General features: G+C 43.9%; 1 protein-coding gene and 1 long non-coding RNA gene across 4 annotated transcripts; both read left to right on the top strand.

Moving 5' to 3' along the window:
* The first annotated feature begins 23047 nt into the window (after window positions 1-23047).
* On the top strand, window positions 23048-35825 carry LOC117191894 (formin-J-like). Its single transcript, XM_033396650.1, has 6 exons — window positions 23048-23733; window positions 31376-31662; window positions 32091-32163; window positions 32234-33381; window positions 33670-34339; window positions 34494-35825. The coding sequence occupies exons 1-6, from the start codon at window positions 23526-23528 to the stop codon at window positions 34658-34660; spliced, it is 2553 nt and encodes an 850-aa protein (XP_033252541.1). The 5' UTR covers window positions 23048-23525; the 3' UTR covers window positions 34661-35825.
* A 6568-nt stretch (window positions 35826-42393) lies between these two features.
* Window positions 42394-43572, top strand: LOC117191859. Of its 3 annotated transcripts, XR_004474091.1 has the most exons (3): window positions 42394-42653; window positions 42743-42816; window positions 42908-43572. It is a non-coding gene; the product is annotated as an uncharacterized LOC117191859 (long non-coding RNA). The 3 variants fall into 3 exon arrangements; XR_004474089.1 differs by lacking the exon at window positions 42743-42816 and having other exon boundaries at window positions 42461-42653; XR_004474090.1 differs by lacking the exon at window positions 42394-42653 and having other exon boundaries at window positions 42683-42816.
* Window positions 43573-72089: the final 28517 nt, after the last annotated feature.

A 72089-nucleotide genomic window follows, 5' to 3' on the forward strand; every position in this document is an offset into this window, starting at 1 on the left:
CTTTGTGTGGGCGGAAAGGGGTGGGGCGAAATTTTGAGATACACGTTTGATAGTAAGATCTAACAGAAGTGCGGATACCAAATTTGGTTACTCTAGCCTTAATAGTCTCTGAGATTTTTGAATATCCCCAGATTTTCGTCCTTTGCGGGGGCGGAAGGGGGTGTGGCGAAATTTTGAAACAAACTCGTCTCGGTCCGATATATTAGGAGTGTGGATACCAAATTTGGTTGCTCTAGCTTTTATAGTCTCTGAGATCTAGTCGCTAATGTTTTACTCTAAGCAAAGCCGCATATGCTACGTGTGTGTTAGAGAGAGACAAGGCGAGAAAAAATGAAATTGTTTTCTTGATGCTGGCTATAATAATAATACGATCCAATTCAGCTTCCGCAGTCTTAAATATATGGTCATTCTCTACAATTCTAAGTTTTTGGTTTTCTCATATCTTTAAAATTGTGGATGCCACAGATTTTCGTCCTTTGTGGGTGCGGAAGTGGGCGGGGCGAAGTTTTGAAATATTTTTGTAGCAGTGACATATCACAGAAGTCTGGATCCAAAACATCGTTGCTCTAGCTCTTATAGTCTTTGAGCACTAGGCGCTGAAGGGGACGGACAGACGGACGGACGGACAGACGGACAGACGGACAGATGGACAGACAGACAGACAGACAGGGCCCAATCGACTCGGCTATTGATGCTGATCAAGAATATATATACTTTATGGGGTCGGAAACGATTCCTTCTGGACGTTACATACATCCACTTTTACCACAAATCTAATATACCCCAATACTCATTTTGAGTATCGGGTATAACGAGGGGGAACGTTGTGAGTTGCTGCGGACACAGCAACTTTACGGTTATACCCGATACTAAGTCAGTATGGCTCTCCTCCGGCAGACGCCGCTAATATTAAACGACACGACAAAGAGTGCGTGCGAAAGAGACAGAAAATCAGTCTGAGCGTGACGTCGGGCGCTGCGTAGCCACTGCAAATTGATTTGTTCATATTGGCTATAAAAATGATCTGATCTGATCCAGATTCAGCAATCTGATAGATATGGTCATTATTTATGATTCTGCGTTTTTAGTTTTCTCGAATGTGCAATATTGTGGATGCAACAGATTTTCGTCCTTTGTGTGGGCGGAAAGGGGTGGGGCGAAATTTTGAGATACACGTTTGATAGTAAGATCTAACAGAAGTGCGGATACCAAATTTGGTTACTCTAGCCTTAATAGTCTCTGAGATTTTTGAATATCCCCAGATTTTCGTCCTTTGCGGGGCGGAAGGGGGTGTGGCGAAATTTTGAAACAAACTCGTCTCGGTCCGATATATTAGGAGTGTGGATACCAAATTTGGTTGCTCTAGCTTTTATAGTCTCTGAGATCTAGTCGCTAATGTTTTACTCTAAGCAAAGCCGCATATGCTACGTGTGTGTTAGAGAGAGACAAGGCGAGAAAAAATGAAATTGTTTTCTTGATGCTGGCTATAATAATAATACGATCCAATTCAGTTTCCGCAGTCTTAAATATATGGTCATTCTCTACAATTCTAAGTTTTTGGTTTTCTCATATCTTTAAAATTGTGGATGCCACAGATTTTCGTCCTTTGTGGGTGCGGAAGTGGGCGGGGCGAAGTTTTGAAATATTTTTGTAGCAGTGACATATCACAGAAGTCTGGATCCAAAACATCGTTGCTCTAGCTCTTATAGTCTTTGAGCACTAGGCGCTGAAGGGGACGGACAGACGGACGGACGGACAGACGGACAGATGGACAGACAGACAGACAGACAGGGCCCAATCGCCTCGGCTATTGATGCTGATCAAGAATATATATACTTTATGGGGTCGGAAACGATTCCTTCTGGACGTTACACACATCCACTTTTACCACAAATCTAATATACCCCAATACTCATTTTGAGTATCGGGTATAACGAGGGGGAACGTTGTGAGTTGCTGCGGACACAGCAACTTTACGGTTATACCCGATACTAAGTCAGTATGGCTCTCCTCCGGCAGACGCCGCTAATATTAAACGACACGACAAAGAGTGCGTGCGAGAGAGACAGAAAATCAGTCTGAGCGTGACGTCGGGCGCTGCGTAGCAACTGCAAATTGATTTGTTCCTATTGGCTATAAAAATGATCTGATCTGATCCAGATTCAGCAATCTGATAGATATGGTCATTATCTATGATTCTGCGTTTTTAGTTTTCTCGAATGTGCAATATTGTAGATGCAACAGATTTTCGTCTTTTGTGTGGGCGGAAAGGGGTGGGGCGAAATTTTGAGATACACGTTTTATAGTAAGATCTAACAGGAGTGCGGATACCAAATTTGGTTACTATAGCCTTAATAGTCTGAGATTTGTGAATATCCCCAGATTTTCATCCTTAGCGGGGGCGGAAGGGGGTGTGGCGAAATTTTGAAACAAACTCGTCTCGGTCCGATATATTAGGAGTGTGGATACCAAATTTGGTTGCTCTAGCTTTTATAGTCTCTGAGATCTAGGCGCTAATGTTTTACTCTAAGCAAAGACGGCTATGCTACGTGTGTGTTAGAGAGAGACAGGGCGAGAAAAAAAGAAATTGTTTTCTTGATGCTGGCTATAATAATAATACGTCCAATTCAGATTCCGCAGTCTTAAAGATATGGTCATTCTCTACAATTCTACGTTTTTGGTTTTCTCATATCTTTAAAATTGTGGATGACACAGACTTTCGTCTTTTGTGGGGGCGGAAGTGGGCGGGGCGAAGTTTTGAAATATTTTTGTAGCAGTGACATATCACAGAAGTCTGGATCCAAAACATCGTTGCTCTAGCTCTTATAGTCTTTGAGCACTAGGCGCTGAAGGGGACGGACAGACGGACGGACGGACAGACGGACAGATGGACAGACAGACAGACAGACAGGGCCCAATCGACTCGGCTATTGATGCTGATCAAGAATATATATACTTTATGGGGTCGGAAACGATTCCTTCTGGACGTTACACACATCCACTTTTACCCCAATACTCATTTTGAGTATCGGGTATAACGAGGGGAACGTTGTGAGTTGCTGCGGAGACCGCAACTCTACATTTATACCCGATACTTAGTCAGTATGGCTCTCCTCCGGCAGACGCCGCTAATATTGAACGACACGACAAAGAGTGCGTGCGAGAGAGACAGAAAATCAGTCTGAGCGTGACGTCGGGCGCTGCGTAGCCAGTGCAAATTGATTTGTTCCTATTGGCTATAAAAATGATCTGATCTGATCCAGATGCAGCAATCTCATAGATATAATCATTATCTATGATTCTGCGTTTTTAGTTTTTTCGTATCCTCAATATTGTGGATGCAACAGATTTTCGTCCTTTGTGGGGGCGGAAGGCGGTGGGGCGAATTTTTGAGATATACGTTTTAAAGTGAGATCTAACAGGAGTGCGGATACCAAATTTGGTTACTCTTGCCTTAATAGTCTCTGAGATTTGTGAATATCCCCAGATTTTCATCCTTTGCGTTGTCGGAAGGGGGTGTGGCGAAATTTTGAAACAAACTCGTCTCGGTCCGATATATTAGGAGTGTGGATACCAAATTTGGTTGCTCTAGCTTTTATAGTCTCTGAGATCTAGGCGCTAATGTTTTACTCTAAGCAAAGCCGGCTATGCTACGTGTGTGTTAGAGAGAGACAGGGCGGGAAAAAAAAGAAATTGTTTTCTTGATGCTGGCTATAATAATAATACGATCCAATTCAGATTCCGCAGTCTTAATGATATGGGCATTCTCTACAATTCTACGTTTTTGGTTTTCTCATATCTTTAAAATTGTGGATGCCACAGATTTTCGTTCTTTGTGGGGGCGGAAGTGGGCGGGGCGAAGTTTTGAAATATTTTTGTAGCAGTGACATATCATAGAGGTCTGGATCCAAAACATCGTTGCTCTAGCTCTTATAGTCTTTGAGCACTAGGCGCTGAAGGGACGGACAGACGGACAGACGGACGGGCGACAGACGGACAGACAGACAGGGCTCAATCGACTCGGCTTTTGATGCTGATCAAGAATATATATACTTTATGGGGTCGGAAACGATTCCTTCTGGACGTTACACACATCCACTTTTCCCACAAATCTAATATACCCCAATACTCATTTTGAGTATCGGGTATAACAAATGAAAATACATATACGTTCGTAAATACACATGCAAAAATATTTAATATTGATGTTCCACAGAAGAAGAGCAAACGAGGGGGAACGTTGTGAGCTGCTGCGGACACCGCAACTCTAAAGGTATACCCGATACTAAGTCAGTATGGCTCTCCTCCGGCAGACGCCGCTAATATTAAACGACACGACAAAGAGTGCGTGCGAGAGAGACAGAAAATCAGTCTGAGCGTGACGTCGGGCGCTGCGTAGCCACTGCAAATTGATTTGTTCCTATTGGCTACAAAAATGATTTGATCTGATCCAGATTCAGCAATCTGATAGATATGGTCATTATCTATTATTCTGCGTTTTTAGTTTTCTCGAATGTGCAATATTGTGGATGCAACAGATTTTCGTCCTTTGTGTGGGTGGAAAGGGGTGGAGCGAAATTTTGAGATACACGTTTTATAGTAAGATCTAACAGGAGTGCGGATACCAAACTTGGTTACTCTAGCCTTAATAGTCTCTGAGATTTTTGAATATCCCCAGATTTTCGTTCTTTGCGGGGGCGGAAGGGGTGTGGCGAAATTTTGAAACAAACTCGTCTCGGTCCGATATATTAGGAGTGTGGATACCAAATTTGGTTGCTCTAGCTTTTGTAGTCTCTGAGATCTAGGCGCTAATGTTTTACTCTAAGCAAAGCCGCCTATGCTACGTGTGTGTTAGAGAGAGACAGGGCGAGAAAAAATGAAATTGTTTTCTTGATGCTGGCTATAATAATAATACTTCCAATTCAGATTCCGCAGTCTTAAAGATATGGTCATTCTCTACAATTCTACGTTTTTGGTTTTCTCATATCTTTAAAATTGTGGATGCCACAGATTTTCGTCCTTTGTGGGGGCGGAAGTGGGCGGGACGAAGTTTTGAAATATTTTTGTAGCAGTGACATATCACAGAAGTCTGGATTTTAGTTTTCTCGAATGTGCAATATTGTGGATGCAACAGATTTTCGTCCTTTGTGTGGGCGGAAAGGGGTGGGGCGAAATTTTAAGATACACGTTTGATAGTAAGATCTAACAGAAGTGCGGATACCAAATTTGGTTACTCTAGCCTTAATAGTCTCTGAGATTTTTGAATATCCCCAGATTTTCGTCCTTTGCGGGGGCGGAAGGGGGTGTGGCGAAATTTTGAAACAAACTCGTCTCGGTCCGATATATTAGGAGTGTGGATACCAAATTTGGTTGCTCTAGCTTTTATAGTCTCTGAGATCTAGTCGCTAATGTTTTACTCTAAGCAAAGCCGCCTATGCTACGTGTGTGTTAGAGAGAGACAGGGCGAGAAAAAATGAAATTGTTTTCTTGATGCTGGCTATAATAATAATACGATCCAATTCAGCTTCCGCAGTCTTAAATATATGGTCATTCTCTACAATTCTAAGTTTTTGGTTTTCTCATATCTTTAAAATTGTGGATGCCACAGATTTTCGTCCTTTGTGGGTGCGGAAGTGGGCGGGGCGAAGTTTTGAAATATTTTTGTAGCAGTGACATATCACAGAAGTCTGGATCCAAAACATCGTTGCTCTAGCTCTTATAGTCTTTGAGCACTAGGCGCTGAAGGGGACGGACAGACGGACGGACGGACGGACGGACAGATGGACAGACAGACAGACAGACAGGGCCCAATCGACTCGGCTATTGATGCTGATCAAGAATATATATACTTTATGGGGTCGGAAACGATTCCTTCTGGACGTTACACACATCCACTTTTACCACAAATCTAATATACCCCAATACTCATTTTGAGTATCGGGTATAACGAGGGGGAACGTTGTGAGTTGCTGCGGACACAGCAACTTTACGGTTATACCCGATACTAAGTCAGTATGGCTCTCCTCCGGCAGACGCCGCTAATATTGAACGACACGACAAAGAGTGCGTGCGAGAGAGACAGAAAATCAGTCTGAGCGTGACGTCGGGCGCTGCGTAGCCAGTGCAAATTGATTTGTTCCTATTGGCTATAAAAATGATCTGATCTGATCCAGATTCAGCAATCTCATAGATAAAATCATTATCTATGATTCTGCGTTTTTAGTTTTTTCGTATCCTCAATATTGTGGATGCAACAGATTTTCGTCCTTTGTGGGGGCGGAAGGCGGTGGGGCGAATTTTTGAGATATACGTTTTAAAGTGAGATCTAACAGGAGTGCGGATACCAAATTTGGTTACTCTTGCCTTAATAGTCTCTGAGATTTGTGAATATCCCCAGATTTTCATCCTTTGCGTGGGCGGAAGGGGGTGTGGCGAAATTTTGAAACAAACTCGTCTCGGTCCGATATATTAGGAGTGTGGATACCAAATTTGGTTGCTCTAGCTTTTATAGTCTCTGAGATCTAGGCGCTAATGTTTTACTCTAAGCAAAGACGGCTATGCTACGTGTGTGTTAGAGAGAGACAGGGCGAGAAAAAAAGAAATTGTTTTCTTGATGCTGGCTATAATAATAATACGTCCAATTCAGATTCCGCAGTCTTAAAGATATGGTCATTCTCTACAATTCTACGTTTTTGGTTTTCTCATATCTTTAAAATTGTGGATGCCACAGACTTTCGTCTTTTGTGGGGGCGGAAGTGGGCGGGGCGAAGTTTTGAAATATTTTTGTAGCAGTGACATATCACAGAAGTCTGGATCCAAAACATCGTTGCTCTAGCTCTTATAGTCTTTGAGCACTAGGCGCTGAAGGGGACGGACAGACGGACGGACGGACAGACGGACAGATGGACAGACAGACAGACAGCCAGGGCCCAATCGACTCGGCTATTGATGCTGATCAAGAATATATATACTTTATGGGGTCGGAAACGATTCCTTCTGGACGTTACACACATTCACTTTTACCCCAATACTCATTTTGAGTATCGGGTATAACGAGGGGGAACGTTGTGAGTTGCTGCGGAGACCGCAACTCTACATTTATACCCGATACTTAGTCAGTATGGCTCTCCTCCGGCAGACGCCGCTAATATTGAACGACACGACAAAGAGTGCGTGCGAGAGAGACAGAAAATCAGTCTGAGCGTGACGTCGGGCGCTGCGTAGCCAGTGCAAATTTATTTGTTCCTATTGGCTATAAAAATGATCTGATCTGATCCAGATTCAGCAATCTCATAGATATAATCATTATCTATGATTCTGCGTTTTTAGTTTTTTCGTATCCTCAATATTGTGGATGCAACAGATTTTCGTCCTTTGTGGGGCGGAAGGCGGTGGGGCGAATTTTTGAGATATACGTTTTAAAGTGAGATCTAACAGGAGTGCGGATACCAAATTTGGTTACTCTTGCCTTAATAGTCTCTGAGATTTGTGAATATCCCCAGATTTTCATCCTTTGCGTGGGCGGAAGGGGGTGTGGCGAAATTTTGAAACAAACTCGTCTCGGTCCGATATATTAGGAGTGTGGATACCAAATTTGGTTGCTCTAGCTTTTATAGTCTCTGAGATCTAGGCGCTAATGTTTTACTCTAAGCAAAGCCGGCTATGCTACGTGTGTGTTAGAGAGAGACAGGGCGGGAAAAAAAGAAATTGTTTTCTTGATGCTGGCTATAATAATAATACGATCCAATTCAGATTCCGCAGTCTTAATGATATGGTCATTCTCTACAATTCTACGTTTTTGGTTTTCTCATATCTTTAAAATTGTGGATGCCACAGATTTTCGTTCTTTGTGGGGGCGGAAGTGGGCGGGGCGAAGTTTTGAAATATTTTTGTAGCAGTGACATATCATAGAGGTCTGGATCCAAAACATCGTTGCTCTAGCTCTTATAGTCTTTGAGCACTAGGCGCTGAAGGGGACGGACAGACGGACAGACGGACGGGCGACAGACGGACAGACAGACAGGGCTCAATCGACTCGGCTTTTGATGCTGATCAAGAATATATATACTTTATGGGGTCGGAAACGATTCCTTCTGGACGTTACACACATCCACTTTTACCACAAATCTAATATGTCCCAATACTCATTTTGAGTATCGGGTATAACAAATGAAAATACATATACGTTCGTAAATACACTTGCAAAAATATTTAATATTGATGTTCCACAGAAGAAGAGCAAACGAGGGGGAACGTTGTGAGCTGCTGCGGACACCGCAACTCTAAAGTTATACCCGATACTAAGTCAGTATGGCTCTCCTCCGGCAGACGCCGCTAATATTAAACGACACGACAAAGAGTGCGTGCGAGAGAGACAGAAAATCAGTCTGAGCGTGACGTCGGGCGCTGCGTAGCCACTGCAAATTGATTTGTTCCTATTGGCTACAAAAATGATCTGATCTGATCCAGATTCAGCAATCTGATAGATATGGTCATTATCTATTATTCTGCGTTTTTAGTTTTCTCGAATGTGCAATATTGTGGATGCAACAGATTTTCGTCCTTTGTGTGGGTGGAAAGGGGTGGAGCGAAATTTTGAGATACACGTTTTATAGTAAGATCTAACAGGAGTGCGGATACCAAACTTGGTTACTCTAGCCTTAATAGTCTCTGAGATTTTTGAATATCCCCAGATTTTCGTCCTTTGCGGGGGCGGAAGGGGGTGTGGCGAAATTTTGAAACAAACTCGTCTCGGTCCGATATATTAGGAGTGTGGATACCAAATTTGGTTGCTCTAGCTTTTGTAGTCTCTGAGATCTAGGCGCTAATGTTTTACTCTAAGCAAAGCCGCCTATGCTACGTGTGTGTTAGAGAGAGACAGGGCGAGAAAAAATGAAATTGTTTTCTTGATGCTGGCTATAATAATAATACGTCCAATTCAGATTCCGCAGTCTTAAAGATATGGTCATTCTCTACAATTCTACGTTTTTGGTTTTCTCATATCTTTAAAATTGTGGATGCCACAGATTTTCGTCCTTTGTGGGGGCGGAAGTGGGCGGGTCGAAGTTTTGAAATATTTTTGTAGCAGTGACATATCACAGAAGTCTGGATTTTAGTTTTCTCGAATGTGCAATATTGTGGATGCAACAGATTTTCGTCCTTTGTGTGGGCGGAAAGGGGTGGGGCGAAATTTTGAGATACACGTTTGATAGTAAGATCTAACAGAAGTGCGGATACCAAATTTGGTTACTCTAGCCTTAATAGTCTCTGAGATTTTTGAATATCCCCAGATTTTCGTCCTTTGCGGGGGCGGAAGGGGGTGTGGCGAAATTTTGAAACAAACTCGTCTCGGTCCGATATATTAGGAGTGTGGATACCAAATTTGGTTGCTCTAGCTTTTATAGTCTCTGAGATCTAGTCGCTAATGTTTTACTCTAAGCAAAGCCGCCTATGCTACGTGTGTGTTAGAGAGAGACAGGGCGAGAAAAAATGAAATTGTTTTCTTGATGCTGGCTATAATAATAATACGATCCAATTCAGCTTCCGCAGTCTTAAATATATGGTCATTCTCTACAATTCTAAGTTTTTGGTTTTCTCATATCTTTAAAATTGTGGATGCCACAGATTTTCGTCCTTTGTGGGGGCGGAAGTGGGCGGGGCGAAGTTTTGAAATATTTTTGTAGCAGTGACATATCACAGAAGTCTGGATCCAAAACATCGTTGCTCTAGCTCTTATAGTCTTTGAGCACTAGGCGCTGAAGGGGACGGACAGACGGACGGACGGACGGACGGACAGATGGACAGACAGACAGACAGACAGGGCCCAATCGACTCGGCTATTGATGCTGATCAAGAATATATATACTTTATGGGGTCGGAAACGATTCCTTCTGGACGTTACACACATCCACTTTTACCACAAATCTAATATACCCCAATACTCATTTTGAGTATCGGGTATAACGAGGGGAACGTTGTGAGTTGCTGCGGACACAGCAACTTTACGGTTATACCCGATACTAAGTCAGTATGGCTCTCCTCCGGCAGACGCCGCTAATATTAAACGACACGACAAAGAGTGCGTGCGAGAGAGACAGAAAATCAGTCTGAGCGTGACGTCGGGCGCTGCGTAGCCACTGCAAATTGATTTGTTCCTATTGGCTACAAAAATGATCTGATCTGATCCAGATTCAGCAATCTGATAGATATGGTCATTATCTATTATTCTGCGTTTTTAGTTTTCTCGAATGTGCAATATTGTGGATGCAACAGATTTTCGTCCTTTGTGTGGGTGGAAAGGGGTGGAGCGAAATTTTGAGATACACGTTTTATAGTAAGATCTAACAGGAGTGCGGATACCAAACTTGGTTACTCTAGCCTTAATAGTCTCTGAGATTTTTGAATATCCCCAGATTTTCGTCCTTTGCGGGGGCGGAAGGGGGTGTGGCGAAATTTTGAAACAAACTCGTCTCGGTCCGATATATTAGGAGTGTGGATACCAAATTTGGTTGCTCTAGCTTTTGTAGTCTCTGAGATCTAGGCGCTAATGTTTTACTCTAAGCAAAGCCGCCTATGCTACGTGTGTGTTAGAGAGAGACAGGGCGAGAAAAAATGAAATTGTTTTCTTGATGCTGGCTATAATAATAATACGTCCAATTCAGATTCCGCAGTCTTAAAGATATGGTCATTCTCTACAATTCTACGTTTTTGGTTTTCTCATATCTTTAAAATTGTGGATGCCACAGATTTTCGTCCTTTGTGGGGGCGGAAGTGGGCGGGTCGAAGTTTTGAAATATTTTTGTAGCAGTGACATATCACAGAAGTCTGGATTTTAGTTTTCTCGAATGTGCAATATTGTGGATGCAACAGATTTTCGTCCTTTGTGTGGGCGGAAAGGGGTGGGGCGAAATTTTGAGATACACGTTTGATAGTAAGATCTAACAGAAGTGCGGATACCAAATTTGGTTACTCTAGCCTTAATAGTCTCTGAGATTTTTGAATATCCCCAGATTTTCGTCCTTTGCGGGGGCGGAAGGGGGTGTGGCGAAATTTTGAAACAAACTCGTCTCGGTCCGATATATTAGGAGTGTGGATACCAAATTTGGTTGCTCTAGCTTTTATAGTCTCTGAGATCTAGTCGCTAATGTTTTACTCTAAGCAAAGCCGCCTATGCTACGTGTGTGTTAGAGAGAGACAGGGCGAGAAAAAATGAAATTGTTTTCTTGATGCTGGCTATAATAATAATACGATCCAATTCAGCTTCCGCAGTCTTAAATATATGGTCATTCTCTACAATTCTAAGTTTTTGGTTTTCTCATATCTTTAAAATTGTGGATGCCACAGATTTTCGTCCTTTGTGGGGGCGGAAGTGGGCGGGGCGAAGTTTTGAAATATTTTTGTAGCAGTGACATATCACAGAAGTCTGGATCCAAAACATCGTTGCTCTAGCTCTTATAGTCTTTGAGCACTAGGCGCTGAAGGGGACGGACAGACGGACGGACGGACGGACGGACAGATGGACAGACAGACAGACAGACAGGGCCCAATCGACTCGGCTATTGATGCTGATCAAGAATATATATACTTTATGGGGTCGGAAACGATTCCTTCTGGACGTTACACACATCCACTTTTACCACAAATCTAATATACCCCAATACTCATTTTGAGTATCGGGTATAACGAGGGGGAACGTTGTGAGTTGCTGCGGACACAGCAACTTTACGGTTATACCCGATACTAAGTCAGTATGGCTCTCCTCCGGCAGACGCCGCTAATATTAAACGACACGACAAAGAGTGCGTGCGAGAGAGACAGAAAATCAGTCTGAGCGTGACGTCGGGCGCTGCGTAGCAACTGCAAATTGATTTGTTCCTATTGGCTATAAAAATGATCTGATCTGATCCAGATTCAGCAATCTGATAGATATGGTCATTATCTATGATTCTGCGTTTTTAGTTTTCTCGAATGTGCAATATTGTAGATGCAACAGATTTTCGTCTTTTGTGTGGGCGGAAAGGGGTGGGGCGAAATTTTGAGATACACGTTTTATAGTAAGATCTAACAGGAGTGCGGATACCAAATTTGGTTACTATAGCCTTAATAGTGTCTGAGATTTGTGAATATCCCCAGATTTTCATCCTTTGCGGTGGCGGAAGGGGGTGTTTCGAAATTTTGAAACAAACTCGTCTCGGTCCGATATATTAGGAGTGTGGATACCAAATTTGATTGCTCTAGCTTTAATAGTCTCTGAGATCTAGGCGCTAATGTTTTACTCTAAGCAAAGACGGCTATGCTACGTGTGTGTTAGAGAGAGACAGGGCGAGAAAAAAAGAAATTGTTTTCTTGATGCTGGCTATAATAATAATACGTCCAATTCAGATTCCGCAGTCTTAAAGATATGGTCATTCTCTACAATTCTACGTTTTTGGTTTTCTCATATCTTTAAAATTGTGGATGCCACAGACTTTCGTCTTTTGTGGGGGCGGAAGTGGGCGGGGCGAAGTTTTGAAATATTTTTGTAGCAGTGACATATCACAGAAGTCTGGATCCAAAACATCGTTGCTCTAGCTCTTATAGTCTTTGAGCACTAGGCGCTGAAGGGGACGGACAGACGGACGGACGGACAGACGGACAGACGGACAGATGGACAGACAGACAGACAGACAGGGCCCAATCGATTCGGCTATTGATGCTGATCAAGAATATATATACTTTATGGGGTCGGAAACGATTCCTTCTGGACGTTACACACATCCACTTTTACCCCAATACTCATTTTGAGTATCGGGTATAACGAGGGGGAACGTTGTGAGTTGCTGCTGAGACCGCAACTCTACAGTTATACCCGATACTAAGTCAGTATGGCTCTCCTCCGGCAGACGCCGCTAATATTAAACGACACGACAAAGAGTGCGTGCGAGAGAGACAGAAAATCAGTCTGAGCGTGACGTCGGGCGCTGCGTAGCCACTGCAAATTGATTTGTTCCTATTGGCTATAAAAATGATCTGATCTGATCCAGATTCAGCAATCTGATAGATATAGTCATTATCTATTATTCTGTGTTTTTAGTTTTCTCGAATGTGCAATATTGTGGATGCAACAGATTTTCGTCCTTTGTGTGGGCGGAAAGGGGTGGGGCGAAATTTTGAGATACACGTTTTATAGTAAGATCTAACAGGAGTGCGGATACCAAACTTGGTTACTCTAGCCTTAATAGTCTCTGAGATTTTTGAATATCCCCAGATTTTCGTCCTTTGCGGGGGCGGAAGGGGGTGTGGCGAAATTTTGAAACAAACTCGTCTCGGTCCGATATATTAGGAGTGTGGATACCAAATTTGGTTGCTCTAGCTTTTGTAGTCTCTGAGATCTAGGCGCTAATGTTTTACTCTAAGCAAAGCCGCCTATGCTACGTGTGTGTTAGAGAGAGACAGGGCGAGAAAAAATGAAATTGTTTTCTTGATGCTGGCTATAATAATAATACGTCCAATTCAGATTCCGCAGTCTTAAAGATATGGTCATTCTCTACAATTCTACGTTTTTGGTTTTCTCATATCTTTTTAAAATTGTGGATGCCACAGATTTTCGTCCCTTGTGGGGGCGGAAGTGGGCGGGTCGAAGTTTTGAAATATTTTTGTAGCAGTGACATATCACAGAAGTCTGGATCCAAAACATCGTTGCTCTAGCTCTTATAGTCTTTGACCACTAGGCGCTGAAGGGGACGGACAGACGGACAGACGGACGGACGGACAGACAGACAGGGCTCAATTGACTCGGCTATTGATGCTGATCAAGAATATATATACTTTATGGGGTCGGAAACGATTCCTTCTGGACGTTACACACATCCACTTTTACCACAAATCTAATATACCCCAATACTCATTTTGAGTATCGGGTATAAAAACGAGGGGGAACGTTGTGAGTTGCTGCGGAGACCGCAACTCTACATTTATACCCGATACTTAGTCAGTATGGCTCTCCTCCGGCAGACGCCGCTAATATTAAACGACACGACAAAGAGTGCGTGCGAGAGAGACAGAAATCAGTCTGAGCGTGACGTCGGGCGCTAGGTAGCCACTGCAAATTGATTTCTTGCTTTTGGCTACAAAAATAATCCGATCTGATCCAGATTCAGCAATCTGATAGATATGGTCATTATCTATGACTTTGCGTTTTTAGTTTTCTCGAATGTGCAATATTGTGGATGCAACAGATTTTCGTCCTTTGTGGGGGCGGAAGGGGGTGGGGCGAAATTCTGAGATATACGTTTTATAGTAAGATCTAACCGAAGTGCGGATACCAAATTTGGTTACTCTAGCCCTAATAGTCTCTGAGATTTATGGATGCCCCAGATTTTCGTCCTTTGCGGGGGCGGAAGGGGTTGTGGCGAAATTTGGACACGAAACGGTCAAGGTCCGATATCACAGGAGTGTGGATACCAAATTTGGTTGCTCTGGCTCTTATAGGTTCTGAGATCCTTGAACTCATATTTTGCAATTGGCAAAGCCGACCATGAAACCTGTGTGATAGAGAGAGACAGAGCGAGAAAGAATGAAATTGTTTTCTTGATTCTGGCTATAATAATTATACCATCTGGTTGAGATTTTACACTCTAGAACATATAGTCATCTTCTACGATTCTGCGTTTTTGCTTTTATCGTATCTTTAAAAATGTGGATGCCACAGATTTTCGTCCTTTGTGGGGGCGGAAGTGGGCGGGGCGAAGTTTTGAAATATTTTTATAGCAGTGACATTTCACAGAAGTCTGGATCCAAAACATCGTTGCTCTTGCTCTTATAGTCTTTGAGCACTAGGCGCTGAAGGGGACGGACAGACGGACGGACGGACGGACGGACGGACGGACAGACGGACAGACAGACATGGCTCAATCGACTCGGCTTTTGATGCTGATCAAGAATATATATACTTTATGGGGTCGGAAACGATTCCTTCTGGACGTTACACACATCCACTTTTACCACAAATCTAATATACCCCAAAACTCATTGTATCAGGTATAGGTTAGGTTAGGTTAAGGCGGTAGCCGGGAGGGGGGGGGGGGGGGGGGATAAGAGCCTCCCGCCCCAAGCTCACTTGGACCTATAAAAGGTCCGTTGTGGTGCCGCATGGGCAAGTGCCCCTTCGCGTTGCCCGAACCGTGAGAGCATACTACTGCAGGTTAAGGGCAGTCCCATCCGGTGGCTTGGATGTATTTGGACAAGGTCCCTGGTTTGATTTCGGACAGGTCCGAAATGTCCGTGAGGAAAGCGGCCCCGAGAATACGAAGACGACGATTTCCAAGGGCTGGGCAGTGGCAGAAGAAGTGGGGGACCGATTCCTCCTCCTCCTCGTCGCGACAACTCCTGCAGAAGTCGTTATGAGGGATTGACAGTCTAGAGGCATGAGTGCCGATCTGCCAGTGTCCCGTAATGGCTCTAGTAACTGCAGAGCACTGTGCTCTGCTGAGTTTATACAGCTCTGCTGAGCGCTTCTTCGATCGATGTGGCCATATCAATCTTGAGACTTTACAGGAAACGGTTTGCTGCCATCTCCTATTGGCATTTTGCTCGAACAATTCGTGCGTTAGGAGCCTGCACGTACCCAAGGGCATCGCTACTGGCTCCCTCTCCGATAGGAGAGGAATCGTAGTACCCTGCCTGGCTAGCTCGTCGGCGGCGTCGTTCCCCTCGATGTCCCTGTGGCCGGGGACCCATATAAGGAAGAGATCTAACTGTTCTGCGATCTCGTGCAGAGACCTGCGGCAGTCATTTACAGTCGCTGAGTTCGACGATATTGAGCCTAGAGCTTTGATAGCTGCTTGACTGTCCGAGAAGACGCACACTAAGTGCGTATCTAGAAGTAGTTTGGAGACGATCGAAATGGCCTCCTTGATGGCTTCAATTTCCGCTTGGAACACACTACAGTGATCCGGGAGCCTGAAGCAATGACTGATGTTCAGCTCGCTGCAGTAGACTCCGCCTCCCACGCGGCCGTCTAGCTTTGAGCCATCAGTGTACAAGTGGACCGCATTTGCAGGTCCTGGTTCGCCCATCTCCCAGTCCTCCCTAGGTGGGATTGATACCTGGAAGGGCGTCGAGAGGTGATCACTAGGAATACAGTAATCTGTCCTCTCTGGTAATTGCGGGAGTCTCATCAGGATTCCCGAGTGCCCAACCGCGGATGCTTTCCACAGTCTGGCTTCTCTCATTCTGAGGGCGGAAAGTGTTGCCACCTTCTTTCCCATGAGATCCACAGGGAGGAGGTCCAGCACAGTATCCAGGGCTTCCCCTGGAGTAGTGCGTAGCCCGCCAGTTATGCATAGCTCTGCCATGCGTTGAACTCTGCTGAGTTTATTGAGGCATGTCCTTCTGTCTAAGGACCATACCACCAGTCCATAGAGCATGATTGGTCGTATGATGGCGGTGTAGAGCCACCGAACTATATAGGGGGTCATTCCCCATTTTAGTCCGATGGCTTTCCTGCAAGTATAGAGGGCCACTGTGGCCTTCTTTACTCTATCCTCTATGCTCAATTTCCAATCGAGCTTTCTATCGAGGATTAGGCCAAGATACTTGGCGTTGTTGCTGAAGACTAGCGTTTCCCCACATAGTCTTGGGGGAATCAGTACCGGAACTTTGTACTTCCTAGTGAAAAGCACCAGTTCCGTTTTAGACGGGTTGACGCCTAACCCGCATTTGTCTGCCCCTTTCGACATTTTCGTGAGAGTACTTGTCATGCACTCACACAACGTCTGCGGAAATTTTCCGGAGAATGCTATGGCAACAGCGTCAGCGTACGCCACCACACGGCAGCCACCCCCCTCTATCTCCCGCAGCAGTGTGTTCACTGCCACGTTCCATAGAAGGGGCGAGAGGACTCCGCCCTGCGGTGTGCCTCTGCTGACAAATCTGGTACACGTTGACGTCCCCAGTGATGCCTCAACCGTCCTGCATTGTAGCATCTGATCGATCAGGCTCACCGTCCTGGAGTCAACGCCCAGATCCGTCAGTGCGCCCGTGATGGCGGTCGGAAGGATGTTGTTAAAGGCGGCTTCCATGTCGAGGAAGGCTACTAGGGTGTACTCCTTAAAGTTAAGGGACGCTTCGATGATCGATGTGATCGAGTGTAGGGACGTTTCGGTGGATCTTCCCTTCCGATAGGCATGCTGGGAGTCTGAGATCAGACTGGACGGAATGCACGCCGTGAGATGAAGACCCAGGAGCCGCTCCATCGCCTTTAGAAGAAAAGACGATAGACTTATGGGTCTATAATCTTTTGGGGCAGTGTGCGAGGGCTTGCCTGCCTTGGGTGTGAATACGACTTTGGTCTGAAGCCAGGTGTCAGGAATGCACCCGTGGGAGAAGATTCCCTCGTAAATTATTTTGAGCCAGTTAATGGCTTAATGTCCCGCGTGAATCAGTTGGGCAGGGAAAATGCCGTCTGGCCCCGCGGACTTGTAGGGTTTAAAGCTTCTGATCGCCCAGGAAATGTTCTCCTGCTTTAGCAGTCTCAGGATGGCATTTGAGGCGACAGAAGGAGGCGCGAGGTAGTTGGGTCTGTTTTCATCGCAGCCAGGGAAGTGGGTATTTAGGAGAAGATTTAGCGACTCATCGCTGGACGTAGTCCACGACTGGTCGGTGTTCTTCAAGTAGCCCAGGGTGGGTGTTGTCTTCGAGAGAACTCTGCGCAAGCGTGAGGCTTCTGAGTTACTCTCGATTTCGCTGCAGAACTTACGCCAGGAGGCGCGTTTGGCTTTTCTAAGTTCTTTGTTGTAGGTTGACAGACTGGCCTTGTATTCGGCCCAGTTTTGCTCAACGTTTTCAGCCTTAGCTTTATTGAAGAGTCTCCGGGAGGCTTTCCGGAGTTCACCCTGTTTCGCATTCCACCATTCAGGTTTCTTCCGGCCTCTGTTCTTGCCAGAGGGGCATGCTTTGTCGAGCGCCTTATTGCAGGCGTCGGTAAAGATCTTAAGAAGACGAGTCGTGGCCTCCGTGGAGAGCTCCTCCTAAGATGGGGGCTCGGGGTGAACACGACAGAGGTAATCAGAGTACCGAGTCCAGTTTGTCCGCTTGATGTTCCGGAATCGGACTGGCTTCGGTACTGAGAAGGAGAAGACAGCTTCCACGTACCTGTGGTCCGAGAAGGAGTGCTCTTCCAGGACCCTCCAGGATACAATGTTACGCTGTATCTCATGAGAGGCAAGCGTGAGGTCCAGGACCTCCTTGCGGTTTTTAATAATAAAGGTGGGATCACTACCCCGGTTTAATAAGACCATCTGAGTGGTCAGTAAGTAACTGAAAAGGTACTCACCCCTTTCGTTTGTGTCAGTGCTTCCCCACTGACAGTGATGTGCATTGGCATCGCACCCCACAATTAGGCCGATGTCCTTGGCCGAGCAGTCTGCGATTAGAGCCCGGAGAGGCGCGTGTGGAGGGGGGTCTGGTTGTTCATGCCCCAGAGCCCCGGAGCAGATCCTCAGTGAGCGCTCCTGGCCTTCGAGGCTCACTGCGGTGTGGTCTTCATTGCTGAAATTTGGGAGCAAAAATAAGTGCAACTCTCTTTTTGCAAGAATGCAGGTACGAATTTTACCTGCGGTTTCAGCTACGTATAGCTTGTAGTCAGAAGTCCTCAGACCGGAGACCCTGTTTCCGAGGATCCAGGGCTCCTGAATGAGGACTATGTCGGCTCCACCCTTGGCCAGGTGGAGCAGTAGAGCAGCGCATGCTGCCTTACAATGGTGGAGGTTTATCTGCAGGAGCGTCAACGACATTCCTGAGGCTCGCCTCCACCATTGTTGCTTCTAGATCGCTGTCAGGGGACTCCGACTCCTCCCCGACAACTATGTGGCTGAGACCTCTGGCTAGGTCGCTCTCGTCGAACGCGTAGTCGTCCAAGATGTCGTCCGACATCATGGACGCCGCATCCGACGCCGGGTTGTCTTCCTCGCACGAGGCCCCCTCTTTCGGGATCTCCGGCAGCTCCGGGTCTGGCTCGACCTCCGCTTGCCTGCCCTTGCGATCGGACTTGTAAGGGGATATGGTGACCTTCTTGTAGCCATAATCCACTACACCGTCCGACTTTGCGAGGAGATCAATGGATTCCTCATTTAGGACGAGGATGATCTGGCGCCTCTGCCCTTGGATATCCTCCACCTTTGCCACCTTCCAATCGGCTGTAGGATGGTGGGGGTTGCAGACCTGCAGTAACCTGAGGATCTTCTCAGGCTCTGCAGGCTTAGCCGAGACCCACGCTCTGGCTCTCGGGCGACTAGGGACATCTTCCCACTTCACGGCCTCCAGTTTCGCCCCTGGATAGACCTCTTTGAGGGCCGCCACCGCCTTCATGTAGAGGGCCGCAGAGCGAGCGTCTTGGCAGGCGATGGCTTTCACCTTGCCTTGATGCCACCCTGCGTCCTCACACTTTGGCGGTGGTCCGCCGTTCTCCTCCGCCGTCCTCGGCCTGGCCGTCCTAGGCGCCCCTGTCCAGGACACCGATCAGGGTCTTGCCCCTCGCCACCTCAGCGAACGACCGGTTCGTGAGGTGGGTCTTCACCCGCTTGGCTTGCTGGGCTTGGCCTGGCTGATTTGCGGGGTCCTCCGCTGAGCGTTGCCGCTTGTTGGGGGCCTTGGCTGCGCCCTTTCCGGCTTTGGCTGGCTGGAACATTGGAAGGATTGAGGAGGCCCACAGCCTCTGCTCCTTTCCTTCGGCTGACGCCCTAAAGTTCGGGTCTTCGTTGGACAGGATGAAAGCCGCTCGTCTCCTGTCCTGGTACGACAGCTTTCCTCCCCGTGGTGCAGAGACGCTGCCCGCCGGGGCTCCCATGGGTTCTTCGGTCCCGGTGCGCTTACCAGCCGCGATTACGCTCTGCTTGGCAGCCACCCCGGTATCCGCTTCGCCCTTGGAGCCACCCGACTTGGAAGGACCCTATTGGCTTTTCGGGCCCCCCCTCGCTGCGGCTGCTGCCTGAAGACGGTGGACCGACTCAGTCTCCTTCCCCGTCTTCTTTGGACCTGGTTTCCCAGGCGCTGGTGCAGAGGGATTGGCTTGTCCCTCCGGTACTTTAAGAGGAGTACCGAGCTCCTTTGCGGTTTTGTTGGTTTTTATATTTAAAGTGTTTGACATAGTAGTTCCCACGAGTAGGCGGGAAGGGGATGGTCACCCGAGGCATAGCCCGCTTGCCCCGAGAAGCCTGATTTAAACTGGAGGTCGGCAGGTATCCAGAGTCCGCATATTGGCGACCGGGCACCCCCGGCCATGCATCCCTCACATATGACACATATAACAGTGTCACCTTGGATTGGGGTAATTTCACTGAGAGTTTTCTTCTCTCCGCCCGACTACCATTCGCCAGCATCCTAGCAGAGACATGACCGTGCTAGGACCTGTTTCCAGCCGCCCTCACGGGGAGAGTATAGTCGCACTTCCACCGGTGTGCACAGTTACGGCGGGTGACTGTTCGCTCGCAACCCTCTGTGTCCTAGGGGGGGTGTGAGACGCAGACCGCACCAGGTATTACTAACCGGAGCGGATGCGCCTCAGTTCCGAGTTCACAGTTGTGCGAGCCGACCCGTCATCCGTTTGTCCCCCTGTAGCACCCGATGGCTGACGGCCAGTATCGGGTATAAATATACAATAATTGTTTTCCAACCCATTTTTAGAACTTTATTTATCTCTGTGAAGCTTTGAAACTTTTTAATTAATGGCCAATAAATCGATTCCAGCACAGTTTGATATACATACGTTTTTATATAAATCATTATGATTTCATGTGTCTGCCCGTATATACCACACAGATGTGAGTGGGAAACACAAGTTAATTGCTTCGCCACACATTAAATATCAACGCATATCGGATCGACCACAGCTGTCAACTATCATTATTTTTTTTGCCATAAAGATAGAGATATCAATTTATTTAGCATAATTTGCAAATACAAATCGTTTGTGGAGCCACATAAATATTCTGGTGGCAGGATCGAGATAAAGCAGTCAAGAGGCATTTTCCATATGACTCGTACGTTTTTGGCCGGAAATAAATCAATGGACACCCAATGGGTATATGGCAGGCGGTAGGCGGGGGTTAAATATACGATATCTTGCCTATGATATATGTATGCATGCCACACTCTCATACGAGTATGGATGTTTGGATGGGCCACCAACTGTTGCACGCGGTCGAGCCGGAGTCCTGAGAGTGTGACAGGCCCTCCACTTGATGCACAACAATGAGCAGAGTTATTGTTATTTTATGCTAATACCGCCTGGCCGTCGTGCAGCTCAAGAATGTACAAAAGAAATTAGCAAATGTAAAAATATTATAAAAATGGAGGAGGAACAGAAAGAGAGGGGGAGCGTGCAAGGCAGAGGCAACTGTTGACAGTTATCCTGACACAAACACGCATTGTAATGTCTAACAAGCTTCACAATGGCATCCGTGGCGGCCCCAAACATCGCCTGTCACTCAACGGCCTCCGAATCCTGCTGACAGCCCCGTTCCGGCCATACTCAAACTAATACCCGTACCCATACATGTATTTCCGAGTACAAGTGTGTGTCCTTGTGCCCGCCTGACTTGTGTCATTTACATATTCACACTTGTGCTTCTTAGGACTGAACTTTAGCATCTGGGGGCTATGATATATACATATACATATATACGTATGAGTTCGTCCCGTCCCATCAATAGACTAAAGCCCGAAAATGGAATTATGAAATTGCTCCTGGCTCTGACACATGACATTGTCTTGCTTTTTGCCTGCCTGGCGCCTGGCGCCTGCGGGGCATCCTGCTGTAATGCAATTCTCGACATTAAATGCATGCCAGTAGGGCTTAAAGGCTTTGGCAAATTCAATTGCCACAAAAAGAGTGCAAAATGGCTGAACATAACGGATTCAGTTTGATGCAATTTGCATTTAGCCAGCGCCTAACATTCTAACATTCAGTCAACAGGGCTCTGTTACCGCTCTCTCTATCATACCTCTCTCTCTCTCAGTTTCAATGTGTTCGGGCCATGTTTATTGCGCACAGCACACAGCTCATTCATAAAAGGCGGTTCGTGCGGAGAGCACTCTCGGAGAGAGCCAGGATTGAGTTGTAGGCGGCTGCAATAAATACAAAGGATCCAGCATCCGCAGCAACAGTGGATGTCGCAGCGTGGAACTTGGTGGGTTGATTCAGTCAGTCATCGCGTAGCCGCCGTGTGTGACAGACAGTCTTACGACGTCTGGATTTGGAATGTAGTGGATATTTAAAGCTGGAGTTTTTTCGGGAACCGAGTGCATTCAATTAACATAAAATGTAATTAGAGGCGTTCGCTTATCATTTGAACTCTCCGGGTCTTTATATTTTAATTAAAAGCAAACAAGTGTAAAGTGAGACCAACAGCAGCAGCAAAACTGTAGAACATTGTGAATAAATAACTTATGGAATTTAATAGGCCGACTGCATTTGTAATTAAAATTCGATCATGTTGAACGGAAGTTATCGCAAATTGAACATAAATTAAATATGCACTCTACTACTACTTCCGCCTGTGCCTGCTGCGGAGGCTTCCGTTTTGTTTTTATTTGTGTGTTCTTTTCCCTGATTTTCCCTGATTTTCCCGATTTCCCACTCCCTATACCTGTGAGAACGGTTGGCTCAAAGTGTTGCTGCTGTTGCTGATAGCCTGGCTTAGCTTTGTTTGGGCCTTTGCCAAAAACAAAGGATAGAGCGTGGGCATTCAGCCAGGTTTCAGGCTGAAGCACGGACAGCTTCCTTATTCTTTATGATTAGTTAATGGGATTCAATTTCATTTGAAATTGTCCGCCACAGAGCGTAGCAATCGCAGCTGCCGCAGCTTCCTTTCACTGATTACTTAAGTCACGTTCTTGGGGAAACACTTGTTGGTCGGTTCGTTCGTTCTCCCCGCAGAACGAGGCACGTAGCCTAGCGGTCGTAAAGAGGGGGGGGGGGGGGGGGGGGGGGGGGGGGGGGGGGGGGGGGGGGGGGGGGGGGGGGGGGGTAAATCACAGTTGTGCCATTACGAACTTGGCAAAATGAATTGAGTATAGGCGTAGTTGAGCTTACATTTACATTCAGCCTCCATAAATTGATTGAGTGGGTGGGTGCGAAAAGCGTTGCCTGCTTATGTGGGCACGGCGGCACAGCAACAAGAGCAGCACTGTGCGATGTTCGAGTAAATGCAAAATTTCCCACTTAACTGCCGACACGGAAAAGTACGAGTATACAAGTGTGCGTTCTAAGAATAACAAAGAAGACAAGTGGGATAAAAACAGCAACGGTTACGGTTACGGTTACGGTGTAAAGTGCCACAGCAAACACAGCCAGAAAGCAGATGGAACAAACAGACAAACGAATACCAAAAGCAACCCCAAACAAACATCGGTGAAGGTTGTCCCACGGTGTGGTGTGCCCCTCCAAATCCGGAGAGTGTTTGTGTCCGGGACTGAGTGCGGCTGTGTGGGTGGGTGAGAGGCAAGTGCAAGAAATGTGCAAAGTAATGTGCTGCAACTAAAGTGAAATGCCATCCGTGAAATCCCCTAAAAGTGAAATTCTTTCTGGGATTATTAGAAGCGACAGCGGCAGCTACAGCTATAGACCAAGGAGCACCAGAACCAGCTACAGGATCATCGGAACTACCAGCAGCAGCAGCATGACAAACGGCCATTCCTTGCGACTCCGTCTCCTGCTGTTGAGCAACATTTTCGGATTACTCAGCCGGACCCAGGGTGAGTCTCTCCATCAGCGGCTTAGCCGACTCTCTTTGCCGCTGATTGCTTTCCCTGAATTATGGAATGGCAGACGGAGTGAAAGGCAGCATTCGTTTTACAGCCTTATTAAATCTGTATTACATAAATCACAGCAATCGTTTCGCTCTGCTCTGAATTTTTACGAGCATTTTCCATTTCGCAGTCGCCATTTACCATTCGTCTTTCGCCATTTTTATGTCATAATGAGTGCAGAGTTTTGATTTAATGAAAACTGGCAGCCATCAAGGAAGCCCATATACATATGCATATACATATAATTGAATATGCGACACTTCAGTTTACGTTTTAAAAAAGGTTTTATTCTTCACTTAAACTTTAGCGTACATTGATTAGTTATTTCCCCGACGATGACTGAGGTCTGAAGTCTTGAACGGAATTAACTTTGGTTGAATTCTCCGACGGTGTCGCGATTGACGTTTGTCTTGAACAGAACTGAGTTGGCTTCTTAGATGCAGACTATTTATATTATGATGCTCGGTTTGGGATTCGGATTTGGATTCGGAGGCGTTGGCTTCGACTTCGGCTTCGGAGATGGAGTACGTGACTCGATCGATATGTGGGAAAGGCGGCTTTTGATGAAAGGCTTCCGCTGCGTATGAGCGGTGTTGCATTACTTGGGGGTGGCTGAGAATAGGGCCTCTGATTGGTCAGCTAGGATGGTGTGATTCTTGAGAATCGATTAGTAATTGATCTCTGAAGAGTGGCGTGATTCTGGTGCGGCTGGATTCTAGTGCGGCTGGATTCTAGTGCGGCATCTATTGTTTTATGTTCAACTTCCAGTTTAGGGTGTTTGTTTACGTTGCCTGCAATCGGCTACGCGTGGTCCATTTCGAGCGTGAGATTGTTTATGAGGGTTCGAAGCTGAGGGTGTCGTATTGTTTATAATATTGTGGGTGCAGGGTAATAGACATAGACAAGGGTATGCGGAGCATGGACTATAGATATGTCACTCCCCCATTTTTAGATTTAAGCCTGTCCTCAGGCGATTATCCTTGGATATAGTTCAGGTGCGTCTAAAACTGTGCCTGCTGGGGATTCCTCGTCTTTGGCTAAGGGGGTTTCTATGTGCGGGGCGGGTTTAGGCTTATTGCTTTTACTTAGATTAAACAATTTGTAGCTTAATCCTATTATGATTATGACAAATAGTAGTATTAAGCTTACATGTAATACATTATTTAATCGCATATTTTCTATTACGATTTCTTTGGTTTGCAAATAAGACAATGGTTTAATTTTTGTTACGTTATTGTTGATGTAGATGGTTTGTGCAAATTCTGGTATGGAGTTGGATATTAAGAATTCATTTAACTGTATCCTGCAATTATGTATTTTTATTAATGCGTTACCTTCTACTTTTATTTCTTGGTTTAGGCAATCTTGGTTTAATATGGTTTTTGGTAATTTCCAAGTTAACAATATATTGGGTTCTATGAAACTTATTTGAAAGTTTTGGTGTGCTTTGGTGTATGGACATTTTGTTTCTACTTGTTTGACTATTCCTGAAATACATTCGTCATTTATTTTTCGTTTTGATTCTTTTTCATATACCTAGTTTTCTAGAACGTCATAATTGTTTTGCGTTAGGTCAGTGAGGATGTTATTATCTTCATCTGGATATGGGACAATTTTAAGTATAGTAATATTTCTGATCTCTCGTGGGATGTTGGAAATTATTAGTATTTCGTCTGATTTCAACCAGGTAGATGTTTTGATATTTAATAATTTCTCTGAATCGATGTGTTTCAAGTAATCCTGCCTCAATAATTTTGGATTAAAGATCCCTAATCTTGTTAGATGCATGCCTAATTCAATATCCTCTATGTACTCTGTAAAATGTTGAAGGTTAAATATTAATATCTCTAGTTGCTTATTTCTATCATTATCCTTGTTTAATTGATTGACAACTTCTATGCCAGAATTTACTGCTTGAATTACTAAGTTTAATTCGTTAACTTGAACACTGTGGCTAGCCAGATTGTTTATTTTCCCTTCTAATTCGACTTTATCATCTTGATCTAATGTTCCAAATAGATATTTATATACTGTGCCTACTGCATTTATAAGGCCTCTTTTGTTTCTTTTGGCTATTTTGATGCCGTTGAATTCACGTTGCAATTTCTCGACTAAATATTGAATTTGGATTTCGTTATTAAATTGGGTTGCCTGTTCTAGTAAACTCTGATATGTTTCATCTGTTCTTGTTATATTAATTGTTAGATAATGGTATTCATAATTAATGGGTATGTTAATGGTATTTGTTTTGAATATGAGATATCCATTCCTTGAGTTGATGGGATCTATCTCTATATTCTGTCCGGAAGACTGTAGGACGGTGAACATTAGTAAGATTATAATCTTAATCATGTTGTAGCTCCGGATTCCCAGTACTCTCTTCGGGTACTCTGCAATTATCGTATTTACTTTTATTAGATTTTTTCTTTCTTTTGAATTTCGTTTTATAGTGGGTGATTTTCCTCCCTCTATTTTTCTCTTCAAAGTGCTTTTCGTCTACCTGCCTAATTTCCCCTGTTCTTTTGAACGGGTTGGTTGTTTTTGTTTTAACTAGGGGTGCATTCTTGAAGCGTGTGTCCACTTCAAAGTCGATTCTATCGTTATTCAAATGATTGATCTTCCTAACTTTATTCAGTTGAGTGTTATAATCTGGTAGTCCGGCGTACAGGAAGATATCAGCTGGGGATCTTTTTGTAGTATTATGAACCGTTTTATGGTTATAAGTGTATAGAATTAACTCGAATTTTGTGAGCTTGTTTTCTATGTTATCCTCACTTGAAATGATTCTTAATTTTTCATTGATCGTTTTATGTAGTCGTTCTACATCAGAAACTCCGTTTTTACTGGTGGTGATTTCGATTTTCACATTTTCCGCATTCAACCATGCTTGCAATGCTGCGCACATAAAGGCTGAATCTTTGTCGGCTTTAATTCCCTGTGGCTTGCCCATTTCGTTAAAGACTTTTATGATGGCTCTCTTGGTTTCTAACCAGTCACGACTCTTAACTTCTACAAGGGTAGCGAATTTAGAATATACATCAATGCATGATAGGAATTGTTGATTGCCTACCAAATAGAAATCCATGACATACTTTTCTCTGATATTTTGTATTTCAGGGGTGATTTCGAAGGTTAGATTGGTGTTACGATGCTCAGTTTTAGCAACGTTGCACGTAGGACACTCATTGATAATATTTTGGATTAACTTTTGATAATCGGGGTAGTAGAATTTTCCTTTAAACCAATTAGTGGTCTTTTCGATACCTGGGTGAAGTAGCTCTTTATGATTCTTCAATATTTGTTCTTTGAATTCGGAGTAGTTGGGAATATTTATGAGTTTGGTACTGGATTTAATCAGTTTAGTGAAGTGATTTGGACTGATTATCTCCAGGAATGCCCTTTGGAACAGTGGGAAGTCTACTTCGTTATGGAAATATAGTGCACTCTTTTTGGTACACACATATTCCTTTATTATATCTTTTGCTAATGATTCTGTCATTTCGGTATATGTGATTTTTATCAGTATCTTGTGGAAATAGTGGGATGTTTCTACCTTATCCTCATTACCTTTAATCAGTTCTATTTGCCTATTATAGTAATTGATTGGTCTCTCTGTAAGTGGAATATAATTTGTATTATCTTCTTGCGCGCTATGGACCGTTGCACAATCACTATTAATGGTTTCCCCGAGTAGGTTTTCGTTAATCTTTACTCTTGATAGCGCATCGGCTACATGGTTCTCCTTTCCGGGTAAATATTTTATTTTGAAGTCAAATTCATTTAATTTGATCTTCCATCGTTGTAGCTTCATATTTGGTTCCTTGAGGTTATTCAACCAAATCAAGAGTTTGTGATCACTTAATATCTCAAACGTTCTACCAAACAGGTATGATCTGAAATACTTAGTTGCCCAAACTATAGCTAGTAATTCCTTTTCTATTGCTGAATAATTGATTTCGTATTCGTTTAAGGTTCTACTTGCATAGCAGATTGGTTTGTGGTCTTGCGACAACACTGCTCCTAATGCAATGTTACTTGCATCGGTTGTTACCGTGAACATTTTGTTGAAATCTGGGAATGCGAGGATGGGGTCTGAGGTGATAAGTACTTTCAATTTCTCGAAGGCCTCGACGTATTTTTCCTCTGTTGGGTCTATGACTGCTCGTTTCTTTAATTTGAGTGTCATAGGTTTTGTATATTAGCGAAGTTGGGAATGAATTTCCTATAGAATCCACATAAACCTATGAATGATTTTATTTTTGTGGTTGTATTGGGTATTGGGAAGTTTATTATGGCAGATATTTTCTTTGGATTAGGAACTATGCCGTAAGTTGTTACTACATGGCCTAGGAATTCCGTTTCTTTCTTCAGGAATTCACACTTATCCATTTGTAGCTTTAAGTTGGCGTCTCTCAACTTTCCAAATACTCTCCTTAGTGACAACAGGTGTTCTTCCAATGAAGTGGAAAATATAATGATGTCGTCTAAGTATACGAGGCAATCTTTGAAGATTAATTCTTCTAGCAGATTGTTCATACATCTTTGGAAGGTAGCGGGGGCAGTGGTTAGCCCAAAGGGCATACGAGTGAACTCGTAATGACCATGCTTCGTGGAGAAAGCTGTTTTTGGGATTGAGCTAGGTTCCATAGGAATTTGATGGAATCCCTTAGCTAAATCGATTGTTGTGAAATATTGGCACCTACCTAGTTTATCTAGTATTTCGTCCATTCTGGGTGTAGGAAATTTATCCTTTATTGTCACCTCGCTTAGACTTCTACAATCTACTACCATACGATATTTCTGCTTTCCTGAAGCATCTATTTTCTTTGGTATCATAGCGATGGGTGCACAATAGGGAGAGTTCGACTTACGAATGATTCCCTGTCTAATCATATCTTTGATTTGTTGAGTCACTTCTTGATCGTGTATTTGAGCATAATTATATGGTCGACGATATACAGGATCTTCGTGATGGGTTTTAGTTTCGTGCTTTATAGTACTAGTGAAGGTCAAAATGTCACCTTCTTTATACTGCACGTCTTTAAATTCATAGAGAACTTTCTTTAGTTTCTCCTTTTCTTCGTCATTTAAATGTTCCAACCTTAGCTGGTTGCATTCCCTTAATTCATTCTCTAATGCGGAAGCGAAGTATTGCTCTCCTTCAGGAGATGGGTCAAGGCACTTAGGTGTAGTTATATCTTCCTTTGAAGATGGCTTAACACCTTTGTGTGTGGTCTTGCCGACGGCAATTTCTTCTCCACTTTGGATGATTGGGTATGACCTTTCTCCTAACGTTACCGTTTCATTTCGGTAATCGACGACGGCTTTGCTGGCCATCAAATATTCTCTGCCTAAGAGTATGTCATAATTTTCAGAAAAATTATGAATATAAAATTTTTGTTTTGTCGGACAGTTTTTGGTTGCATTACGTGTAATGCTCTGAGTCAGACGGACGGGTCCATTGATGGTATGGGCGGTGAGGTTGTCGCTATCGACTTTGGAATCTGTATAGTTTTCTTTTATTATATTTATTGACGATCCCGAGTCCGCGATACCTCTTAATTTTTTATTATTTACGATTATTTCTATATATGGTCTTCCTCGATTTCTTGCGAGGCAGTCTGCTGAAAATTTACATCCATTTTCATTTGTCCGCTTTGGCTTTCCCTAGATCGTTTGACTGGCTGATTTGGTGCACTGCTACCTGCCTGTGTCTGATTGATTTGATAGTTTGTGGGATTCTGGACTCTGCCCTGGTTTAAGGAATTTCTAAATTCGTTAAATAACCCTTTATTATTTACGGCATTATTTCCTGAATTATTTCGATTCGATCCAAGATTATTTCTGGAAGTACTTGGGTTTTGATTGTTATAATCGTTACTACTATAGCGAGGGTAATAAGTTCCAACATTCCTACGATTGTTATTTCCGTTTCTTGAATATTCGTGAGTCTTGTTATCAGTTACGAAATTTTTGTAGATTCCTAACTCTTGAGCTGATTTTTCTAGATTAGCCATAGTAGAAATGTCTTTTTTTGCTAAAATGATGAATAGTTTATTGGGTAGAGCATCTTCTATGGTATGTCTGGTGGCATTTGCCAGAGCGTTTTTAAAGATTATCTTATTTTCTGGGCTAGTCTCCAGATTTAGTTTACTTACTATAACATTTGACTTAATTTCTAGTTCTTCTACGAACTTACGAATATTCCCATTGAATTTGGTGTCGTGTAATTGTTGTAGCAGCGTCTCGTATGGAGTGTGGTTGTTGAATTTGCTGATTAGGGCTGCTTTTAGATCGGTCCAGGTGTTGGGTTGAAGGCTTTGTGATAAAAGTTGTGCTCGTCCGCACAGTTGACCCTCAGTGGCTCCGTACATGATGCTTTGTTGCCGGATGTCTTCTGTTGAGTACAATTCGGAGATGTACTCGATCCTACTTATGAACGAGCCTAGGCGTTCTTGGCATCCGTCGTATGGTGGAATTTGCCTGATTGACTTCAAGGCTTGGTTCAGGTGTATTTCTGTTAGCGGCATGTTGATTTCTTCTTATTTATTTATTTTTTCTAATATTAATTGAGTTTCGTGTGTAGATTCTTTGGCGGATCTCTTTAGTATTAGCGTTACTTTTCCTCTGATCACTGTAGGTTATTACGCACTGTAACTGTCACTACGCCAATTGATCGTCTTAAAAAAAGGGATTCACTTTTAACTGAGATCCTACCGGCTGCGCCAATTGAATATGCGACACTTCAGTTTACGTTTTAAAAAAGGTTTTATTCTTCACTTAAACTTTAGCGTACATTGATTAGTTATTTCCCCGACGATGACTGAGGTCTGAAGTCTTGAACGGAATTAACTTTGGTTGAATTCTCCGACGGTGTCGCGATTGACGTTTGTCTTGAACAGAACTGAGTTGGCTTCTTAGATGCAGACTATTTATATTATGATGCTCGGTTTGGGATTCGGATTTGGATTCGGAGGCGTTGGCTTCGACTTCGGCTTCGGAGATGGAGTACGTGACTCGATCGATATGTGGGAAAGGCGGCTTTTGATGAAAGGCTTCCGCTGCGTATGATCGGTGTTGCATTACTTGCGGGTGGCTGAGAATAGGGCCTCTGATTGGTCAGCTAGGATGGTGTGATTCTTGAGAATCGATTCGTAATTGATCTCTGAAGAGTGGCGTGATTCTGGTGCGGCTGGATTCTAGTGCGGCTGGATTCTAGGGCGGCATCTATTGTTTTATGTTCAACTTCCAGTTTAGGGTGTTTGTTTACATTGCCTGCAATCGGCTGCGCGTGGTCCATTTCGTGGGTATTGTGGGTGCAGGGTAATAGACATAGACAAGGGTATGCGGAGCATGGACTATAGATATGTCACTATATATATTATATAAATACGTACAATATATGTTTGTGTGTACGTGTGCTGCTTTTATGTGGCTCGTGATTTATTTCGTATCTTATTTTTATGATAATTTATCAAATATGCATAATAAAATGCCGCCGCTTATGGCCGCTTATGGCGTCTGCCGTCTGGCGTGAAAAGTCAAATCAACCTGGGATTATTTCGCATTTGTTCTTGGCTTCTCGCAGCTTTACCATTCGAGTATTTAGATGAGCACGACGACTTCAACTATGACCTGGACACGGCCCAATCCCAGGCTAATTACGACGCGCGCCTTCTGTCCCAGCAAATCCTAAGCGACACCGAGCTGCTCCAGCAGGCCGGAGCGACAGGCCTCGAGTCAGACTCCACCTTGGACCCCCACACTCTGAGAGCTCAGGGAGGGCTTTCTGATGGCTCAGTCGAGGATTTGGAGCCGCACAGTCGGGCAGCCGCCTGCTTTACTAACGGTCACAGGTACACACATGGACAGAAGGTAAGAATGTGAGAATGAAAGGATGCAGCGTACGATAGGTAGGGGAAAAGAAGAGATGTGCAATTGAAAATGGTTTTCCTTTCGCTTGGTCGGTTAGAGAGCACTTCATTTCGCTTTGTCAAGCACAGAACATGTTTTCTTCTCGATTATCGCGCCACAAGTTGAAGTTGGATCATTCAAAATGAAGCGAACACTCGGATTAAGCATTTTCAATTAGGTCTAAACATGATACCGTTTGATATTTGCTGCTGTCTGTGGCTGACTCGTGGCTTTCGCTTACGCATCCATTATGCAGCTCGGCTCCATCCAGATGATTGATGGCTGCTATCGTGAATACCCAAGCTGCTGACCATTTAAATATCCCACTTGCACACTTTTCCACACTTCCAACCATTTGCTGTAACCTTTCTCATCCGCTTTCGGTTCAGGTGCCGCGCCAGGATGCCTGCGAGGTGTGCCTCTGCATGGACGGAGAGATCTTCTGCTGGTGGGAGCGCTGCGGTTAGTTTTCCCGCCATTATGGGACATGCATAATATAACAAGAAACTTTTGCCTTTTACCTCCTCCACAGATAAGACCAATGCAAACAAGGTGAAGGAAATGGCGGCAGGAAACGACAAAGACAACGACAACGACAATGGCATTGGCAATGGCAAAGTCAAAGCCAATGGAGGTGGGGTTGGTTCTGGTGTTGGCTTCGGCCTTGGCTTTGGTGGTGGCGGTGGCGGTGGCGATGGTGCCGCTGCTGGTGTTGGTGACTATTCAGATCCATATCGCTATGAGAGCACCACGAGAAAGTCAACAAAAGTGCATAAAACGGCTGGAAAAGTTGGCAAGCGGCGCAAGCATCGTAGGAATCAAAAGAATTTTAATGACTACAAAGTTTTCCAGAGCCACCAGCAGCAGCAGCAGCCACAGGATTATAAAAAGTCAGCCATAAAGCAGAAACAGCAGCAGCAGCAGCAGCAGTACGAGCATCAGATACAAAAACAAAAGACTGGCGATGCCACCAACTACAATATAATCAAGCAACACAAACACGAGCAGCACCAGAAGTTGCCCGAGAAGCAGCAGCAACAGGAGCAGGAGCAGGAGCAAGAACAGGGTGCTGTAGCCCCGCCAGTTAATCAGGCTGCAGCAAAGAAAACGCATTATCAGCAGCCAGCAACAACCATTGCCACGCCCTCGCACCAGCATCCCCACAAGCCTCCACATTCGTCCAGCAAGATCTTAAATTTCCCCGAAAACTTGCCGGCCCTGCTTTATTACGACTACAAGACGGAGGAGCACGAGCACCATCAGCATCAGCATCATCAGCAGCACTTGCTGCATGAAAAGCAACGCTTGCAACATCAACAAGAGGCGTTGGCCCGACAAAAGCCACCAGCAGATGCAGGCGTTGAACTCCATACCGACTTGGGCGTTGATAAAAACTTTGATGATGCGGAAACCGACAGCGATATTTTGCCAGAGCCGCCAACAAAGCGCCCCAGGGCAGCACCCACACAATGGACAACGAGTAGCAGCCCCAGGAGCAGCATGGCCAAGGCGTTGATGACAAACCAGGCAGCGACGTCCACAACGGCGACAACAACAACAATAATGAGAACGACTACGACGACAGGAACAAATGGCAATGCGACGGGCAGACTGTCTTGTCGGGACAGTGGAAGAGCTGAAGCTGAAGCTGGAGATGGGGCCACAGTTGCAGCCACAAATGTGAGTGTAGTCGGAACTGGAGCTGGGTTCATTCGCTTGGCTGTACTTTTTGCTGTGTAGCTTTAAGAGCCACAGCCAGATGGAGGGTAGCCCAATTAGGATTTGGGCCAGGCCACTTCATTGGATCTCCCCGCTGACAGGCCTGAGTTTGCGGTCGCGCCGTGACCAGTCAGCCTGAAAGGGTCTTCGTAATAGGGTTTTTCGAGCTTGACTTGGTTTATTTTTTACTATGCAGTCAACTTGAATTAACAGTATGTTTTGTTTTTCTCTTCCCTTAATGCTGACCAGCTGCAACCAGATAGGAGCGGTGGCAAGGACCTGGATGATGCGTTCCATCGGTGGCTGACATCGACGGAGCTGAATGCTGACAGCACAAACACGCCGGACGATGCCTCGGAGCAGGAAACAGCAGCATCGACAATAATCGATGATGTTGCCATCAGAAACAAGAGTGACAGCGGCAGTGGGAATGGGAGAAGTGGCAGCAGTAGCAGCAGTAGCAGCAGCAGCAGCAGCAGCAAAGGCAATGCCAGGAACAACAACAATGTTGCCGATGCTGTCTTCTTCCGCAGCTCGTACAATGATTACAGCAGCGAATTCAATGGGAGTGTTGGCAACATTGACGTTACACTAACTGCAGTTGATGTGCATCCCCGTCGCCAAACGGATTTAATTGCAAATGGCAACAGAACGTCACGTGTGAGCACAGCGGCAACGCCAGGAATCGCAGAAACGGCAGGAACAACAGCAGGGGCAACAATGGACCCACAGGCGACCGACAGGAGGAGCTCCGTAACCATCGCCAGCCCCACCAGACCACCCACCAGCATCAGCAACAGCAACAGCAACAATCAGGATCAACCTCAGGCGACTGGCAACCAAGTGGTGCCACCGTATACACTGACAACGATTATAACAACAGTGCCGCTGGCACCAGGGCGTATGTGCAATGTTTTGGGTAAGCAAGACAGTGGAGTCGACGAATGCCCCGGAGATTAGTGCTAACGAAAATAACCCCCTTCCCATTTCCCTTCTTCCATGCTCCTGACAATTGCTCACTTCCTAATCCCATTTCAAATACAATCCAAACTCCGTTCCGTTTGTTTTTGAAGGCAAACTGTATAAAATTGGAGACATTCTGCCCCAGGATAAGGGCAACTGTCTGCAGTGCATTTGCATGGATGCGGTGACGCCCGATGAGATGCCGAGCGTCACCTGCAGTCCCCACAACTGCCCGCCCCTGGTGCTGCCGGATCTGTTCGATGCGACTGGTTACTGAGGTTACGGGCTGGTGCTGTAAGCTGGGAGCCGGGCTGGGTTTCGGTCACAGCGATGGCGGCAATAATGAAATGATTGCATTGATCAAGCCGTAAATTCGATTGGCAACTGTAAGCCGCAGCTGCAGCAGAGGAAGCGACTTGGGTAGGGCTAATTTTCAGTCAGACTCTCAACTAACTCAAGCATAAATTGTATGGATTTCAATGTAAAGCCCTCCCTATCACGAGTGTCTCTAGGCACTCTCTAAAAACGAATACCTATCAGCAAACATACATATATCTGATTCACGTATACGAGTATATATACGAGAGAGAGAGCGGGCGTAGTCTAGTTTGTAAGCTGAATATTTATGCATTTTATAAGAATGCGAAGTATCTCTCTCCTTCAAGTAGTGGATCAAGACCACAATCCCCAAAAAGCAAGCAAGCAAGCAACCAACCATTGATGTATACAGCAGTAGAAATTTTAAAGAATTTATAGATGTACTTCTGCAGAATATATACATACTATACACATATATAAAAATCGATACCTATACCTATACCTATAACTATATCTACGAGTATGTATGTATTGAATTCAGTTTCGACTTTATTTCATGACTGAGACAATGGAGTGCAAGGTTTTTCATATACGATTTATCTGAGGGGGAAAAAGCAAACATACAAATACAAGTATAGGCAACTAAATCTATAACGAAAAAAACTGAACAATGACAAATAATGAATTGTGTAATATTATAATTTATATGTTAACGGAATCAGAACAATGTATTCCTTATTTGCTCACAAAATATTCTTTTTTCACGCTTCCGTTAGACATTTTAATATACTTTACGAAAAACCACAAAATATATTAGATATTACGAATAAATATGGAAATTGTTTAAACAAAGCTGAAAGGAGCAAAGAAAGACAACATATCGAGTAAAACTAACAGTTTTAAGACACAGAACCCCACAATACAATATAGTATATGTATGTTTAAACTTTAAAGATACGATTATATGCATGTGTGTATACTTAGTGAGTCTCATATACATACATGTCTACGAGTAGTTTGAGAATCGAATGAATGCATTTTTTTCAAATGACTTCGTTTATTTTCATTTTAGTTCAAAGCAAGTTTAGGCGTGATAACCATCGATTAATTCGGAGAGAGTAAAATTAAGTGAACTATACTTGAAAAGTAGACATTAAAATTTCGAATACGTACATACATACGTATACGGAGAAATCCAAGCCGAACTCCATAGCCACTGCAAATTGATTTGTTCGTTGTGGCTATAAAAATGATCCGATCTGATCCAGATTCAGCAATCTGATAAATATGGTCAAGGAACGATATCAGAGGAGTGTGGATACCAAATTTGGTTTCTCTAGCTCTTATAATCTCTGAGATCCTTGAACTCACATTTTGCAATAGGCAAAGCCGACCATGAAACCTGTGTGTTAGAGAGAGACAGAGCGAGAAAGAATGAAATTGTTTTCTTGATTCTGGCTATAGTAATTAAACGATCTGGTTCAGATTTTGCACTCTAGAATATACGGTCCTCCCCTACGATTCTGCGTTTTTTGTTTTCTCGTATCTTTAAAAATGTGGATGCCACAGATTTTCGTCCTTTGTGGGGGCGGAAGTGGGCGGGGCGAAGTTTTGAAATATTTTTGTAGCAGTGACATATCACAGAGGTCTGGATTCAAAACATCGTTGCTCTAGCTCTTATAGTCTTTGAGCACTAGGCGCTGAAGGGGACGGACGGACGGACAGACGGACGGGCGACAGACGGACAGACAGACAGGGCTCAATCGACTCGGCTATTGATGCTGATCAAGAATATATATACTTTATGGGGTCGGAAACGATTCCTTCTGGACGTTACACACATCCACTTTTACCACAAATCTAATATACCCCAATACTCATTTTGAGTATCGGGTATAACAAATGAAAATACATATACGTTCGTAAATACACATGCAAAAATATTTAATATTGATGTTCCACAGAAGAAGAGCAAACGAGGGGGAACGTTGTGAGTTGCTGCGGACACCGCAACTCTACAGTTATACCCGATACTAAGTCAGTATGGCTCTCCTCCGGCAGACGCCGCTAATATTAAACGACACGACAAAGAGTGCGTGCGAGAGAGACAGAAAATCAGTCTGAGCGTGACGTCGGGCGCTGCGTAGCCACTGCAAATTGATTTGTTCATATTGGCTATAAAAATGATCTTATCTGATCCAGATTCAGCAATCTGATAGATATGGTCATTATCTATGATTCTGCGTTTTTAGTTTTCTCGAATGTGCAATATTGTGGATGGAACAGATTTTCGTCCTTTGTGTGGGCGGAAGGGGGTGGGGTGAAATTTTGAGATACACGTCTTATAGTAAGATCTAACAGGAGTGCGGATACCAAATTTGGTTACTCTAGCCTGAAAAGTCTCTGAGATTTTTGAATATCCTCAGATTTTCGTCCTTTGCGGGGGCGGAAGGGGGTGTGGCGAAATTTTGAAACAAACTCGTCTCGGTCCGATATATGAGGAGTGTGGAAACCAAATTTGGTTGCTCTAGCTTTTGTAGTCTCTGAGATCTAGGCGCTAATGTTTTACTCTAAGCAAAGCCGCCTATGCTACGTGTGTGTTAGAGAGAGACAGGGCGAGAAAAAATGAAATTGTTTTCTTGATGCTGGCTATAATAATAATACGATCGAATTCAGATTCCGCAGTCTTGAAGATATGGTCATTCTCTACAATTCTGCGTTTTTGGTTTTCTCATATCTTTAAAATTGTGGATGCCACATATTTTCGTCCTTTGTGGGGGCGGAAGTAAGCGGGGCGAAGTTTTGAAATATTTTTGTAGCAGTGACATATCACAGAAGTCTGGGTCCAAAACATCGTTGCTCTAGCTCTTATAGTCTTTGAGCACTAGGCGCTGAAGGGGACGGACAGACGGACGGACGGACAGACGGACAGACGGACAGACAGACAGGGCTCAATCGACTCGGCTATTGATGCTGATCAAGAATATATATACTTTATGGGGTCGGAAACGATTCCTTCTGGACGTTACACACATTCACTTTTACCACAAATCTAATATACCCCAATACTCATTTTGAGTATCGGGTATAAAAATAGAACAAGTTGAACTTCGGAAACGCGAAAGCAACACTTAAATATGCGTATACATACGAGTACATATACATATATATAAATATGTGGTATTTGTGTAACATAAATGTAACTAAACTATAGCTATATTTAGCTATAGCTAAAGCTCTCTACTAATAAGAATACATGATACAGATACACTTGCGTTCAAATCTATTTTGTGTGTTTGAATCAAATTGAAATCCAATTGACGTGAATAAACCGAAACCCATCTAAGGACTTACATATGCGAGTTGTTTCAACTGTTTTGGGGGTTGGGGCTGGAGCTGGGGCTGAGGCTGAGGGAAAAAAACTAAGCCGATCAAAAGGTAAGTTTACACTTGATTCCCAATTAATTTATTCACTAACAGCACGATGACTAAGTAGTGGGTATGTACGTATCCCTGACAATAAAATTTCAATCGCTCTCGCTCCCCGACTCGAATCCAGAATCCTCGTCCAGATCGTTCTGCAGCGGATTGGTCTGGAGCCCCGCTCGAGGCAAGGGCAATTGTGCAGGTGCGCGTGGCAGCTGTAGGTGACCTGGCAGGTAGGCAGCAGCGGCCATGGCAGCAATAGCTTGATGTTCGCGCTCAGCATGCATGATCATTCGCCGGCGAGCCTCCACGTCGCGTGTCAGTTGCATCGAGAGCTGGTTGTCCCCGCTGCCGTCCATGGCTAGATTAATGGCTTGGGTGAATTCCGAATGAAAAGGGAATTCCAAATAGGGCTAACGATTGATTTCACTAATAATTATACCCGATACTCAAAATGAGTATTGGGGTATATTAGATTTGTGGTAAAAGTGGATGTGTGTAACGTCCAGAAGGAATCGTTTCCGACCCCATAAAGTATATATATTCTTGATCAGCATCAATAGCCGAGTCGATTGAGCCCTGTCTGTCTGTCCGTCTGTCCGTCCGTCCGTCCGTCCGTCCGTCCGTCCGTCCGTCCGTCCGGCCGTCTGTCCGTCTGTGCGTCCCCTTCAGCGCCTAGTGCTCAAAGACTATAAGAGCTAGAGCAACGATGTTTTGGATCCAGATTTCTGTGATACGTCACTGGTACAAAAATATTTCAAAACTTCGCCCCGCCCACTTCCGCCCCCACAAAGGACGAAAATCTGTGGCATCCACATTTTTAGCGATACGATAAAACCAAAAACGCAGAGTCGTAGAGGATGACTATATGTTTTAAAATGTAAGATCTCAACCAGATCGTATAATTATTATAGCCAGAATCAAGAATACAATTTTATTCTTTCTCGCTCTGTCTCTCTCTAACACACAGGTTTCATGGTCGGTTTTGCCAATTGCAAAATATGAGTTCAAGGATCTCAGAACCTATAAGAGCAGAACGTTTATCTTAGAATTTCGCCCCACCCCCTTCCGCCCCCACAAAGAACGAAAATCTGTTGCATCCACAATATTGAGGATACGAGAAAACTAAAAACGCAGATATAGATAACGACCATATCTATCAGATTGCTGAATCTGGATCAGATCGGATAATTTTTATAGCCAAAAGCAAGAAATCAATTTGAAGTGGCTACGCAGCGCCCGACGTCACGCTCAGACTGATTTTCTGTCTCTCTCGCACGCACTCTTTGTCGTGTCGTTTAATATTAGCGGCGTCTGCCGGAGGAGAGCCATACTGACTAAGTATCGGGTATAAATGTAGAGTTGCGGTCTCCGCAGCAACTTACAACGTTCCCCCTCGTTTTTTTATAAATTTTGATTTTGTCTGCATCAAGTTTCGATTTAACTAAACAAACTGTTTAGAACGTGGCTGACAGTACCCGAAAATACAATGCTACTACGGAAATTGCCAAACGCAGATTGCTTGCTTCATATTGTTTCATAAAACACATCGAAACGGTTCCAATACGCTCACTCATATTCGGGTTTTATTAGTTTTTCGAGGGTGTGGGTGCCATTGGAGTGGGGCTACCCCATTCGACGCAATCATGGCAGTGCCAGTGGCAGTGGCAGAGCCAGAAAACCGCAGGGCACTTTCCACTTTCCAGCTGTGCATGTGTAAGCGGATAAAGGCAACAGTTGTGCAGGGTTAAAGCCAGAGCCAGAGCCAGAGCCCGAGCCCGAGCCCGAGCCCGAGCCCGAGCCCGATATTTTATTCTGAATTTGAGAATGTGTAATTTTCAAGTTGACATCTTTTGTCCCAAACCAGTGACCTCGTTGCACACACCACCCCACAAACTCATTGCGAGCTGTGGGTGGGAGCCGCCTCAAGCGGATCCATAGCACACTTTGGCGGGCACTCGCCACAAAGGGATGGCCCAGATGAGAGGGGGATGCAGCGAACAGAAAGAGAAAATTGCATTTCCATGCATACCAAACGCAAATCAGAGAAAGTTCAAAAACGAAGGCGAATCGCGCTGCGTTCTTTATGTTTCTGGTATGCCTTCTGGCCATTAGAATACTGCTGGTGTTCGATTTCTGACCCTCAAGTTGTTTCTTATCCTTAACGTAACTGAAACTCCTCCGTATCCTCAGCAACTACGTTGTGTTTGTGCTTTCCATTCTTCAAATATATTAAATATTGCCAGCACTTGGATTCCCCATTTTGGTTCATGGGATGACCCTAGCCGGCACTCCGAAATTCTCCTCTGGAATAGCGAGAATTAATGGCGCGGCTTGCTATCATATTTTCTATTTCGACCGAACACGTGTTGAAAAAGGGTTTCACACCCACAGCCTGGCGTCCACTGACGCGCCGTTTAAGCCATTTTTAGTGACAGGCTCTGACGGCTAACGGCTGACGCCTGCTGCCTAACAACGGCTAATGATGGCGAATAGCCAAAGTTTTGTGGCTTTTGCGGATGAAAATTGAAACGCTTGCGTTCATTAAAAAAACGAGGGGAACGTTGTGAGCTACTGCGGAGACCGCAACTCTACAGTTATACCCGATACTAAGTCAGTATGGCTCTCCTCCGGCAGACGCCGCTAATATTAAACGACACGACAAAGAGTGCGTGCGAGAGAGACAGAAAATCAGTCTGAGCGTGACGTCGGGCGCTGCGTAGCCACTGCAAATTGATTTCTTGCTTTTGGCTACAAAAATGATCCGATCAATCCAAATTCAGCAATCTGATAGATATGGTCATTATCTATGATTCTGCGTTTTTAGTTTTCTCGAATGTGCAATATTGTGGATGCAACAGATTTTCGTCCTTTGTGTGGGCGGAAGGGGGTGGGGCGAAATTCTGAGATATACGTTTTATAGTGAGATCTAACAGAAGTGCGGATACCAAATTTGGTAAATCTGGATGACCCAGATTTTCGTCCTTTGCGGTGGTGTGGTGGGGGTGTGGTGAAATTTGGACACGAAACGGTCAAGGTCCGATATCACAGGAGTGTGGATACCAAATTTGGTTGCTCTGGCTCTTATAGGTTCTGAGTCCTTGAACTCATATTTTGCAATTGGCAAAACCGACCATGCAACCTGTGTGTTAGAGAGAGACAGAGCGAGAAAGAATGAAATTGTTTTCTTGATTCTGGGTATAATAATTATACGATCTGGTTGAGATTTTACACTCTAGAACATATAGGCATCCTCTACGATTCTGCGATTTTGGTTTTATCGTATCGTTAAAAATGTGGATGCCACAGATTTTCGTCCTTTGTGGGGGCGGAAGTAGGCGGGGCGAAGTTTTGAAATATTTTTGTAGCAGTGACATATCACATCGTTGCTCTAGCTCTTATAGTCTTTGAGTACTAGGCGCTGAAGGACGGACGGACGGACAGACGGACAGACAGACAGGGCTCAATCGACTCGGCTATTGATGCTGATCAAGAATATATATACTTTATGGGGTCGGAAACGATTCCTTCTGGACGTTACACACATCCACTTTTACCACAAATCTAATATACCCCAATACTCATTTTGAGTATCGGGTATAAAAATAAAACCTGCTTAACTAGAACGTGTCATGAGGCAGGTGCCACATTAATTAGTGTGAGCGCCCACACAGGCACACGCCACACACATACACGTGAATATCAAATGAAGATTTCCTGAGGCAAGCGGTTTAATTTCGCTAAGATGTGTCTGGATGCAATTTGGGTCAACATGACACGAGTAAAATTATATTCCAGAATCCATTTCCCTTGTGCTCCTTGAGATATAGAACACATAGAGGAGGGGACAGCGACGACAGCAGGTGAGGGTAGGCATTTTGTGTGTGAATGGAAGGAGCGTGTGTGATTGTTTTCCGCGCCCTAGGAAACCGACTCGACTCCTTTGATATTTTCAAATTACATCATAATTAACCAGCTGAATTATTAGGTATACCACCCTGAGGCAATTTTCTTATCCTGACTATTATGGAATTTGTAGCCAAAACCTTTGATCCGCACACACTATCGAATGCCCTGCCACTGCCGGCGAATATCAGTCATTCAATGGGAGGAAACGTTCTGGTAGGAGTATTTATGTACACATATGGAAAGGTCACACGTAGCCCTTACGCTCATTTATGAGCATTCATCATTCTTTCACGAACAGGAATCTCACAAATGCCTAACGCCCCATTGCACTATGGTCCAGAATTCGTTTTTTTTGGCATAAAGTCGAAATTTTTATGTGAATGGATTACGTTTTTTCTTGCAAATTCTCAAAGTAAATTCATCATACATATTAAAAATGAAAAAAAAAAAAATTATTTAGCTTCCCTGAAGATTTTGGCGAGCTTTTGAAAGTGAACAATCGATCAGCTGATTGTGGGAAAAAAAATTGGCGCCAAATTACTTGTTTACATTTTTACGTGGCGATCGAGTAAATTTGCTCAAATAAATTCGGCTAAAAATGGAAAATGAAGATAAAGGTATGTAGTATCTAATGTATTTAGTTATTTTATGTGTAGTCCCAAGATTTAAGTGTTGTGCAATGTCCAATTTATGTGTATTTTTGTAGAAAATTTAACTGCGTCCCCTGTGTTTCGTAGAATATAACAAATGAACTGAGTTCTGCTGAGAAAAACTAACTATGTGAGTTTGTACCTACAAATGTTGTAATTGACTGGAAAGTAACAACTTTGGCCCGTTTTGGCCCCTTTTCTTTAAATTTGTTAATATTCAGGAAAGTTCGAGTTTTTGCATAGCGATCTCATCGATATTTGGCGCAACAACAATCGACAAAAAAAATCTGTCTCACATTGGATTTACAGTAAAATCAATAACAACCATTTGGAAAATGAAAAAAAAGAGAAATAGATAAAAAAATCAGTAATTTTGAATCCTTCATTAAAAGAAACCTTCTGAAGTGCAACAAAATGATGGAACGGTTTATGACCACCCATGCTAAATGGATGGCTTCTAAAATAACAATTATTGTTGATGAAAATTGTAAGACACCAAAGAAAATGGGACGTCCAACATTACATTATACAAATGCAGGGACAAGATTAAAAAGGAAACTGGCGTCTGATCTTGCAAATAATAATAATAATAACACGAATCTTCTTATGCATGCTGCGGCAGTTTCTGCTAAGAAAGAACGAAAGACCGACGTGGCTTTTGTCAATTAGAACACCTGAATACCCGACTGAATCGAAAAAGCATCTTCAATTGCAAAAGCCCATTCCACTTTCACCAGATGAAGCTTTAGCTTACCTCCTGGAAAATTCACTCAACAAACCGCAGTATACAAACACTAGGCTTTTAAATAAAAGGCATAACTGCGACATTTATCCTAGCTATAATAAAGTAATGGAAGCTAAATTACAGTGCCGACCAGAGTGCATAGAAGTAATGGAAACTACTGCTCGAGTGCCATTACAAAATTATTTGGATCATACAGCACATCGAATAATTAAATTGCAGTCCGATGTTTTCAAGCAGTTCCCGGATGCATCTGAAATCAAATTAATCTGCAGCTACGGATTTGATGGCTCAACTCAGCTTTCCGATCATTCTTTATTTGTTACTTCTGTTATACCCATACAAACTACAGACACCTATCATCGGAACATCTGGACAAATAGAACACCGCAGTCTATTAGATTTTGCAGACTGCTAAAAATTGATCTAGTAAAAGAAACTACTGCGCACATAATTATAGAAAAAAAAGATTTAGATTTTCAAATTAACACTCTTAAACCCTTTGTTTATAAATTAGTTGAGAATGTTGACATAGTAGTTACCTATGAAATGCATATGACACTTATAGATGGAAAAGTGCTGAACGTATTAACTGGAACTAAATCTACTCAATGTTGTCCAATATGTGGGAAATTACAGATTTTAGTTCAGAAACCTTTACCCCAAAGCTTGGAGCAAACATATCCGTGGTACCCAATGTCCCCTACGATTCATAAAGTATTAGTCCACGGTTTTCAAATAAACAATTCGACGTTGGTTCCACTTGGATGTTTAGGAGAAAATGCTTCAGAGGCACGGAATAAAATGTACAAAAAAGACAGATTATCACATGCAAGAAAAAATAGTCGGGTAAATACTATGACTGACATTTTTTATAGAGCGATAGATTCCTCGGATCCATTACTATCGAGTGTCTGTTTAAAGGAGAGGGAAAGGAAAAACAATAAAAAGCCTCATTCCAAAGAAGTATTAAGCCTTCTGGAGTTGCCGTCTACCGAAAGCAAAGATTCATGTGAATACGAAAATGACTCGCAATCTGATTCTGATTCTGATTATAATATATACGACATAGAACTAGAAGAAGAAGATGAGGTCATTTAAGAAAAAAATTAGTGTGTAATAAATTTCCATAGTTTATATATAAATATAGATAATTTGAAATAAGATATTATATATAATGATTTAACAACAAAATGTAATAAATTTGAAGTATGTAATATAAACTTCCGACTTTATGAAAAAAAAAAAAACAAGAACAAGTACAAGTATACAAGTATATGTACAAAATTTAAAAGCTCTAGCTTTAATTTCGAGCTCTGTGTTAAACAAATCTGAGGTGCTCTGGGGAAGGGGGTCGATGGCGTGGTCGAATCTAAAACCAAAAAAAAACCGAAATTTTATAAAAATACTCAAAATAATTGTGCAAAGTTTCAAGGCTCTAGCTTTAAAACTAGACTTTACCACACCCATACCCACAGAGACACCCACTCGTACCTCTATCCGTATCTCGCGCTCTCTGTGATGTGTCTGTTACCTTAGGCCAGGGCGAGAGCAGAACGGAGCAGAAAGCAGAACAGATGTGCCTTTGTGTTGGAGGCGAGACTCCATGTGGTATCCGAGAGCCGAGCACACAAATTAATCTTCTTTTGCCGCCCGAACATACACGGCCCCGGGGCCAGACTTAAGTTTTCCTTCTAAAAGCATTGCTCAAAGCGCTTTCAATAGTTTCAAGGCGATAAACGCACAAAAGTACATTACTTACGGAAATCAGAGAAGAGAAGGTGTTGGCGATAATTCTCTGAAGTGATAAAGAAACCACCATCCCCAACAGAATCTTCGCATAGGTCAGAGTTTTCTCCATTTGATCTTCTGAAATCAACAAACGAAGTTTCTTTAAGTATTTTTAGTCTGAGAGTCACTCAGCTTAAATTAAATGACTAAGGCCAAAACCAGCTCTACATTAGTGACTCAACGGTGACTCGGGGAATGCAAACAGTCCCGTGGTCAATGCTGTGGTGTTGTGGCATCTCCATCTGGAGAGGCCATTCCAGATGGGAGGTTTCCCCCTCTCGGTGTCTATAGAGTATTTACAAAGTGTCACTCCTCGTTAGGAATCGTCTCTTTTCCTGGTTTCTTTAATTACGCAAAGTAATTACGAACTACTTTTTACTGTTTACTGTTTATTGCTTTCAGTTTTCCCTTCGGCCAACTGCAATTTATGGTCGAGTGCGTGAAATTTGGCTTGTTGATATGGTCAATATGTATATAAGTGTGTATTACCTCGTGTACATTTGTGTCTAAACACAGACAGATGACTTCTTCTTTGTGGCCAAAGTGATCAAAGTCAAGAGTCTATTTGCCATTTTCCCAATCTCTCGGTAAATAGTTCGAATTTCTGCTGCAAGTGGATGTTGTACTGGGTAAAACGATTTGAAAATGAACGAATTGTGTAATTTTGCAGCTAATAGCTCTTGACCTGGTTGGACACACGTTAACGGGAATAGTTCTCTCCATCAGCACCCGCTCCTCTCGCACACTCATGCGCCCCTTCTGATTTTGTTCGCGGAGTTTTCGGTTTGTTTTGCAGGAGCGCGCAAATATGCAAAAGCGCAATTTTGTGTTAAGTTGGCTTAGTTACCGTTATCGTCTCTTCCTCCCTCTCTCGCCGTTCTCTCTCTCTCTTTCTCTCTCTCTGTGTTTGTGCCTTGATGTTGCATACATTCAGGGCCTGAAAAGTTGTAGAAACATTTTATGCGACTGCCACAAGTTTGTTCACGAAAGTTGAAGCCTGTAAAACTTTTAATACAGTGCCTGCCAAGTGTTGCCAGCTAGTACAGCTGTGTTGGGAACGTGAACAGTAACAAGCTTTTAGCGAATACACACATTAAGCCATTTATTTGCTCGGTCTCGTCTCGTCCTTCATGAAAGGGTTCCCCGTTCAGGAGCAAAAGTTTTTTGTGTGGACGTTGACATGCAATGACTTCATCTTTCATAACAAAACACTCAACACTTGGCTGCACAAAAAGCTGGTAAAAAGATGGCAGAAAGCAGGTAAAAAGCATGTGAAAAGCGGACGAGTGCTAAAAGGAACCAAGACCGATTTACATAAAGACCCCAAAATGGACAACAGACGGAGCCATGGCACAGACCCACACACATAAACTCACACACACTCGAAAGCTAGCAACTATTGTAGCAAAACAAGGTCTTGCAAACATTTAACATGCATGTTGCGAGGGAAAATGTGTCTGACTGAAAAAGAAGGCAAATATTTAAGAGCAAATATTAAATATCGCTTCGCAGTACGCAAACATAATAATAATAAGGGTTGAAGTTGCAGTCTGGACTGACTTTACTGGGGAGCAATTTTCCACTTCCCCCCTAGGCCGGGCTTGGTGGCAATATCCATCCGACTAGCAGGAAGCACTTTGTGGACAGCCAAAAGCCACCGATTTCGCAGCTCCTGCCTCAGCTCCATCCCGTTCCCGTTCCCCTCCGCCCCGCCACTACAGCAAACAATGGGGACAGACAACGTGGGAAAAACGAGCAGAGTCGAGCCGTGTGCATTATTGAGTTTGGCAAGTGGGTGGGTGCACAGATTTTTTTGCTGGTGACTCCCAGTGGTCGGACGACGACAATGCGTTCCACCGTCCAGCGGCCATCAGATGCAGCACTAAAAGCTGAACCCGGACTCATTAGGCTTGCAGAGCGGTCCGACGCGAGGGCCGTGCTCTAATTATACCGTCTCCACAGCAGCCAACCGAATCACTGGCTTTTTGCTTTCGCTTTTTTTATTCACAGGGAGAAGAGGGGGCTTGGTTTTCCATTTCGGCGAGATCTATCTCTTCTTGTTCGTCGCTTCTTTGGCCCGAATAATGACCATAAAGGGAGAGCTATTCATCGAGGGAGAGCTGTTTTCTTGACCTTCGGCAGGCATTAAAAGGAAATAAATAATAAATCAACTCGGGCATGAAATATTCAATAACCTAAACCGACAGAGATTTACTGCTTAGCCATTTATTTTCTGCGACCCGAAAAATAAAAAACCCCGAGGAGGGGGACCACAAAAAAGCACTTTGTAAGCAATTTGGAAAAGAAAAAAGTTGGCTGGATCTGTTTTGAAAACTGCCAACTAAACAAGAAGTCATTCAACACACAGTCAGACAGAGAGGGAGAAAGCGAGAGAGAAACAAACTCCCACTCCCACACCCACTCCCACCCCCGACGAACTGTGAGGAATTCGAAAGAGTTGCCAAAGTGGATTGCCGGCTAAACGAAAGGTTGCCCAGAACTGTTTTGAAGTCAACCTGGCTTAGGCTTCTCATAATTTGGCAGGAGCACGGCAGGCAGACACTTGAGATCTCCTTTGTGGCGGCTGGCAAAAATACAAATTGTTTTTATTTTTGCGGCAAGGGAAATGGAATAATCAAAAGATAATGACACAAAGGGAACTGGGGAAAAGTCATCACCGTCAGCCAGGTGAAATTGCCAAAGTTTCCCGGCAACAACTATGCTCTCGAGATCTCAGATAGTGCACATGCGGGCCTCGAGCCGTATGAAGACGTGGTTCCATCGAACAGAGCAGTTCCAGAGCCAGCCCCAACTACTAATTCGGTCCAGACAGCAGGCCATCTGCAAGGGGAGAGGTGCCCCCACTGCCAAAAACGACATTTAATACAGGCAAATAAATAAACCAGGCTGCTCTCGTATGCTATCAAAACAAAGCGGAAGCCGAAACTGCTGCCGGGAAGGACCCGAGCCGAGAAACCAAGATGGGCAGGGGCCTAGCCGGCAGCCGGGTCTGGCTATGAGAAATTAGTGGAGTTTTAGTGGCGCATAAATTGCCACACATGCACGCAGGCAACGTCACATCTATTTCACAGACAGTGCGTGTCAGAAGTATTGCACAACTTGTGCACGAGGCTGGGGTGCAAATTGAATTGAGATATTTACTAAAACGACTCAGTTATCAAGGGTTGTCTTGGATTGATGGAAGTTTGGTAGGTTATCTAAGAATTCAATCAAGAGTGTGTTTTAGCGGATTCCTATTTCATAATCAATTAGGGATTATGGTAGTTTTACCTCTTCAACAACTTTATTCACGTTTTTCCAATGGAATGCCTAAGGGCATATAAGTACGATATGCACTGTATGCGAAAATGGGAATAAAGCTTTATAAAGTTGAATACAACAGTCAGGCTCGTGGTATTCAATAAGCAGCATTCGCAGTGATATCACTGCGTATACGTAGTAAACATAATAACTATAACTTTCATGGTTCTGGGCAAACAAACGAGCGGGGCCTCCACTTCTGACCCCCTTGCATAATTAGGATGGTTACCCTTTGGAGCAAAAGCCAGATTAAACTGTTAAAGGGCTGACTAGTCTCAATTTTGTGTGCGTACACGGAGAGCGTTATGGTCACTGGCCCCCACAGGGCCAACAGTGCCATTTTCTCTGAGGGATGCTATTCCCTGAGTCCCTGAGCATGCACGGAAATATGGTTAATGCTTGATAATTGCAATTTATAGCAGGGCAGCTCTGTCATCTTGTCTCTCGTCCTCCCGAAGATTGCTACTGCCATAAATCACAATCAAATTAGGCCCCGATTACTCGGAGTCGGGCTGCATGAAATTGATTAATGCATGGCGGTCGGATATAATAAATCAATGGCGAGAAACCTGAATGGAATTCAATTTCTCTGCAAGCTTTACTCTAGTAATTAGATAAAACGAGGCACACACGCCACACCACAGGAGGCCATTTTCCTGTCACTTAAACGAGGATGTATATGCTTATACCCAGAGCGTTTTTGTCAATCTGTAAACGCGTTTTCAAATAAAACGAGGGGGAACGTTGTGAGTTGCTGCGGACACCGCAACTTTACAGTTATACCCGATACTAAGTCAGTATGGCTCTCCTCCGGCAGACGCAGCTAATATTAAACGACACGACAAAGAGTGCGTGCGAGAGAGACAGAAAATCAGTCTGAGCGTGACGTCGGGCGCTGCGAAGCCGGTGCAAATTGATTTGTTCCTTTTGGCTATAAAAATTATCTGATCTGGTCCAGATTCAGCAATCTGATATATATGGTCATTATCTATTATTCTGCGTTTTTAGTTTTCTCAAATGTGCAATATTGTGGATGCAACAGATTTTCGTCCTTTGTGGGGGCGGAAGGGGGTGGGGCGAAATTCTGAGATATACGTTTTATAGTGAGCTCTAACAGAAGTGCGGATACCAAATTTGGTTACTCCAGCCTTAATAGTCTCTGAGGTTTGTGGATGCCCCAGATTTTCATCCTTTGCGGGGGCGGAAGGGGGTGTGGCGAAATTTGGACACGAAACGGTCAAGGTCCGATATCACAGGAGTGTGGATACCAAATTTGGTTGCTCTGGCTCTTATAGGTTCTGAGATCCTTGAACTCATATTTTGCAATTGACAAAACCGACCATGAAACCTGTGTGTTAGAGAGAGACAGAGCGAGAAAGAATGAAATTGTTTTCTTGATTCTGGCTATAATAATTATACGATCTGGTTGAGATTTTACACTCTAGAACATATAGTCATCCTCTACGATTCTGCGTTTTTCGTTTTATCGTATCTTTAAAAATGTGGATGCCACAGATTTTCGTCCTTTGTGGGGGCGGAAGTGGGCGGGGCGAAGTTTTGAAATATTTTTGTAGCAGTGACATATCACAGAAGTCTGGATCCAAAACATCGTTGCTCTAGCTCTTATAGTCTTTGAGCACTAGGCGCTGAAGGGGACGGACAGACGGACGGACGGACAGACAAACAGACGGACAGACGGACGGACGGACAGACGGACAGACAGACATGGCTCAATCGACTCGGCTATTGATGCTGATCAAGAATATATATACTTTATGGGGTCGGAAACGATTCCTTCTGAACGTTACACACATCCACTTTTACCACAAATCTAATATACCCCAACACTCATTTTGAGAATCGGGTATAAAAATTATCAAATCAAATTATTTTTGCAATGATTACAGCCTTGCTTTGTTCGCTCAATCAATTATGCTGTCGATTTCGGGTATTTGCATGTGCAAATCTGATTTACACGCACAAATGAATATTAAATTGCTTGAATCCATCGAGTTCGAGTGCACACACATCCAGAACACGCCATCAGCCCCACCACACAGGGCGGACGCATTCGGTCCTAACATTCCCGTTGTGCGGGTGGTATGACTACTCGAGCCTCGAGCGTCGAACCTCGAACCTCGAACTCAATCGGAAATAACATAAATCGCGCGAGAGGGGAGCACAATGGGAATTCGCGAGTTTCGCCCTCGCTCGACTGATTCTCTTGAGATATCCTTTGCAGGTGCATCATCCCCTGCGGATGAAGATAGTCTTACATTTGAAAACTTCCCAGAAATACTTAAATTTCTGGGAATTCCATTGGAATATATCCTTTAGTTGCGATGGCGGCTAACGACACACTCACCAAGTACACATATGAAATTCCAGTAAACCAACTTTATTGAATTTCTTATTAATTTTTTTGTAGCTTCAAAGTCAAGCTTTTGTTTTGTCGCAAGGGGTTTAATATGTGGGAGGGCCTTCCCTAGCTCGTTTATTAAATTTTATTTGTGAGCAGCAGCACATCGCAACTTTTCATCGTGTATGCCATATTGCATGTGCAGTTGACATCTTCATGCTTCTGTATTCGGTGTGTGCGTGTATGCGCACGTATGTCTGTATCTATGTGAGTTGTAGCTGTTTTAATACTTGCTCTTTGACAGCCGCCAGCTTTGCGGATGTGAGTGCGGGGGGCTGTCGGAGGCAAGGGCTGAGGCGAGGGCGAGGCTAAGAAAAACATATATACTTGTGTAATATTTAAGCTTTTTTTAAATTTTACTCAGTATCTCACGCATACTGCTGTTAGTATAACAGATACATTTTAACCGCAGAGACGCTGTAGTCGCACACTCAGTAGGCACTTGAGTTCTTTTGTATTTATACCCGATACTCAAAATGAGTATTGGGGTATATTAGTTTTGTGGTAAAAGTGGATGTGTGTAACGTCCAGAAGGAATCGTTTCCGACCCCATAAAGTATATATATTCTTGATCAGCATCAATAGCCGAGTCGATTGAGCCATGTCTGTCTGTCCGTCTGTCCGTCCGTCCGTCTGTCCGTCCCCTTCAGCGCCTAGTGCTCAAAGACTATAAGAGCTAGAGCAACGATGTTTTGGATCCAGACTTCTGTGATATGTCACTGCTACAAAAATATTTCAAAACTTCGCCACGCCCACTTCCACCCCCACAAAGGACGAAAATCTGTGGCATCCACAATTTTAAAGATATGAGAAAACCAAAAACGTAGAATTGTAGAGAATGACCATATCTATCAGATTGCTGAATCTGGATCAGATCAGATTATTTTTATAGCCAATAGGAACAAATCAATTTGCTGTGGCTACGCAGCGCCCGACGTCACGCTCAGACTGATTTTCTATCTCTCTCGCACGCACTCTTTGTCGTGTCGTTTAATATTAGCGGCGTCTGCCGGAGGAGAGCCATACTGACTTAGTATCGGGTATAACTGTAGAGTTGCGGTGTCCGCAGCAACTCACAACGTTCCCCCTCGTATTGTTTTACATTTAATGCGTGTCTCTAAGCCATTTGAAACCGGACGGAAAGCACAACACCTAAAACGAAAGACAATGACTGCACTGGTGAACGGACAACGACAAGAATTCCTCAGCTGTTCATGAGGAGTGATGTTCGCCCACCCTACCTTGGTCTTGTTGTGCCCGATAACACATGATTTGCTACAAGACCCCTTATATTATGGGGGACCTACAGGGGCTTGCTGCAGGAGATCAAACACTATTATCTCTACTCACACATTATAAACATTTATTCATTGCTTATGACTAAAATTCTTGATCCCTTGTAATTAAGTTTATTCATTAGTTTCTCCCTTCCCCGAGTATTGGCTACGACTTAATTTTAAATAAAATAGAGTGAAGTAATGTACATAAGTAAGAAGCTTAGATTAGATATGTTTGAAAACAGATAATTTGAATAGGAATGAAAACAAAAGAAATGTAAGAAATTTTAATCTGAGCATTCGCTGGCATATCGATCCATCAAAAGGGAAGGTGTAATACGCGAAAGACGTAGGGAAAAGAATCAAGAGGAGAGCAATTATCTACGACTTTCCCATGCCCTCTCTTTTCATCCCACTAATTGGGTGTGCTCCCGTGACGAACCTTCAGAGCATTCGCCACACAAAAAAATGGAAGATAATTTATTTGTTTAATCAAAACCACTTACAGGAACCTCCATCGACGAAGCGCTTCCGACTTGGGTTTCTGAAAAGTTTAAAAAAAAAGAGAACACACACAATTCGCACACACCAAAAAAAAGTGAGACGACGACCGAGTGGCTCAGGCAGGTCGAGCTAATTTTACTGTGAATTTTTATCTCTCTTCTTCCCGTCCCTCACGACCCTTCCGCATTCCTATGCGCTCAGTCTCGCATTCCTCTTTGCGGATCACCGGCGCTTATCGAGCACCGGTATGTGGGGGCTCGCCCTCAGCGGCTAAGTTAGGTGGAGAAAAAGGGAAAGGGATAGAGAGATCAAAAAGCCTAAATGAAGAGGGACAATGAAATAACCCGGGTAAAAATGCTTAGAGCATATGACTGTGTTACGTTATTTTTTTTTGTCTTATTCTTGCTATTTTTTTTTGTTTCTTTTGGACCAGGCTAGATCTCTGTGACAATTTCAACTTCGATCAGCCACTAACTGCCGAACACTTTTTCCTCTCTGCCTCCCCCCTACGCGCGTGGTATGGACGCATACGCGGAGCGATGAAACAAACCGACGCGGCTGCCGTCTGCCGGGCACTAGCTGGCCTCTCCTCTCTGGCTCGCCGAATTGCTCCAAGGCGACGTCCCAAAGCTCCGGCGAATTTCTATGACCTGCAGCTGGTTGTCGTGGAAGACGAGCCTCCTCCAATTTCCAACCTAGGGAAATTTGCACACACAGAACACCTTTATACACTTCACTCGGCTGTTTTTATACCCGATACTCAAAATGAGTATTGGGGTATATTAGATTTGTGGTAAAAGTGGATGTGTGTAACGTCCAGAGGGAATCGTTTCCGACCCCATAAAGTATATATATTCTTGATCAGCATCAATAGCCGAGTCGATTGAGCCCTGTCTGTCTGTCCGTCTGTCCGTCCGTCCGTGCGTCCGTCCGTCCGTCCGTCCGTCCGTCCGTCCGTCCGTCCCCTTCAGCGCCTAGTGCTCAAAGACTATAAGAGCTAGAGCAACGATGTTTTGGATCCAGACTTCTGTGATATGTCACTGCTACAAAAATATTTCAAAACTTCGCCCCGCCCCCTTCCGCCCCCACAAAGGACGAAAATCTGTGGCATCCCCATTTTTAAAGATACGATAAAACCAAAAACGCAGAATCGGTGAGGATGACCATATCTTCTACAGTGCAAAATCTGAACCAGATCGAATAATGATTATAGCCAGAATCAAGAAAACAATTTCATTCTTTCTCGCTCTGTCTCTCTCTAACACACAGGTTTCATGGTCGGTTTTGTCAATTGCAAAATATGAGTTCAAGGATCTCAGAACCTATAAGAGCCAGAGCAACCAAATTTGGTATCCACACTCCTGTGATATCGGACCTTGACCGTTTCGTGTCCAAATTTCGCCACACCCCCTTCCGCCCCCGCAAAGGACGAAAATCTGGGGCATCCACAAATCTCAGAGACTATTAAGGCTAGAGTAACCAAATTTGGTATCCGCACTTCTGTTAGATCTCACTATAAAAACGTATATCTCAGAATTTCGCCCCACCCCCTTCCGCCCCCACAAAGGACGAAAATCTGTTGCATCCACAATATTGCACATTTGAGAAAACTAAAAACGCAGAATCATAGATAATGACCATATCTATCAGATTGCTGAATCTGGATCAGATCAGATAATTTTTATAGCCAAAAGGAACAAATCAATTTGCACTGGCTACGCAGCCCCCGACGTCACGCTCAGACTGATTTTCTGTCTCTCTCGCACGCACTCTTTGTCGTGTCGTTTAATATTAGCGGCGTCTGCCGGAGGAGAGCCGTACTGACTTAGTATCGGGTATAAATTTAGAGTTGCGGTCTCCGCAGCAACTCACAACGTTCCCCTCGTTTCTTTTCAACTTACCCAAACGGGTGCCTCGTCGAGGGTGTATTGCAAGGGTATCACTATACAACGCCTCACTGCCTGAGATATATTTCCTTGTCGTTATTTAATTTAAAAGGTTTCTCTCTCTTTTTTTTTTAATATTTAAAAACCCCGCTGCCACTTTAGAAAATGAACACCATCCAATGCTGTCGACCAGGCTTGGAATGCTGCAATGGCGTCCAATGACATCTATTTGTAGCCTCTCTTCTCGTCGAACTTCGACTTCGAACCCGCTCTCCTTTCGACGAGGAAGTCTGACCTGGCTCTGACCCACTCTCTGATCCCAGGCCCTCTTTGCCGACTGTTAAAGAGAATTTCTCTTGCCTCTCGTCAGATGGTGCCTAATTTTCGGCGGACCCCCAAAACCCTAGGCCTCCTCACAGCAGCTACAAGCCTCACCGTACAACTCCCCCCTGCCAAGAGCAGACTTGGGGTGCAGAAGGCTCACAAGGATGAACCGCTTGTCGCTGTTATTGGCGGATATCTTTCCCGTGGTATTTCCCAATGATTCGGCCCTGCAGATCTTCCAACTCATAAAGCGAATTTCCGAGCTTTCTCCGAACTCTAGCCTTCACGAAAGCGTGGTCAAGCTTAGCGTTGTATCCAGCTTCGAAGTTGCTTTGTTTAAAATTCCTTCTATAAACTTCCTGCCCAACCTGGTATACTACCTCTCTTGATCTTAGATTATACTGCTTTTCATTACGAGCATTTTGCTTATCCATTACTTCACGTGCTTTCTTCCTGACCAACTCCAAGGAATCCTCTTTTGTGAAAGCTACCGCCCTGTCTTCCAACATCTCCAGCGATCTCAGCAAAGAGTAAGTGCCACCAGAAATGATCATCTGCTGACCAAACACCATGTAATATGGCGTAGCGCCTACTCCCGAGTGGATGGACGATCTCAGCGCGCATCAAATGCTGCTTAAATTCTCGTCCCAATCTTTTTGATCCGGACGCACATACTCTCTGATGGCGGCAATCACTGAGCGATTGACTCTCTCGGAGGCATTTGCCTGTGGCGCGTGTACCGCTGTCAAGGTATGTGAGATACGGTGGCTTTTTAAAAGGCTTTGGAATTTTGCAGCCCTGAATTGGGATCCATTGTCGCACACTATGGTTTCGGGCACCCCGAAAGTATGAAAGAGATCCTCCCGCAAGTATTTGATAACTACATCAGCTGTCAGCTTCTTAACGGCTTTGAGAAAAACAAATTTAGAGTAATGGTCTAACACGATAAAAATAGCGACGTGACCACTTCGAGACCTAGGATATGGACCAAGAAAATCAATGTAAAGTCGCTGAAAGAATCTTTGTGATTCGGCCGGCTTTCCCATGGGTGGCCGCAAAGTAAAGTTCGGCGCTTTTGTGGTCTTACATTCACTGCAATTGTTCACATAAGCTTTGACGTCGTTAACCAATCCTGGCCAAAAGCAGTACCTACGGACGCGCTCCAAGGTCTTATGAATACCCCCATGCGAGGCTAACGGATCATCATGTGACTGTTTTAAGATCTCGCTGATCAAATCGTTAGGCACCCATAATTTCTAGGCAAACGAGTCATGAAGTAAGTCGCCATTCGCATGCTCAGCTCTTCGGTAAACTAAGTTGTCGACCACTTTTACGTCTGGCAATCGTTCCTGGTTGCTCTCTACACGCTCCACCAATTCACGATACCCTGTCGCTCTGAAGTGAGGTGATTCTAGATCCACCAGAAGCCCATTACTCTTGTCTATCGCTGCGATCTCATCCTGGTGAACCCTTGACAATGCATCTGGGACTATGTTCTGGGTTCCCTTTCGGTGCTCGATGCTAAATCGGAAACCTTGCAATTTTAGTGCCCATCGAGCTAACCTCGAGTGCAGATCATTTTGGGACATCAACCACTTCAGTGATGCATGATCCGTTATCACGGTGAATTGATGATCTTCGCCATAAGCTCTGAACTTTTTTATGCACACTAAGGCCGCCAGGCACTCTAGCTCGGTCACTGTATAATTGCGCTGGGCTTTATTCAGCTTTTTAGACACGAAAGCTATCGGCATTTCATCCGCTTCCTCCGTCTTCTGGACTAGTACACCCCCTACTCCAATATTGCTCGCATCGCAATGTATATAGAAGGGCTTTACAAAGTCAGGACTTCTTAAAACTGGAGCCTTGCACAGCGTTTCTTTCAATTTCTCAAAGGCCTCTATTCTACCCTGGGACATGACGAATTTTTGTTTTTTGTTTTAGCAAGTCTGTTAAAGGGGCGGATAGCGAAGAAAAATCATGTATAAATTTCCTATACCACCCGGCCAGTCCAAGGAAGCTCCTCAGGGCTCGGATAGTTCTTGGGAGCGGAAACTTAGTTATAGCGGAAATCTTTTCCGGGTCTGTTTTAATACCGCCTTCGCCAATTTCTAGATATTTTACGGATTTCCTACAGAATCTGCTCTTCTCTATATTTATGGTCAGCCCTGCGTGACGGATGTGTTCTGCCACCGAACGCAGTACCTCAAGATGCGAGGGAAATGTGTCTGAAATGACCAGCAGGTCATCTAAGTAGACAAACACTTGATTTCGAAGATCTGCGGGTATTACCTTATGCATGAGTCTGGACATGGTTTGTGAGGCGTTGCATAAACCAAAAGGCATGACCTTGTATTGGTACAATGGCCTCCCTGGTATGGTGAATGCAGTCTTGTCTCTCGACGCCACCTCCAAAGGTATTTGCCAAAATGCATCTTTCAAGTCCAGGCTAGTTACATATTCTGCCTTGGGCAATCTACTCAAGATGCCATCAATTTGGGGCAACGGGTACGCATCTTTTTCTGTCACCGCGTTTACTTTTCGACTGTCTAGACAAAGACGAGCTTTCCGAGGCTTTTGGACCAGAACCACTGGAGAAGACCAAGCGCTTCCTGACTCCTCAATCACCCCTAATCTCAGCATCCTATCAACTTCCCCGTACAGCAATTTCTCAACGGCCGGTGAGACTGAGAAATTTCTCTGCTTTACGGGCTTCGCATTCCCCACATCGATGGTATGACAAAGCATATCTGTCCTTCCCAGACCCGACACAGCGAAAGATGGAAATAGGGAAATCACCTGGTTTAACGCTGCCTCCTGAGCAGAAGTAAGTGTATGAACATCTGAACTCTCGCAAATTTCGGAAATCCTCCATTCGGACGTTAATAATTTGAAAAGGGACCAAAAATCGATACCTAAATATAAATCTTGACGTAAATTAGGAATTATAAATAGCTCTATCGTTTTCGACTCCCCGCGGTACTCTATCTTAGTTGTTATCTTGCCTACTATTTGATGCTTCTTTCTATCTGCCGTAAAAGCATTGGACGACACCAATTTAAATGGTTTCTTACTGCATACTACCTCCTTTGCCAATTGACCACCCACGCAACTCATTCCGGCGCCAGTATCTAGCAATCCTACTACGGTTCTATCCAGTAACTTGACCTCGGCATACGGCCTCTTATCTCCTTCCCTTTTCCTTATTTCATTAATACATTTGAGAGATTTAAAATGGGCCTTAATTCTACGTGCATTTCTAGTTAATCTCCACTGGAGGTGCTAGCTTCTTACCCTCTATCAAATTTATATGCCATCCCACTATCGGTGGCTCAGCCTCCCAAAAATCCCGAGAAGGCTCTTCTTGCGTTTTGCCACTTGCTACATCTAGTTTTGTTTCGCCGACGCCCTCTGCGGAACACTGGTCAGCCGACGAGACTCTGCCGTGTGCTCCTTGGTGTTTTTTTGACACTTTTTGCAAGATGTCTTATACGTGTTAGGCGCTCCGCAGCCAAAGCATAATATTTTCCGTTTAGCAATGCAGTCGTGGTAACGGTGTCCTTCTTTTCGACAATTCCAACACACCAGGGATAAAGCTGCTATCTCCTCCCCAAACTCCGATTCCGAGAATTCTTCCGCATCCTCTCCCAAGGCTTCGTCCACTAGCTCCGAGATTTGCTTTCGAAATGGAGCAGGTTTTTGATAGCCATGAGTCCGACGCACCTCTTCCATAAAACATTCTCGCCTCCGACATATATCCCGTAGTGCTTCTATTGAGTCTATTTTCTGATTCAGGATCTCATGCTGTATTTCCGGCCGCAAATTTCGACGAACGATCTCAACCAGAGTTTTATGAGAAAGAGGCTGCTATAACCTGTTAGTGAGATTTTGGATTGCGTCAAAAAATACCTCGAAAGTCTCTTTTTCTCTTTGTTTCCTATCGCGAATCATCTGTCTGATGTCTACGTCCGTCCAGGAATCCCTAAACTGCTTCCTCAACGCTTCACACAGATCCATCCACCGCACTGAGCCAACTGTCTTGTGATACCTCCAATAAAAATCAGATGCTTTCCCATCAAACAGAGTGTTTGCATTGCTGCACAACAGCATAAAGTTCCCTTCCAACGTTTGATGGGTAAGGGCCTCTACTCGGTATATAAATGAATCCACGCTTAAGGAGTCTGAGGCTCCCGAAAAGCGAAGCTTCCAATTATTCATTATATGACCCACCTTGTCAGGTCTCTGAGCTAAGTCAGATACTGCTGATCTAGAGAGCGAAGTCCGGAGTGGAGGGGTGTAAACTGCGCCCTGGTTCCCCTCGGGAATTTCTAGCAATTGGTCCAAAGAAGCGTTCCTATTCAGGCTCCCTACTGACGGCTGCGGAATTTGCGCATTAGAAGCTAATCGAGCTTCGACAGTGGTACTTATCATTTGAGACATCTTCTCCGTCAGGTTGATAAGTAATTCATTCTGCATACCCCTAATAGCCGCCGTGATCTCCCTAGACACTTGACTTGAACTAAACGCTTGATTTGAAGTAGACGCTTGACCCTCCGACCCCGCTTGGGATTGCTTACTGCCTCCCGCGAGAACTGACTTTGTCTGCTGTCTAGTCTTGCCAGGCACCACAGGAGGCTGACCAACCGTTGGGGCAATACAAACCGCATTGCAAACTGGACAGGTTGTTTGGGTCTTAAGGTATGTTCGCATGCATGTTTTATAGAATTCATGCTGACAAGGAGTTCTATAAACATCTTCGGGGGCCATTGTGACTTTGCACAGCCTGCAACAGATTGCTGAGGCGCTTGCCTCTTCATCATCAGACCGATCCAAGCCCATCTCTCTTTTTATAGGTGTTTACTAAAAAAAACTATCTGCTTAACTCTGAAATGATGTATGTTTTCTTATATATATGTAATGAAGAAAATTAAAAAGTGAAATAAAATTTGAATATTAATTAAAAAAAATTCTCAACTCAACAGTTAAAAAAAAAAAATATTAAAAAAAAAAAAAAATCCTAATGGTTTGATCTCCCAGCTAGCCTGGCTCCCTGCAGAGCCTCACTTAATTGTCCGAATTAATTCACCAAGTACAGCTAAAGAGGAAAATACTTTCTGGCAAGTTGGAACACCTAAACCGTGGGCAGTGGTAATACTACGTTCTGCGCACCTGCGTCCAACAGCGCTTATAGAAACAGTGATCCAAACTGCCAAACAAAGATAAGACAATGCAAACTGAGGCACTTAATAGAATGAGCCGTGGACAGGAGTGCACTTAAGCTAAATGCATCACCAGTGAATCCATGACGGTTCAGTTATCCTTTGGTCCCTCAGGCATAAAGTTGAGTAGCACTCCCACCGCAGACTGAAATGACATGGACAACAGATAGCTTCTTAAAGCTATTCTAGTAGTGTTCCTATTAATCACGACAGTCAGGCTATTTGTACAGAAATAAGTAAAACTCACTCAGAACCCTTAGAATCGTGGCCCGGAAACCTGCCCTGGGGCTTAGTTTTCTATCGGTATTCCAAAGATCCGTAAGAGAACTGAATGACAGCGGAAATGATTTGGGTTTCTTTGTCTTTAATGAAGACATCGAACAGTCGCAAAGGAAAATTTAAAAAGTGAAGGTTTGTTTTAGGCCATTGCTCGTGAACCACACCCCTAAGTACAAATTTTAATAATTCCTACCTAACAGTGAGGCCCCACGTTGGGCGCCAAAAATAATAATAAATGTAACGTGCAACCACGATGTAGGCGAGATGGTCCTCTCAGCTTGGAGCGGCACGCTGTCAATTTTCCGGCTACTGGCTCGTCGGCCACGAGTGTGGTGTTCTTATGTATTTTGCTCCTAAGCTGATGCCTACCCTATTATTATTTTACATTTAATGCGTGTCTCTAAGCCATTTGAAACCGGACGGAAAGCACAACACCTAAAACGAAAGACAATGACTGCACTGGTGAACGGACAACGACAAGAATTCCTCAGCTGTTCATGAGGAGTGATGTTCGCCCACCCTACCTTGGTCTTGTTGTGCCCGATAACACATGATTTGCTACAAGACCCCTTATATTATGGGGGACCTACAGGGGCTTGCTGCAGGAGATCAAACACTATTATCTCTACTCACACATTATAAACATTTATTCATTGCTTATGACTAAAATTCTTGATCCCTTGTAATTAAGTTTGTTGAAATTTGAAGTGTAACCATAATATGATCTGTCTGGCAACGCTAATTAACATAATGTACATGAACACCGAGAGCCTCTGTTATCTCTCGTCTCTCCTATTCGTATGTAAGTACATATGTACACATGTCATCTCTTCAGTTCTGAATAAACCACTTATGAGCACAGACGCGTCGTTCTCTATTTAATACATGACAAAAGGCGCAATTCACAATAGGTTATGGGCTCAGATCACCGAAAGATCGGGCGTGTATTAAAGACAATTAAAAAACCGTGGTAGAACTGGAAGTTAATATTTTGTTTGATGCAATTGCAAATAAATCGTGCACCATTTAGAAAGTGGCGTGTAGCAATTAAAACAAAATGAGTGTGTCTCTGCAAATTGAAAAATTGGGGGAAAACAATTACGATGTGTGGTCTATGTCCATGCGTAGTGTATTGATCACAACGGATTTGTGGACATATGTAAGTGGTAAAACCGAAAGGCCACAGGAGGAAGCAGCAGGAACACTTGGCACAGTGGGACAAGGCTGATCAAAAGGCGTTGGCATGTATAATATTAAATGTAAAAGCAACGCAGTTGATGCACATAAAGTCGTGCACAACGTCGAAGCAGGCGTGGCAAAAATTACGCGATGTACATGTGTCAGTGGGACCAGTGCGAAAGGTACAGTTATACCAAAAACTTTTGCGGCAAAATATGCAAAACGGTGAAAACGTGGTACAATATGTAAATTCTTTCGTGGAAATTACTGAAAAGTTAGCCGAGCTAAATATCGACATTCAAGACGAGCTAAAAGTAATAATGTTGTTGTCGAGCTTGCCCAGCGGTTGGGAAAATTTCGTCGTGGCGATAGAAACACGCGACAGTCTGCCGTCGTTCGAAACGGTAAAAGTAAAAATACTTGAAGAAGGAGCACGTAAAGACGAAAGAGACGATCGTGAGCTTGCTGTACAGGCAGTGTACGCACACACACAGCCTCAAAGAAACGGTGCGCGTTCGAAGAATTACGGCGCCAGTCGAAAAGACAGCAAACGAGACGGCCAGAAATCCAACGAGCATCGCGAGTTTCGAGGGAAATGCTACAAATGTAAACAAAGCGGGCACCGCGCATCCGAGTGTAAAAGCAACAAAGATAATACGAAAGAGTGCGTAAGGGATGAAAAATCAAACTGTTTAATGCACAGCTGCGTTGTTAAGCAGCGAAAAAATTCTTGGTGTATCGACAGTGGGGCAACATCGCATATGTGTTGTAATAAAAATTTGTTTGAAACCTTTAATAAGAAAAACACAACCATTATGTTGGCTGCAGAAAAGTATATTGAGTCCCTAGGTATTGGAACTGTAAAAATTAAATCAAATGAAACAAATATAGAATTGCGAAACGTGTTGTATGTGCCGGATTTAAAAATGAATTTTTTGTCGGTGAGCAAAGCAGCCGAGTTCGGGAATGTCACTACATTCGGAAATTCAGAAGCTTTAGTGCGAAATAAACATGGACATATAATGTTGCGAGCGGTACAAGAAAACAATTTATACGTGTATGGAGTGGAAAAAACCACTGATGCAGTGCATTTGATATCCGATATATCTCTTGCAAAAAAATGGCATAGCCGCTACGGGCATTTAAATTTTCAAAATTTAAAGAATCTTTGTGAGAAAGAACGTGTAATCGGGATGAAAATTAAAAACGTTTCCGTAAACACAAATTGCGACACATGCAATAAGTCTAAAATATGTGCATTGCCGTTCCCACAAAAGGCAGAACGTGTTACGAAAAGTGTTCTCGAATTGATCCATACCGACGTATGCGGACCTATGAATGTTAAATCTCTGGCTGGAAACCGTTATTTTGTTACATTTATAGACGATTACTCGCGAAAAAATCACGTATATTTTATGCGCGCCATAAATGAGAAATTTAAAATGTATAAAAGTTATGTTGAGTGCCAAACCGAAAAAACAATCAAAGCCTTGCGAAGCGATAACGGTACTGAGTACATAAACAATGAATTTACAAATTTTTTAAATGCGTGCGGAATAAAAAGAGAACTAACGGTGCCTTACACACCTCAGCAAAACGGCGTTGCTGAGCGCGCAAATCGTACAATCGTTGAAATGGCTAGGAGTATGTTAATTCATGCAAATTTAAAAAAGAATTGTTGTGGGCTGAAGCCGTTCAAACTGCAGTATATTTGAGAAATAGATGTCCGACCAGAGCGTTAAATGGATGCACCCCCTTCGAGGCTTGGAACAAGCGCAAGCCGTCGGTAAACCATCTGAAAATATTTGGTTCACGCGCATTTGCACTGGAAAAAACCAAAAAAGGCAAATTCGTTGCAAAGGGAAAGGAGTACATTTTTGTTGGCTACTCTTTTGCAGCAAAAGCATATCGTTTATATGACCAAGAAAAGCGAATGATAGTGGAACGCCGAGACGTCAAAATTGTGGAAAGTGAGTTCGTCAAGGAAGTAAATGATATTTACGAAAATGGAGATCAGACTGAGGATCTTGCAAAAATCATCATACGCTTTGAGTCAAACGAAGAACCTGTGCAGATACAAACTGTTGTTGAGCCCGAAGACGAAACGATTAGCAACATTGACAACAGCGATGATGATGAGGAGGAGTACTTCGTAAGTGCAAGCGATCCAGAACAGAGCCGCAGCTCAGATGAAGAAGACATCCCACAAATACGTGGCCCAGGAAGGCCAAAAATCATTCGTACTGGTCAACCTGGCAGACCAAAGAAGCAGTACAATGTCCTCAACAATCTTAGCTGCTCCGATGACATTGAGCCTCCACGGACCGTTGCAGAGGCATTGCAAAGCCACGATGCAGAAGAATGGAAAAAATCTATGCGAAAGGAATTCGATGCACTCGTGTCAAATAATACATGGACTCCTGTCAATCTTCCGCCCGGAAAAAAGGCTATAGGTTCAAAATGGGTTTTCAGAATCAAACGCAACCAAAACGGTGACATTGAAAGGTTTAAGTCGAGACTTGTGGCACAAGGATGTGGCCAGCAGTTTGGCGTAAACTACTGGGAGACATATTCTCCAGTGATACGTTATGAGACAATCCGAATGTTATTTGCGATTGCTGCAGAAAAGCAGTTACACATGCATCAGGTGGATAAACGGTAAACTCCAAGAAGTCGTCTATATGAAGCAACCCGTAGGCTTTATAGATGAGCAGAACCCCCACAAGGTACTCAAACTTCAAAAGGCTATCTATGGGCTGAAGCAGTCTGGACGTGTCTGGAATGACACATTGAACGAGGTGCTGGTTAACATGGGCTTTACAAAAAGTCAACACGAGCCATGTCTATACGTCAAACAGCATCAACAAGGCTTCAGTTATATAGCAGTTTACGTCGACGACCTGATAATCATCTGTCCAAAAGAGATGGACCTCAGCGCGATCAAGCAAAATATCGCATCCGTATTTGAGATGAAAGATGGAGGTCAGCTCAACTTTTTCCTAGGCATGGAAATTCATCGAGAAGGCAAACAAGGCGCCCTCAAGTTATGCCAGAAGAGGTATATTGAAAGCGTTTTGAATACTTTCGGTATGCAGGATTGCCGTCCAGTCGCAACACCACTTGACCCAGGTTTTCACGTTGGTTGTAAAGATGAAGAATGTGTAAAGGTAAATAAGACATATTATCAATCACTAATTGGTTCGCTCATGTACTTAGCAGTTTTGAGCCGGCCCGACATTCTTCATGCTGTGAGCAAACTATCACAGCGAAACCAAGACCCTCATGTGGAGCACGAAACTGCAGCTAAGCATGTGTTGCGCTATTTACGAGGCACAATGAATATGAGCATCATCTACCAAAAGTCTGGAGAGCCAGTAAAAGGGTTCGCCGATGCTGATTGGGCAAATGACAAGCTGGACCGAAAATCATATTCCGGATACGTTTTCTTCCTAGCTGGAAGTGCGTTTTCGTGGACATCAGCCAAGCAGAGCGTCGTCGCCATGAGCAGCACCGAAGCAGAGTATGTGGCGCTATCAACAGCCGCTAGAGAAGCAGTATATCTACAAGGTCTGTTGCAAGAGATTGGATACTCAAATCAAGGGCCAATGACTATCTATGGTGACAACCTCAGTGCGCATCATATTGCGAAAAATCCTATTCACCATAAACGCACAAAGCATATAGATTTAAAATATCATTTTGTTAGAGACAAAGTAGAAAGTAAAGAGATAAAACTTGATTATGTATCCACACAGAAAAACGTTGCCGATGTATTAACCAAAAGTTTATGTAAGCAAAGCATTATAGATTTGTAAAATCGCTTGGATTAATTGATTAATACATTGTAATCACAAAATATTATGCTTAAGCAAAAGTGTTGAAATTTGAAGTGTAACCATAATATATGGAGTTCTTTCCATACATTCGTCGAAGACGGACGTGTCGCGCATTGAAGGTTCTAAATAATCGCAAAGGGCATTCTGTGTGCTTATCTCGCACGAGAATCTATTTTTAGAAACTGCGTAGCGGTGTCGGTAACACGAGAACAACAAAGAACAGTAAGCGAAGTAAGCTGTCGTACAGCGGGCAAGCTTTTGCCCTCGCCCTGCGCGCAGCCGCAAACGAAGGGCAACAAAAGCTCAACTTTTCTTAGCAGCAAGAATTCTTGATGCTAGGCAATTACAAATTTGTAACAAGCAAATTTCGTGAAGTGCCAAAAAATGGACGTAGACTCACCTGATCATTCCCAGCTTAGTGATAAGCTTTCAGCGACTGATAAGGTGAGGAAAATAGCTGGTGCACCTGCAGAATTGCGTGCCAGCTTGGCTAAAGACCTATATAAGGCAATTGGAACGCCTAACTACAATAGTAGCTTGGTCGCAACGACTACAAGCACTATTACTACGAGCACACTATCTTTTTCAACAGGGAAATGTCCAGCGAATTACTCAATGGCAAATACCGTAACTGGCAGCATATGTTCAGTACCGAGCACCTCGAGAGCTGAGGCGTCTACCTCAAGCTTAGCCAAAAAAGTATCCCAAGGAAAAGATTGTAGCTTTCAGATGCCGATGGTCTCTATTAGTAAAAAGCAAAAAAGAGCTGATAAAGTCTCAAAAACAATTCAAAAAAATACACACCCAGCTATTCCAAAAAATCACGCATTCAAGGGCCGACAAAATTTTACACCTGTTACTACCCCTTCAGTAGCACTTCTAAATAATCGCTATGCAGCGCTATCTGAAGAAGCTGAATCTGTCATGGAACTGGATGAAGAAGAGCAACATGGGCTAGTAGCAAACGAAGCTAGCAATGAGCAGCAGCCAAGCATAGTGCCTAAGCCTCCAGCTATTTGCGTGCCGCAAGTGAATAAAATGGACAAACTCGAAGACGCCCTCAATTCTGTAATTCCAGCTGATGAGTATGACATTCGCACATCCAGATTTGGAGTTTCGCGTATATATGCAAAAAATTCCCAAGCTTTTCGAACAGTTATTGATATGCTGACGAAGCAAAACTGTGAATTCTGGCACCATCAGTTGAGAGAGGATACGCCGTACAGATTGTTTATTCGAGATATCCATCCAAATGTAACAAAACACTTAATTGAGCACACGTTCACCGACAAGGGTTTCACAGTCATGATCATCTACTGCCCCAGGAAGCCAAACTGGCGTAATATTGAAATAAATGAAGAGGATGATCATGAAATAAATAACTTAAAAACAAGACAGAGTATGTTCTACGTGAACCTAAAGAAAACACCAAATATTGCAGAGGCACTTAAGATTACTCAAATTGTAAAGAATTGGTGCAGTGCTTTAGATGCCAAGATTTTGGACATACGAGAAACTACTGCCTTAAAAAGCCAGTCTGTGGAAAATGCTCTGGCGACCACTATACTGGATCAAAATCGTGCGAACTAAGTCTTAGTAACAAATCCATTTGTGCAAACTGCGGCGAAGATCACCTATCTAGCTATAAAAGTTGTTCAGTCCGAATTGAACTCAGCAAGAAGCTTAGGCCGACAGCCAGACTACCAGAAGATGGAATACCTGCCAGTAGCAAAAATAACGAGGTGGAACGTTGTGAGTTGCTGCGGACACCGCTTCTCTACAGTTATACCCTACACTAAGTCAGTATGGCTCTCCTCCGGCAGACGCCGCTAATATTAAACGACACGACAAAGAGTGCGTGCGAGAGAGACAGAAAATCAGTCTGAGCGTGACGTCGGGCGCTGCGTAGCCACTGAAAATTGATTTCTTGCTTTTGGCTACAAAAATGATCCGATCTGATCCAGATTCAGCAATCTGATAGATATGGTCATTATCTATGATTCTGCGTTTTTAGTTTTCTCGAATGTGCAATATTGTGGATGCAACAGATTTTCGTCTTTTGTGGGGGCGGAAGGGGGTCGGGCGAAATTCTGAGATATACGTTTTATAGTGAGATCTAACAGAAGTGCGGATACCAAATTTGGTTACTCCAGCCTTAATAGTCTCTGAGGTTTGTGGATGCCCCAGATTTTCATCCTTTGCGGGGGCGGAAGGGGGTGTGGCGAAATTTGGACACGAAACGGGCAAGGTCCGATATCACAGGAGTGTGGATACCAAATGTGGTTGCTCTGGCTCTTATAGGTTCTGAGATCCTTGAACTCATATTTTGCAATTGACAAAACCGACCATGAAACCTGTGTGTTAGAGAGAGACAGAGCGAGAAAGAATGAAATTGTTTTCTTGATTCTGGCTATAATAATTATACGATCTGGTTGAGATTTTACTCTCTAGAACATATAGTCATCCTCTACGATTCTGCGTTTTTGGTTTTATCGTATCTTTAAAAATGTGGATGCCACAGATTTGTGGGGGCGGAAGTGGGCGGGGCGAAGTTTTGAAATATTTTTGTAGCAGTGACATATCACAGAAGTCTGGATCCAAAACATCGTTGCTCTAGATCTTATAGTCTTTGAGCACTAGGCGCTGAAGGGGACGGACGGACGGACGGACGGACGGACAGACGGACAGACAGACAGGGCTCAATCGACTCGGCTATTGATGCTGATCAAGAATATATATACTTTATGGGGTCGGAAACGATTCCTTCTGGACGTTACACACATCCACTTTTACCACAAATCTAATATACCCCAACTCATTTTGAGTATCGGGTATAAAAATCACCCAGTCGGATCGCAAGTCATCTCAAATGCCAATGTGAGGAGTGGTTTCTCCTATGCAGACATAACAAGACCGCGTGCAGAGAAAAATATTAACGTGAACACATTACATGACAGCTACCGGTTGTTTAATGGTGCTGAAGATCAACATTTTAGTAGCAAATTCAAAATATTAGAAAAAGCTATAAACGACCTTAATAGTAGAATGGATCAAATGTTCAAACTAATACAGGATACGATGGAGGCAAACAAAGCCTTCCGCGACCTGGTACAGAAGCTTATTTCAAAATGAACAAGCTTCAATTAAAAATCGGATTATGGAATGCACGAGGGCTAGTCAAGAACATTGAAGAACTTAGACTTTTCCTTAATGCTAATAAAATCGATGTAATGTTGATAACAGAGACACATATGCGCCCTGGTCGGAGAGCATTCGTACCAGGATACGATCAATATTACGCTGATCATCCCAGTGGAACATCGAAAAGTGGCTCTGCTCTGTTCATACGATCGTCCATTGCCCATACTCAGAACGAACCTACGTCCAGGATAAACATACAAGTTGCCAGCGTGAGTGTGCCGACTAATGTTGGATGCATCAAGATCTCCTCAATATACCTGCCACCCAACCAACCTTGGAGTACAACTGATTTTGAGCAACTTTTTCTTAGCCTGGGGAACAGATTCATCGCAGGCGGTGACTTTAACGCAAAGCACCCATGGTGGGGTAACGTCAGATCATGCTGTCGAGGGAAGCGATTGCAAGAGGCCATCGTCAGTAGCACATGCGAAATCCTTGCCACTGGCGAGGCAACTTTCTTCTCATACAACACTCGCCTTACACCTTCTGCTCTCGACTTTTTCATTGTCAACGGGATGGCGCAAAACAAGCTGTCAGTCGAAACTAAATATGAACTCTCCTCGGATCACCTGCCAATTGTAGCATCAGTGCATCATTCTCCTCAAATCAAAACTATGAAGCAACAAATTCTCCCTCGAGGCTCTTGCGTTGAAGTATTTCAAGCCGAACTAGATAGTAGAATCAACCTCAACACGGAAATAAAAAGTCCCGATGATATAGAAGATGCAATCTCGATATTTATGAGAAACGTAATATTGGCTGCATCTTCTGCTGCGCCTGTAAACCAATGTTCACCAAGCCAACGACGACAAGATACTCTTCCCCCAAGTGCCGTAGCACTCCTGCGCCTGAAAAGAAGAGTAAGAAGAGAGTATGCGAGAACGGGTGATACTCGAGTTCATCAAATCTACTTGAGACTATCAAACCGTTTGCAAAAGGTTCTTGCAAAAGTCAAGCAGACGAGCATTGATAACATTTTAGAAAAAGCTGGCCCCGATGCATCTTTCAACTATACTCTCTGGAAGCTTACAAGCCGATTTAAAAGAGTAGTCTTGCCTAAATCGCCAATTAAAAATCCAGCAGGCGGTTGGTGCTACTCCAGTCAGCAAAAGGCTGATATCTTCGCAGACAGTTTAGAGCAAAGACTTAAGCCATTTAATCTTACGTCTGCTGTTACACGAAGGGCCGTCGAGCTACAATTGGAAATGCCATTTCAAATGTCCTTGCCAGCAAGCCCAGTCACATTTCAAGAGGTGGTGCAGCAAATTAAGAAGCTGAAGGCCAAAAAATCCCCTGGTGAGGACCTGCTGGACAACAGGACTTTAAAACTACTGCCTAAAAAAGCCCTGCTATTTTTAGTGCTGCTCCTCAACAGCATTCTTAGGATAGGACACTTTCCTACCTGCTGGAAGATGGCGCTAATCTCCATGGTACCTAAGCCAGAAAAACAACACACAGAAGTCGATGGCTACAGACCAATTAGCCTGCTCTCAGCGCTAGGGAAGATGGCGGAAAGAATGATACTGAGCCGCATCATGCAGCTTGAACCTGTAAAGCAAAGAATTCCAAAGTGGCAGTTTGGATTTAGACAAGGTCACGGCACGCCAGAACAACTTCATCGAGTGGTCAACTTCGCGCTTGATGCAATGGAGCAAAAAATGTATTCGGTAGCTGTGTTTATGGAAATTCAACAAGCGTTTGACAGGGTGTGGCATGATGGCCTCCTCTTTAAGCTGAGAAACATATTGCCGCCGCAGCTATTCCAGCTGGTGAGTAGCTTTCTAATGGACAGAAGTTTTAGAGTTGTTGTAAATGGAGCAAAATCATCGAAGCGCCCAATCTGTGCAGGCGTCCCACAAGGCAGCGTTCTTGGACCAACGTTATATACCCTATATACAGCCGATATGCCTTCCTCAAGGGTAATAACTGGGTTGGACGAGGACGATGTGTTGATAGCAACCTACGCGGATGACACTGCAGTGCTGACCAGCATAAATCTAGCTACGGAAGCTCTGCAACAATATGTGAGCAGCTTTGAGGTCTGGGCTCAGAAATGGAACATAGGCATCAACAGCAGCAAATGTGCTAATGTTACTTTTGCTACGAGAACACTTTCTTGCGGAGGCATTAATATGCTGGGCTCCACACTTACGCACAAGAGCTCGTACAAATACCTGGGTGTTGTACTCGACAGGTCACTAAATTTCAAAACCCATACTACCATGGTTCGACAGTCTGTGATGGCGAAAGCGGGAAAGATGGCGTGGCTACTTGCACCAAGAAATAAGCTATCGCTGTACAGCAAAGTCACGATATACAAGTACATCCTCAGCCCCATATGGAAATACGCACTTCAAGTTTACGGCATCGCGTCAAAAACCAACTTAAATAAAATTAGAGTTTCTCAGTCAAAAATTCTACGACGAATTTGCAATGCTCCATGGTACATACGAAACAGCGACATCGAGAGGGACCTAAAGGTTCCCAAAGTGGGCGATGTTATACAATTACATGCAGCAAGGTACTTGCAACGACTTGGTGGTCACCCTAATGCGCTAGCCAGACGTCTAATTAACCCGCCAAGGAAAAGAAGACTCAAAAGGAGTCATCCACTGGATCTCCCTACTAGAGCCATCCTATAACATCTCATTAACTTTTTGTAAATATTGTAAATAATGTATGTACCTACTCCATATATGTAACATTAAGTTTAAGTATGTATCTCCTGTGATCAATTGTTTTTCCCCTTAAATGTAAAACTAGATTAAGTTGCCACGAAAGGTAGCAGTAAACTTGTTTACAATAAAATACAAATTTTCCACATGAAAAAAAAAAAACCAGGTGGAACGTTGTGAGTTGCTGCGGACACCGCAACTCTACAGTTATACCCGATACTAAGTCAGTATGGCTCTCCTCCGGCAGACGCTGCTAATATTAAACGACACGACAAAGAGTGCGTGCGAGAGAGACAGAAAATCAGTCTGAGCGTGACGTCGGGCGCTGCGTAGCCAGTGCAAATTGATTTGTTCCTTTTGGCTACAAAAATGATCCGATCTGATCCAGATTCAGCAATCTGATAGATATAGTCATTATCTATGATTTTGCGTTTTTAGTTTTCTCGAATGTGCAATATTGTGGATGCAACAGATTTTCGTCCTTTGTGGGGGCGGAAGGGTGTGGGGCGAAATTCTGAGATATACGTTTTATAGTGAGATCTAACAGAAGTGCGGATACCAAATTTGGTTACTCTAGTCTTAATAGTCTCTGAGATTTGTGGATGCCCCAGATTTTCGTCCTTTGCGGGGGCGGAAGGGGGTGTGGCGAAATTTGGACACGAAACGGTCAAGGTCCGATACCACAGGAGTGTGGATACCAAATTTGGTTGCTCTGGCTCTTATAGGTTCTGAGATCCTTGAACTCATATT

This window comes from Drosophila miranda (genome assembly GCF_003369915.1).
Source record: "Drosophila miranda strain MSH22 chromosome Y unlocalized genomic scaffold, D.miranda_PacBio2.1 Contig_Y1_pilon, whole genome shotgun sequence".
Classification (NCBI taxonomy): Eukaryota; Metazoa; Arthropoda; class Insecta; order Diptera; family Drosophilidae; genus Drosophila; species Drosophila miranda.

Bases quoted from the DNA above. Each gene is read 5' to 3' on its own strand.
- LOC117191894 (XM_033396650.1), top strand. From the start codon at position 23,526: ATGCCATCCGTGAAATCCCCTAAAAGTGAAATTCTTTCTGGGATTATT. The intron at 32,164-32,233 runs GTTAGTTTTCCC...CCTCCTCCACAG, and splicing joins CTGCTGGTGGGAGCGCTGCG to ATAAGACCAATGCAAACAAG. The intron at 33,382-33,669 runs GTGAGTGTAGTC...AATGCTGACCAG, and splicing joins CCACAGTTGCAGCCACAAAT to CTGCAACCAGATAGGAGCGG.